This window comes from Panulirus ornatus, chromosome 48 (genome assembly GCF_036320965.1).
Source record: "Panulirus ornatus isolate Po-2019 chromosome 48, ASM3632096v1, whole genome shotgun sequence".
Taxonomy (NCBI): Eukaryota; Metazoa; Arthropoda; class Malacostraca; order Decapoda; family Palinuridae; genus Panulirus; species Panulirus ornatus.
Window position 1 is genome coordinate 13,051,884 of NC_092271.1, and position 72,089 is coordinate 13,123,972.

The following is a 72,089-nucleotide window of genomic DNA, read 5'->3' on the forward strand; positions in this document are numbered from 1 at the left end:
AATGGGAATTAATTGCTTCTAAGGGATTTTTAGTGAATTTAGAATATGTTGTGTCATCATTTAAAAGATCATTCATTTTAGACAAATAGTTACTTTTGTCTAAATTAACAACAGTGTTAGCCTTATCTGCTTTAGTAATATGTATATCCTTGTCTTTTTTTAAGGTGTTAATTGCTCTTATAACTCTTTATGGGCAATTAAGTTCCACTGGTTTTGACAAACTGGCATACACTAAACCCTTACAGATATTAGTTTCATCATTAGTTAAATTACTGTATTTCTCTAAATTACAAAAAGACTTTGTGACATCAACACAGCTGGCTTCCCTGTTGGGCAGACTGGTAAGGATCTTTCTGTTAGACTTAAGCAACATAAATATAGTATAAGAACAGGACAAGAATTAAATGCCTTGTTTAATCACGGTAAAAACTATGATCATTGCATTGACTGGAGTAATGCCATCTCAGTTATTAACTCTAACTCTATTACCACGAGAAATATCATTGAATCTTCTATTATAAAATATACAAAGAATTATAATCTTAATATTAGTGATGGTCTATACAAATTAGATAACTTTATTGTTGATAAAACTTGTAAAATTATACATTTATGAATGCTCGTTGTCTATCTTGGACAATCGCTTCGTCTCTTCACTGTATATCAACTGACTGTTATATTTCTCTCGTGTCTCCCCTGATGATGTGATTATTACACAAAAGTGCACTTGGGAACTTATCGTGATTCCTTTCCCTGTGAACTCATAGGAATATCTTGATCACGCGCAAAATTGTGATCCTGTCCAATATATATATATATATATATATATATATATATATATATATATATATATATATCCCATTTTAGAAAGTTAATACAAGGAGGGGAGGATTTCCGGCCCCCCGCTCCCGTCCCCTCTAGTCGCTTTCTACGACACGCGAGTTTGAATGGAGAAAAACTGGAGGAAGTGAAGTGTTTTAGATATCTGGGAGTGGATCTGTCAGCGGATGGAACCATGGAAGCGGAAGTGGATCATAGGGTGGGGGAGGGGGCGAAAATTTTGGGAGCCTTGAAAAATGTGTGGAAGTCGAGAACATTATCCCGGAAAGCAAAAATGGGTATGTTTGAAGGAATAGTGGTTCCAACAATGTTGTATGGTTGCGAGGCGTGGGCTATGGATAGAGTTGTTCGCAGGAGGATGGATGTGCTGGAAATGAGATGTTTGAGGACAATGTGTGGTGTGAGGTGGTTTGATCGAGTAAGTAACGTAAGGGTAAGAGAGATGTGTGGAAATAAAAAGAGCGTGGTTGAGAGAGCAGAAGAGGGTGTTTTGAAATGGTTTGGGCACATGGAGAGAATGAGTGAGGAAAGATTGGCCAAGAGGATATATGTGTCGGAGGTGGAGGGAACGAGGAGAAGAGGGAGACCAAATTGGAGGTGGAAAGATGGAGTGAAAAGGATTTTGTGTGATCGGGGCCTGAACATGCAGGAGGGTGAAAGGAGGGCAAGGAATAGAGTGAATTGGAGCGATGTGGTATACAGGGGTTGACGTGCTGTCAGTGGATTGAATCAGGGCATGTGAAGCGTCCGGGGTAAACCATGGAAAGCTGTGTAGGTATGTATATTTGCGTGTGTGGACGTGTGTATGTACATGTGTATGGGGGGGGTTGGGCCGTTTCTTTCGTCTGTTTCCTTGCGCTACCTCGCAAACGCGGGAGACAGCGACGAGGTATAAAAAAAAAAAAAAAAAGAATATATATATATATATATCTTCTTTCTTCTTTCAAACTATTCGCCATATCCCGCATTAGCGAGGTAGCGTTAAGAACAGAGGACTCGGCCTTTGAGGGAATACCCTCACCTGGCCCAATTCTCTGTTCCTTCTTTTGGAATATTGAAAAAAAAAGAAAAAAAAAAACGAGAGGGGAGGATTTCCAGCCCCCCGCTCCCTCCCCTTTTAGTCGCCTTCTACGACACGCAGGGAATACGTGGGAAGTATTCTTAATCCCCTATCCCCAGGGATAAAATATATATATATATATATATATAGGGTGGGGGAGGGGGCAAAAGTTCTGGGAGCGTTGAAGAATGTGTGGAAGTCGAGAACATTATCTCGGAAAGCAAAAATGGGTATGTTTGGAGGAGGAATAGTGGTTCCAACAATGTTATATGGTTCTGAGGTGTGGGCTATAGATAAACTTGTCCGGAGGAGGGTGGATGTGCTGGAAATGAGATGTTTGAGGATAATATGTGGTGTGAGGTGGTTTGATCGAGTAAGTAATAACAGGGTAAGAGAGATGTGTGGTAATAAAAAGAGTGTGGTTGAGAGAGCAGAAAAGGGTGTTTTGAAATGGTTTGGTCACATGGAGAGAATGAGTGAGGAAAGATTGACCAAGAGGATATATGTGTCAGAGGTGGAGGAATTGAGGAGAAGTGGGAGACCAAATTGGAGGTGGAAAGATGGAGTGAAAAAGATTTTGAGTGATCAGGGCCTGAACATGCAGGAGGGTGAAAGGCATGCAAGGAATAGAGTGAATTGGAACGATGTGGTTTACCGGGGTCGATGTGCTGTCAATGGATTGAACCAGGGCATGTGAAGCGTCTGGGGTAAACCATGGAAAGTTCCGTGGGGCATGGATGTGGAAAGGGAGCTGTGGTTTCAGTGCATTATACATGACAGCTAGAGACTGAGTGTGAACAAATGGGGTCTTTGTTGTCTTTTCCTAGTGCTACCTTGCACACATGAGGGGGGAGGGGATTGTTATTCCATGTGTGGCAAGGTGGCGATGGGAATAAATAAAGGCAGACAGTATGAATTATGTATATGTGTATATATGTATATGTCTGTGTGAGTATATATATGTGTAACATTGAGATGTATAGGTATGTATATTTGCATGTGTGGACATGTATGTATATACATGTGTATGTGGGTGGGTTGGGCCATTCTTTCGTCTGTTTCCTTGCGCTACCTCACTAACGTGGGAGACAGCGACAAAGCAGAATAATAAAAATATAAAAAATATAACAAACCTCCAACAACCAGGTTCGAACCCGGGACCCTTGCGCCAAAGACGGGAATGCTACCGCTAGGCTATGGGCCTAGCCTAGCGGTAGCATTCCTGTCTTTGGCACAAGGGTCCCGGGTTCAATCCTGGTTGTTGGAGGTTTGTATGTTCTATGAAGGTGCGTATTCATATGCACTTTATTCATATGTATGTGTATATATATATTATTTATATTATTTTATTTATTTTGCTTTGTCGCTGTCTCTCGCGTTTGCAAGGTAGCGCAAGGAAACAGACGAAAGAAATGGCCCAACACACCGCCATACATATGTACATACATACACGTCCACACACGCAAATATACATACCCATACATCTCAATGTACGCATATATATACACACACAGACACATACATATATACACATGCACACAATTCACACTGTCTGCCTCTATTCATTCCCATCGCCACCTCACCACACATGGAATAACATCCCCCTCCCCCCTCATGTGTGCGAGGTAGCGCTAGGAAAAGACAACAAAGGCCCCATTCGTTCACTCTTAGTCTCCAGCTGTCACGCAGTAATGCCCGAAACCACAGCTCCCCCTCCACATCCAGGCCCCCTCTTTTTATTACCACACATCTCTCTTACCCTAGTATTACTTACTCGGTCAAACCAACTCATACCACATATTGTCCTCAAAACATCTCATTTCCAGCACATCCACCCTCCTTCGCACAACTCCACCTATAGCCCACGCCTTGCAACCATATAACATTGTTGGAACCACTATTCCTTCAAACATACCCATTTTTGCTTTCTGAGATAATGTTCTTGACTTCCACACATTCTTCAATGCTCACAGAACTTTCACCCCCTCCCCCACCCTATGATTCACTTCCGCTTCCATGGTTCCATCCGCTGCCAAATCCACTCCCAGATATCTAAAACACTTAAATCCTCCAGTTTTTCTCATTTCAAACTTACCTCCCAATTGACTTGTCCCTCAACCCTACTGTACCTAATAACCTTACTCGTTTCACATTTACTCTCAGCTTTCTTCTTTCACACACTTTACCAAACTCATTCACCAGCTTTTGTAGTTTCTCACACGAATCAGCCACCAGTGCTGTATCATCAGCAAACAACAACTGACTCACTTCCCAAGCTCTCTCATCCACAACAGACTGCATACTTGCCCCTCTTTCCAAAACTCTTACATTCACCTCCTTAACAACCCCATCCACAAACAAATTAAATAACCATGGAGACATCACACACCCCTGTTGCAAACCTACATTCACTGAGAACCAATCACTTTCCTCTCTTCCTGCACGTACACATGCCTTACATCCTAGATAAAAACTCTTCACTGTTTCTAACAACTTGCCTCCCACACCATATATTCTTAATACCTTCACAGAGCATCTCTATCAACTTTATCATATGCCTTCTCCAAAATCATAAAAGCTCCATACAAATCCATTTGCTTTTCTAAGTATTTCTCACATACAATCTTCAAAGCAAACACCTGATCCACACATCCTCTACCACTTCTGAAACCACACTGCTCTTCCCCAATCGGATGCTCTGTACATGCGTTCACCCTCTCAATCAATACCCTCCCCTATAATTTCCCAGGAATACTCAACAAACTTATACCTCTGTAATTTGAGCACTCACTTTTATCCCGTTTGCCTTTGTACAATGGCACTATGCAAGCATTCCACCAATCCTCAGGCACCTCACCATGAGTCATACAGACATTAAATAACCTTATCAACCAGTCAACAATACAGACACCCTCTTTTTTAATAAATTCCACTGAAATACCATCCAAACCTGATGCCTTGCCTTGGAAAGTTGTGTGGGGCCTGGATGTGGAAAGGGCGCTGTGGTGTCGATGCATTATACATGACAGCTAGAGACAGTGTGAACGAATATGGCCTTTGTTGTCTTTCCCAGCGCTACCTCGCGCACATGCGGGAGGGAAGGCGTTTTCATTTCATGTGTGGCGGGGTATCGACGGGAATGCATAAGGGCAGACAGTATGAATTATGTACATGTGTATATATATGTACATGTTTAGGTACTTACACTTCCTATATAATGTTTACTAGGTGGTTCTTACACTTCCTATATGATGTTTACAGGGTGGTACTTACACTTCCTATATGATGTTTACTGGGTGGTACTTGTACTTCCTATATGATGTTTAGTGGTTGGTACTTACACTTCCTCTATGATGTTTATTAGGTGGTTCTTACACTTCCTATATGATGTTTACTGGGTGGTACTTACACTTCCTATATGATACTTACTGGGTGGTACTTACACTTCCTATATGATGTTTACTGGGTGGTACTTACACTTCCTATATGATGTTTACTGGGTGGTACTTACACTTCCTATATGATGTTTACTGGGTGGTACTTACACTTCCTATATGATGTTTACTGGGTGGTACTTACACTTCCTATATGATGTTTACTGGGTGGTACTTACACTTCCTATATGATGTTTACTGGGTGGTTCTTACACTTCCTATATGATGTTTACTGGGTGGTACTTACACTTCCTATATGATACTGGGTGGTACTTACACTTCCTATATGGTGTTTACTGGGTGGTACTTACACTTCCTGTATGTTGTTTACTGGGTGGTACTTACACTTCCTATATCATGTTTACTGGGTGGTACTTACACTTCCTATATCATGTTTACTGGGTGGTACTTACACTTCCTATATCATGTTTACTGGGTGGTACTTACACTTCCTATATGGTGTTTACTGGGTGGTACGTACACTTCCTATATCATGTTTACTGGGTGGTACTTACACTTCCTATATCATGTTTGGGTGGTACTTACACTTCCTATATCATGTTTACTGGGTGGTACTTACACTTCCTATATCATATTTACTGGGTGGTACTTACACTTCCTATATAATGTTTACTGGGTGGTACTTACACTTCCTATATGGTGTTTACTGGGTGGTACTTACACTTCCTATATGATGTTTACTGGGTGGTACTTACACTTCCTATATGATGTTTACTGGGTGGTACTTACACTTCCTATATGGTGTTTACTGGGTGGTACTTACACTTCCTATGTCATGTTTACTGGGTGGTACTTACACTTCCTATGTCATGTTTACTGGGTGGTACTTACACTTCCTATATCATGTTTACTGGGTGGTACACTTCCCATATGATGTTTACTGGGTGGTACTTACACTTCCCATATGATGTTTACTGGATGGTACTTACACTTCCTATATCATGTTTACTGGGTGGTACTTACACTTCGTATATCATGTTTACTGGGTGGTACTTACACTTCCTGTATGATGTTTACTGGGTGGTACTTACACTTCCTATATGATGTTTACTGGGTGGTACTTACACTTCCTATATGGTGTTTACTGGGTGGTACTTACACTTCCTATATCATGTTTACTGGGTGGTACTTACACTTCCTATATCATGTTTACTGGGTGGTACACTTCCCATATGATGTTTACTGGGTGGTACTTACACTTCCCATATGATGTTTACTGGATGGTACTTACACTTCCTATATCATGTTTACTGGGTGGTACTTACACTTCCTATATGGTGTTTACTGGTGGTACTTACACTTCATATATGATGTTTACTGGGTGGTACTTACACTTCCTATATGATGTTTACTGGGTGGTACTTACACTTCCTATATGGTGTTTACTGGGTGGTACTTACACTTCCTATATCATGTTTACTGGGTGGTACTTACACTTCCTATATCATGTTTACTGGGTGGTACTTACACTTCCTATATCATGTTTACTGGGTGGTACTTACACTTCCTGTATGATGTTTACTGGGTGGTACTTACACTTCCTATATGATGTTTACTGGGTGGTACTTACACTTCCTATATCATGTTTACTGGGTGGTACTTACACTTCCTATATCATGTTTACTGGGTGGCACTTACACTTCCTGTATGATGTTTACTGGGTGGTACTTACACTTCCTATATGATGTTTACTGGGTGGTACTTACACTTCCTATATGGTGTTTACTGGGTGGTACTTACACTTCCTATATCATGTTTACTGGGTGGTACTTACACTTCCTATATGGTGTTTACTGGGTGGTACTTACACTTCCTATATCATGTTTACTGGCTGGTACTTACACTTCCTATATCATGTTTACTGAGTGGTACTTACACTTCCTATTTGATGTTTACTGGGTGGTACTTACACTTCCTATATGATGTTTACTGGGTGGTACTTACACTTCCTATATGGTGTTTACTGGGTGGTACTTACACTTCCTATATGATGTTTACTGGGTGGTACTTACTCGTCCTATATGGTGTTTACTGGGTGGTACTTACACTTCCTATATCATGTTTACTGGGTGGTACTTACACTTCCTATATCATGTTTACTGGGTGGTACTTACAGTTCCTAACTGAATTGTTTGGTAGGTAGCACTTGTGTGATATTTTTCACCTAATTTGCTTACAGTTTCCCTACACTCGTAGTTTAGAGCCACCTATAATCTCATAACCAGACAAAGCAATAAAATGATCCACTTCAAATCTCACAATCAGACAAGGAAGGTGTTTACGGATAACTAGTACCGTCCACATGCCCAGACACTTGCGTCGTGAGTCATACGCATTTAACTGGTACTGAATTCCTCCCGGGAATCGTGTGCTTACACACGTATACCACACACACACACACCTGGGCTCGCGGAGTGTTGATGGTCGACCGTCCGGTCGAGGACTTCAACGCTGCCCAGAAGGTATCCTACAGAGACAACCCGAGCCAGGGTGGACGGTACGAGTGGGCTGGGTGTTGGGATGCCTTGGACACTGGTGGATGCAAGGGAACCTCACCGTATCCCTCCACATTCCCTTGTCTGGCCAGTAAAATGTTCCAGGTCGAATTTGCCAAGTTGGTCGACAGTGATCCCCTTCTGTAGGAAGTGTTCGCGCGCAGCGGTTTCCAGACTTTCAAGACTTCGAAACGAAAGAATGGCCAACGTTACGAAATCAAAAGTAAACTTCATAGACTTGTTTTAAATCTGCAGAATGTAGTAAGTAGTAGCCACGGATGGCGATAAATCATGATAAGAGTGATTAATGTTCGCCGTACGATAGACGGGGGTGGCATGAGCTACGGCTTTATAGGTATTGTGGTGTGAGACGGGGGAGGTGGGTGATGCTACAGGTGTGGCGGGAGGGACGGGTGAGGCGACAGGTAAGTTGGAGGAAGTCGTGACGTCACCGCCGAGTTGCTGATCACTCTTAAAATAACAATTTGTTATATAAATGCAGACTTCTCTAGCAGAATGTAGTACCCATTATATTCATTCATATACAAGTCATGATGCCCGGCAGCATTACCAGGCGGTATTACCTGCTCTGTGTGGCTACACTGTGTTCCCTTGAAAAGCAACATGTTACCAACATAAATTCCTGAAGCACCTGAGGCCTGAGCGAGCAGTGAGGATCAGACAGCCAGTGAGGAGTGTCGCTCCCTCCAGTCCTCTGCAAGTGATGGAAAAAAAAGTGACAACCGGCGTCATCAGGACGTGAGTGAGTGGTGGTCGTTGGCCCGTGACGGTAGTGTGGTGACGGTATCGTGACGTGAAATGTGACATGAGTATTGCTGGGGAAAGTCAGTGATGGTGTTGATGAACAGTCGCCTCCCGCACCACCCCTGCATGTACTGCACTGGCAGGTGTACTCACACACACACATACGACCACCAGTACTAACATGAACATATTCCCGGTGACTTACAATTTGGCCTTTAGTGATGGTAGCCCCAGCGGGTCACGCTCGGCCCGACCCACAGCAGTGTGTAACTTGAAGAGTTCCGCCACCACTTCCAGGAAGCCTCTCCCGCCAACCACACGGCGACCACCTCGCCTCCCGAGGTTCCCGCGCCAAGATGGTCACTGTACACACACTCCCCCATTAACTTCTTTCCGCTTGTTGTGTAAGATCCACCTCAGCCTAGTTCAGGCCTCTCGCTTAAGCACGGCCCTTCTTCCCCTCCGCCTTACTTTAAGGTACCACGTAATGTTCCTCATATTGTACAGTCATGATTATTCATTTTCAAAACCAAACTACAGAATGAAGTACCGTATAGCAGTATTAAGATTAACCGTTCTTATAAGCTCATGAGGTGAGGACCGAAATCTGCTCTTGCTACTGGTGATGGTACAAGCTAACCGTGACTCATTCTCGCTGTGTTTACATTACTAGTCGCGTGAGAGTATTAAATGTAACAGTGACAGGTTGGAATGTTGTGATTCATGGTGACACGAGAACCCTGAGGTGGACCTCGACCCGCTCTGCTGACGGTTCAGGTGGCGGTGCACGTTCCTCCTCCAAGACACTAAGCTACCGGTACTTCCACTTTGTTTATGTCGTACCATTATAGCAAGATGTGGGTGTTGGATAAGCTTCGGCCACCACGCCACAACAAGGGAAGACACCGCACAAATTCAAACTTACAGCTGAGTCTCATGTGGCTGTAAGACCACCTGTGGCATCTCGTATCTCACCTTTGCCCTTACCCCTACAGTCTTCAACGAACTAGTAATCAGAAATACGATAACCAAGTTCACGATGTTCGAATTATGACTATCCATCACGAACCCTTATTCCAAGTAATGTGTAATTCCTTGAGCATGAGTTAAGATTAATAAGGAAACTATGCCGCTGGCCTGATTACCTGAGTACCCTATTTCGTAACATTCCTTATAATCGTGTCACTACAACAGATCAAACTTGTTAGGTTACCTAAGTACTGTATACTTTTGTTATTGTGTCTAAATATTTTCACACTAAGTCTCACCGAAAACTTTGTACATGTAGAAATTCCAGTACTGGAATACTTTTTGTATGTTTTGAGATTTTTACCCTCATGTTGCCCCCGTCTCTTAACCTTGTATGTATATATGTGTTTTCAACTGCTGTGTGTGAGGTGAACATTGTATGTTTGTGGACTGAAAGCCAGCAGCCCATGTGTGGATGAAACAGAAAGAAAAGACAGCAACGTGGGCTAAAGAAGTGAACCGTGGAGGCTACAAATGCTCTGGCTCACTACACACAGTCGTCAGTAACCCTCCCGACACACAGGCGGGTAGGTAGTGGGTGGCTACTTACAAACCAGTGTATCAACCGCAGATGGACTGAAGGGGTTTAATGTCGAGTGGTGTCCATAACCCGCCAACCGTTGTGTTAAAGTACCGCAACAAACAATAGTATGACCTCGGTAGAAAGAGACTTCATAGCTATTTGCATTTCACATAATACATACGTCTTTCATTTAGTACCATCGTACCCAAGGGGAAACGAATGTTTTCAAGTTCTTTTTAATGCTCGACATTTCCAGTAACATCTAAATTAATATGTGCACATAAAAATAATGTTCCCCTTTAGAGGTAATCAACTACATACAATACATTGGTCATATTCCTAGAATATTGCGTTCATTTCATTAACCGTATTAATAACTGCTCTTCAAGTATAGGAGCAAATAGCTATGCATCTTACGGAATTTTAAAAGCGGATTTTCGCGCAAGAGAGTTTATAAGTATCTAATGAAATAATACTTTCAAGAGCTACCATTATATCAAGTTGATAAAAGATAAACCCAACTCAGAATAAAACTGTCCACAGCACCACACATGTGCATAATTCGTTATTTGGATCATCGACTTGCCGACGACCATGGATCATTAGGGCCTTCAAGGCCAACTTATAATGGCCAGTAAAAAAAAATCTGAATACCTGTCTCAGTTGTTCAATTTCAAGAACATAAATACTCTTGCATAACCCATACACATACCTGGAGCCAGCGGCAATGTTCATTCATTCAATGTGATGAAAATTATTTCGTACTATTTCACTTTGCCAGTTTACCTCATACATTTCTATCTGGATATGAATGACGAGATGGCATTCAGTATTAGCGTTCTCACGAGAACTTGTTCCAATAAGAACTAACCCAGTTAATACTTCAACCACGATTGTAGGAAACTGGTCTTTCGATCACAGTTATAGGGAAATCTGGTCTCGGGGGTTTACGAAATCAACGGTAGAAAAATAACTATCAAGAGTAACATGTCTATAGTATGCAACTGTCATTATTTCAACGAATGCTTAGTTCATTTCTTCCGGTATTAAAAATTAAACTCAATTTTTCATTTTTTTTTTAAGATATCAAAGAATTCGAAGTCACTAAGCTGTGGCTGCTCAATGAGGCTAGGCTGTACACGACCAATATGGATTTCTTAGTATTCATTCGTAAACAGAAATATCACTAATTATAATAACGTTCTCTTTAAAGCCGTTTAGAAAAAAAAAAAAATGCTAGAGTTCTCACATTCTCGTCCTCCCCACGCCATCAATTGGTGGAATGTGTAATGTCCTTCACACACACCAGATAGCTTATGAATTCCAACTTGAGGTTTTTGTTGTGCATCGTTCATCCGAATTCCTCTACGCCACAGCAGACGAGGCAGTCGTATTTTACACCCTAATGATTTGTCTTTATACTTAGATCGCTGAATATGCAGTTATAATGTTAAACCTGAGGAGCGTAATCGTCAATATTCTCATACACTGTGGGAAAGTGGTTGGTGAAGGTGGTTGACTGGGTGGGCGGTGCAGTAGAACGGCCTTGTAGTGGCTAAGGAAAAGAATCGACGCAGTTAAGTTTGGCCTCTCCCGCTGACGACCTTCAGACAACACACACACACACACACACAAATTACATTCGTTAAGAGTGGTTTATGCTAGAATTTTCGGAGTTTCGGTGTTCACGCTCGAGTTGAAGATACAATAAACTTACTGAAACATTACAGAGTACAGTGCTGTATGTTAATTACCGATCACTCGTCATTTCTTTGTTCGACGACTTGTTCTGGGTCCACTTCCCAGCCAGCCCCGTGCCAGCTGCTGTGATCATAAGGTCTCTGGCTCCTTGCAGAAATTTATGCAAGACCCTACCCGAAACAATTTACCTCGTAATTCGAGTTTTTTTTCTCTCTGCTTTACGGATAAGTACATATGTCACATAAAGGAAACTGTTTTGAATATAAGATTAAAAGACAAGAGAAAAAGACAAAATTCACTAGAGAGAGTGCCAGGGGTGCGTGACCTAACTTGAATAAATCGAGAGGGAATGGTATGTGAGCGGGTGTGGGTTGACCTACTACCTCCCACGGGCTGGAGAGAAGCGCTTTGTCCTTTTACCAGTTCCTGTGTCTGGCAAGATAGCTTTCTCCAGCCTCTCCAGAGTGGTTACCAGCAGGGTCGCCACCTCTGCTGCAGCTTTCCTGACGTGATGGTCACCAGCTCTGCAAACATACGAGTCCGTCAGTTGCCTCTAAGTGATCACGGCGCGGGACATGTTGCTTGGGGTGTGGTCACAAGCCACAGCGACCGACCATTTAAAAGACCATTTTCACCAGGGTTTCAACTAGCTGCTATACCAGCCCCTACGGTTACTTACACACAAACAAGTCGCTAACAACTTTCTAGAATCAGATGTTACCTGCCAATGCTGATGAAACGCATCCAAAAATGTGAAAGTAAATTTTGTGTACGAAACTAATATTCTCGCACGTTGGTTGAGCAGTGTTTACCAGTTTTGTTGTTTAACTTGTTCGTGTTTACACATCGTCTTCCAACCACTTCGAAATATCTCAGAAATTTGCTCGAAAAGTCAGCGATCGTATTTACGTAAGTAAAGAATTGTCTTAACTAAGTCTAGCATTTTTTTTTTTTTAAATCGTTGAATAGGCAGAACAAAACCGAATGCCAGTCAAGATCTGAGTTTCTTGAATCTGTAATAATCTGACAAGTCTAAAACTTTTTCAACGCGTGTGTGTGTGTGTGTGTGTGTGCGTGTGTGTGTGTGTTCAGGGTTTTTATGACGTTTTTAATGACTAGTTATCTAAGAAAAGTCGAAGAATTACTTACTTGGAATGTACGTAAACATGATCAGTTTAGCTGCGTGACAACTGTCATTAATAGCAATAAAATGGTACATTTGACAACAGAATATCACATGCCGACAACGATTTTCCAAGATAACCTTATGAAAATCAACACTCTTCTAGGTTGTGTAACAATAATTACGCACATTAGTTTCACGATACGAGAACCAAATCATCATAATCCGGTGAGGTCATCCTCAATCAAGGGCCACATACATAGTGTGATAAGGTATTAGAAGACGTTTCAAGATGTTCAAGAGTACTCGACTGTTTATGATGTTGACGGCCATATGAAGCCTAGCTGATATGAGGCCTGAGGCCCATGTAACCAGCCAACCTTTAAACTCCTGCCGCTTCTCAACGGAGAAGCTCGAGTCGAATATGGAGTGTCACGTTCTTGGCTTGATCAAGTTTTCCTTTACTGCTCCCTCCTGTTGGTCGAGACATCGGGACCGTATACGATTAAAATGACCTTATTCCGAGGAATGAATTTCCTGCTATATGTTATGTCATCTTGTTTTAATCCTATACCTTACAGTTCCAGGGAATTCTAAGACACATAACAGAACGCATTAAAGAAAGTGAGTGATCTGATAACCAAATAATTTCCCTGCAAGCTATAACTTAAAGAGACAGGCAAACCATGGCTTGCAAGAGGTAAATAAGTAATGGAAAACAGAAAGTTGTGTGAGTAGCAGAGTGGACGTCAGTCACTACCGCTGAGGAGGTTAACCCCATGATCACCATGACCCCGCCACGGGCCCCGAGAGAAGGCAGTGCTCGCCCAATGCTGATGGCCGTATGCATTCTGCTGGTGGTCTGCTTGGCCCTCCCTGTGGCCGCCTCAACCTGTGCCGGTGTCAACTGTACCCACGAATGCTCCTTCGACAGCCTCATCTACAAGCCACAGAGGTGTGACCAATGCTGTAATGTCCAAGGTAAGTAAGTCGTGGGACCATCTACCTACCCAGGATGCCAAATTTTCAATGTTGGGCTGGCAATCAATATCACATGCTCCATGGAATATGTTTACGTGATGAGATACCAAACACAATGTCAATTCAAACGATGTAATCATAAGAGATAATAGCCTGGCACATCCCTGGCTCATCAACAAACATATTCTGTGGCAGAGGGAACTATATACATAGAGGCTGAAGCCCCTATATGTAACAAGCAGTCACAGATTACGCAGGAGTAACGGTAAAGGATTATTAAACGGCTAGGATCCATCATCAGTTACCATATGCTAAACAGTCAGCCACAGCTGTTACCTCAGTGTGCCTCGGTAATATAAGGGGTAAGGGATGGGTATTAGTGGGGGGAGGAGGGGAGAGAGATAGCTATGGGTGAGGAGTACCAGGGATGGAGGCAAATATGGTTCATGATACCTTCAGCACGGCCCTTGGGTATGATGACTTGGCCTTTAATGTAATCCCTTCAAGATCAGGTCCAATGCCAACCCAAGCCTCAAGGGTCGGGTGGAAGAAGATCAAGCAGTCGTACCCGAGAGTCGTGCGCGAAGATTTAAAACAATTTTGTTCAGCCGTTGTTTTCCCCTGGCGGCCCGAACGTTTCGTGGGAGTTTGGCTCTCATTCGCCAAGTTTTCTGTCGATCATACGGTAAAGTCTGTTGGTATCCCGCTTCACAATGCCTTATGTAAGCCACTCGCTAATGCTAGGAAGGTAGTGGTGGATGGAAATCTACCCTGAAAAGATACCCGATGCCGAATGCTTATTCGTGAGTACTAATGTAAAACCGCTGAAGAAGGAGTGTCAGCTGGAGGTTCCTGTGGCTGTGGTATGCTCCTCCAGCGACCCTGACAGTTGACTAACTCACTGAGGCGACGCGAGCGGTGGTGCATCATTGTTGGGAGACTTCCAAGATGGTAAAGCTGATGATAATCAGTAGTTAAGACAAGTGACAACAACTCACTTTCCTGTTCTCTTAATGTGGTCAAGATGACTAGAAAACTTTCTAAGCTCGAGAAGAGCGACAGCCGAGCAAATGATACTGGCATCTGGCCCCTTCAAGATCCTCGACCTCCCCATATTATGTTCAAACGAAGTGGAGACCCTCAGAAGCACTGTGTATATGTCGGGCTCGTCGCCCTCTTGGCAATGATCGGTACCTCCTAGCTACCTGCTCCCTTCGTCTACCCTCATCTAACCTGTACAAAGATATCGCCCCCAAGATCTAGATCGATACTGACGCTTGGGGCCCCTCCTGCCCGCCCTCATCACACAGTCGTGACTCAACGGTTGGGCTTAGCATGTCCCTCTCAGTCAACATTGACGGAGGTGGTGGCATGCATCCCACACGACCACCAACAACCCTCCTCAGATGGTGCTACCCCATCCGCCTTGACTGCCTCGTGCAGCGTGACTGGACTGGTGGTGCCTGGCCGCTCCGTCCTTGGTACCTGGCGCAGGCCTGGTACCTGACCGTCTCGTCTACCCAAAGCAACAAACCAGGACTGGCGCCCGGCAGAATAAATCTGCTCTGGAAGGCGACACCGCTCGGATTAACACCACCTTCATTATACCTGCCATGACTGGTCCCACAGAAATGTCACCAGTGGTTCATGGTGAGTTGCAGATATATATATATATATATATATATATATATATATATATATATATATATATATATATATATATATATATATATATTTTTTTTGTCGCTGTCTCCCGCGTTTGCGAGGTAGCGCAAGGAAACAGACGAAAGAAATGGCCCAAACCACCCCCATACACATGTATATACATACGTCCACACACGCAAATATACATACCTACACAGCTTTCCATGGTTTACCCCAGACGCTTCACATGCCCTGATTCAATCCACTGACAGCACGTCAACCCCGGTATACCACATCGATCCAATTCACTCTATTCCTTGCCCTCCTTTCACCCTCCTGCATGTTCAGGCCCCGATCACACAAAATCTTTTTCACTCCATCTTTCCACCTCCAATTTGGTCTTCCACTTCTCCTCGTTCCCTCCACCTCCGACACACACACACACACACACACACACACACACACACACACATATATATATATGAGTCAAGAGAAATCCGTCTGGCTCGGGTAAGGGACCCCGCATTCCACAATCGAAGTGTTATGCTTGACCTGGAATGGTGTAGACCTTCCTCATGTCCAGCCTACGTCCGACCTCCCCTGCTGACATGGCCAAGATGGATACACCTCATCCACAAAGATGACTGATACTTCTACAAAGGTTCCTGGTTCACTGTGCTGGTTGAAAACATGGTGTTGGAAGAGGGTGCAAATAGTGACAGTTATCTTTTCAGTGGTGCCTGTCAACTGGGTTGGCTGCCACTGTGAACGAAGACCAACCAAGAATACCTGGGTAAGTTAGCCAGTCAGCTGCTCACGCCCTTTGTTCCCACATATGATGGCTCGCTCACCATATTGAACAAAATGATTCCCTTGTACATGGCAGCCGAGACGGCACAGGCAAACGAATGCCCTAATCAAGGCTATCTTATATACGTAATATATATTGCAAGAAGTTACAGTGGTCCGCGTGATATATATATATATATATATATATATATATATATATATATATATATATATATATATATATATATATATAATATAATATAAGACAACAAAGTCAAGCTATCATCTACAAAAAACTAAGCAACCTCGTCATATCAATCCAGCTGTAAAAAAAAAAAAAAAAAAAAAAAAAAAACATAAGACATTACAAGAATCCAACGTAGTTTATGAATTCAAATGTCAACAAGGAGACCGCGAGCTCCATGCTAACATGACTCATGCGGGAACCACAACCTGTACACTATCCACGAGACTTACCCTACCCCTACACACACAAGAAGGCTCCATCCAAGTACATGTTACCAGGAAGCATAACACTGCCCTACGAGGGTACTGCGCCACGAACATGTATCGCTGAAGCACCAATCGTCAAGGGACAACAGCCAAATACTCCACAACCAGAACACGGGCCAAGATAGATTACTACAACCAATGAGGGCGCAGCGCTACATGCACGTCCACCTACTAGTATTAACCAGCCTCACCCACCTACCCGCAGTCGTTCCTAATGGCTCCAATGACCTCTCCACACGCTCCTAAAGTTGATTTGACGGACTCGGATCGAAACGTTCACACAGAGATGCTAATGAAATAAAAAGTCCAAATCATTTTTGCACACCCTGTCCAGTTTCTCCTGTCGTTTTCGATCAACTCTCACTACACCATTAATAGCATCAAACATTTTCTTTCTAACACATGTCAGAAGTGGAAAGAAGAAAGAAAATGGAGAACCAAGGAGGTCGAAAGATAGGGTGAAAGATGCTTTGAAGGCTCTGAACATGCAGGAGGGCGCTGCCATGGATAAAGCTAATAGGAGCGATGTGGTATCCTGGAACGACGTTCCGTCAATGGGGCTGAACCAGGACGTATGAAGCGGTCGGGGAAAACCACGGAAAGGTCGGTGGGGCCTGACTGTGAAGAGGGAAGCTCTGGTCTCAGGGCATTATATATGACAGCTACAAGGTGATGCTGCCGAAAGAGGCCACTTCGTCTGTTCTTGGCGCTTCCTCGCTAACACTTGAAATTGCGAACATATATATATATATATATATATATATATATATATATATATATATATATATATATATATATTCTTTCTTTCTTTCAAACTATTCGCCATTTCCCGCATTAGCGAGGTAGCGTTAAGAACAGAGGACTGGGCCTTTGAGGGAATACCCTCACCTGGCCCAATTCTCTGTTCCTCCTTTTGGGAAAAAAAAAAAAAAAAAAAAAAAAAAAAAGATGTTCTGGAAGGAGGTAAATAAAGTGCGTAAGACAAGGGAGCAAATGGGAACTTCAGTGAAGGGGGCTAATGGGGAGGTGATAACAAGTAGTGGTGATCTGAGAAGGAGATGGAGTGAGTATTTTGAAGGTTTGTTGAATGTGTTTGATGATAGAGTGGCAGATATAGGGTTTTTTGGTCGAGGTGGTGTGCAAAGTGAGAGGGTTAGGGAAATTGATTTGGTAAACAGAGAAGAGGTAGTAAAAGCTTTGCGGAAGATGAAAGCCGGCAAGGCAGTAGGCTTGGATGGTATTGCAGTGGAATTTATTAAAAAGGGGATGACTGTATTGTTGACTGGTTGGTAAGGTTATTTAATGTATGTATGATTCATTGTGAGGTGCCTGAAGATTGGCGGAATGCTTGCATAGTGCCATTGTACAAAGGCAAAGGGGATAAGAGTGAGTGCTCAAATTACAGAGGTATAAGTTTGTTGAGTATTCCTGGGAAATTATATGGGAGGGTATTGATTGAGAGGGTGAAGGCATGTAAAGAGCATCAGATTGGGGAAGAGCAGTGTGGTTTCAGAAGTGGTAGAGGATGTGTGGATCAGGTGTTTGCTTTGAAGAATGTATGTGAGAAATACTTAGAAAAGCAAATGGATTTGTATGTAGCATTTATGGATCTGGAGAAGGCATATGATAGAGTTGATAGAGATGCTCTGTGGAAGGTATTAAGAATATATGGTGTGGGAGGCAAGTTGTTAGAAGCAGTGAAAAGTTTTCATCGAGGATGTAAGGCATGTGTACGTGTAGGAAGAGAGGAAAGTGATTGGTTCTCAGTGAATGTAGGTTTGCGGCAGGGGTGTTTGATGTCTCCATGGTTGTTTAATTTGTTTATGGATGGGGTTGTTAGGGAGGTGAATGCAAGAGTTTTGGAAAGAGGGGCAAGTATGAAGTCTGTTGGGGATGAGAGAGCTTGGGAAGTGAGTCAGTTGTTGTTCGCTGATGATACAGCGCTGGTGGCTGATTCATGTGAGAAACTGCAGAAGCTGGTGACTGAGTTTGGTAAAGTGTGTGAAAGAAGAAAGTTAGGAGTAAATGTGAATAAGAGCAAGGTTATTAGGTACAGTAGTGTTGAGGGTCAAGTCAATTGGGAGGTAAGTTTGAACAGAAAAGCTGGAGGAAGTAAAGTGTTTTAGATATCTGGGAATGGATCTGGCAGCGGATGGAACCATAGAAGCTGAAGTGAATCATAGGGTGGGGGAGGGGGCGAAAATCCTGGGAGTCTTGAAGAATGTGTGGAAGTCGAGAACATTATCTAGGAAAGCAAAAATGGGTATGTTTGAAGGAATAGTGGTTCCAACAATGTTGTATGGTTGCGAGGCGTGGGATATGGATAGAGTTGTGCGCAGGAGGGTGGATGTGCTGGAAATGAGATGTTTGAGGACAATATGTGGTGTGAGGAGGTTTGATCGAGTAAGTAAAGTAAGGGTAAGAGAGTTGTGTGGAAATAAAAATAGCGTGGTTGAGAGAGCAGAAGAGGGTGTTTTGAAATGGTTTGGGCACATGGAGAGAATGAGTGAGGAAAGATTGACCAAGAGGATATATGTATCGGAGGTGGAGGGAACGAGAAGTAGGAGACCAAATTGGAGGTGGAAAGATGGAGTGAAAAAGATTTTGAGTGATCGGGGCCTGAACATGCAGGAGGGTGAAAGGCGGGCAAGGAATAGAGTGAATTGGATCGATGTGGTATACCGGGGTCGACGTGCTGTCAATGGATTGAATCAGGGCATGTGAAGCGTCTGGGGTAAACCATGGAAAGTTGTGTGGGGCCTGGATGTGGAAAGGGAGCTGTGGTTTCGGGTATTATTACATGACAACTAGAGACTGAGTGTGTACAAAGGCCTTTGGTTGTCTTCTCCTAGCGCTACCTCGCACAACATGAGGGGGGGAGAAGGGGGATGTTATTTCATGGTGGCTGGAGGAATAAATAAAGGAAGACTATGACATATGTAACATTGTTATATATGTATAGTCAGCCTGTGTATATATATTTACATTGAGATGTATAGTTATGTATATTTGGCGTGTGGGACGTGTATGTTGACATTGTAAGGGGGGATTGTGGCATTTCTTTCGTCTGTTTCCTTGCGCTACCTCGCAAACGCGGGAGACAGCGCAAAGCAAATTATTATAATAAAATATATATATATATATTAATATATATCTATATATGTGTGTGTGTGTGGGGGTGGTGTGGGTGTGTGTGTGTGGTTGTTTGTATGTTGTGTGCGTGTAAAATTCAGCATGTCAGGCATCTAATTCATCGACAAGTCCCAAAGGGCACACAAATAGCTGGCATAACTGTGAGCAAACTAGCTCGCCCAGGATTCGAACTCTGACTGCCCCATGCCTAAACTCATAATCAGCAACGCTAACCAGTAAACTCCGGAGACCCATATAATTTGTTATGCTCTGTGGAGCAAGTAGTGTCTAACAACACTCCAAATGAACATGTAACCATGAAAGAGGATAAAAACCTCTGGAACACGATGGTACGGTCATTAGGTGTAAGAGTATGACCTTTGACCTAATCCTTAAGGTTTCGTTCAAAAAAGTTTAGGTAGGTAGTCATGATAATTGTACTGTCGCCTTCCAGAAGTTTCGATAACATGACACGTATCACGGTATTTCCCTAAACGTCAAGTCTCTACCGACGTATATGTGTGTGTAAGATGACGACCCTGGTCTAACATGTCTCTACATATATATATATATATATATATATATATATATATATATATATATATATATATATATATATATATATATATATACATATATATATATATATATATATATATATATATATATATATATATATATATATATATATATATATGTCTTTTTTTTCTTTTTTGCTTTGTCGCTGTCTCCCGCGTTTGCGAGGTAGCGCAAGGAAACACACGAAAGAAATGGCCCAACCCACCCCCATACACATGTATATACATACGTCCACACACGCAAATATACATACCTACACAGCTTTCCATGGTTTACCCCAGACGCTTCACATGCCCTGATTCAACCCACTGACAGCACGTCAACCCCGGTATACCACATCGATCCAATTCACTCTATTCCTTGCCCTCCTTTCACCCTCCTGCATGTTCAGGCCCCGATCACACAAAATCTTTTTCACTCCATCTTTCCACCTCCAATTTGGTCTCCCACTTCTCGTTCCCTCCACCTCCGACACATATATCCTCTTGGTCAATCTTTCCTCACTCATTCTCTCCATGTGCCCAAACCATTTCAAAACACCCTCTTCTGCTCTCTCAACCACGCTCTTTTTATTTCCACACATCTCTCTTACCCTTACGTTACTTACTCGATCAAACCACCTCACACCACACATTGTCCTCAAACATCTCATTTCCAGCACCTCCACCCTCCTGCGCACAACTCTATCCATAGCCCACGCCTCGCAACCATACATCATTGTTGGAACCACTATTCCTTCAAACATACCCCTTTTTGCTTTCCGAGATAATGCTCTCGACTTCCACACATTCTTCAAGGCTCCCAGAATATTCGCCCCCTCCCCCACCCTATGATCCACTTCCACTTCCATGGTTCCATCCGCTGCCAAATCCACTCCCAGATATCTAAAACACTTTACTTCCTCCAGTTTTTCTCCATTCAAACTTACCTCCCAATTGACTTGACCCTCAACCCTACTGTACCTAATAACCTTGCTCTTATTCACATTTACTCTTAACTTTCTTCTTTCACACACTTTACCAAACTCAGTCACCAGCTTCTGCAGTTTCTCACATGAATCAGCCACCAGCGCTGTATCATCAGCGAACAACAACTGACTCACTTCCCAAGCTCTCTCATCCCCAAAAGACTTCATACTTGCCCCTCTTTCCAAAACTCTTGCATTCACCTCCCTAACAACCCCATCCATAAACAAATTAAACAACCATGGAGACATCACACACCCCTGCCGCAAACCTACATTCACTGAGAACCAATCACTTTCCTCTCTTCCTACACGTACACATGCCTTACATCCTCGATAAAAACTTTTCACTGCTTCTAACAACTTGCCTCCCACACCATATATTCTTAATACCTTCCACAGAGCATCTCTATCAACTCTATCATATGCCTTCTCCAGATCCATAAATGCTACATACAAATCCAATTGCTTTTCTAAGTATTTCTCACATACATTCTTCAAAGCAAACACCTGATCCACACATCCTCTACCACTTCTGAAACCACACTGCTCTTCCCCAATCTGATGCTCTGTACATGCCTTCACCCTCTCAATCAATACCCTCCCATATAATTTACCAGGAATACTCAACAAACTTATACCTCTGTAATTTGAGCACTCACTCTTATCCCCTTTGCCTTTGTACAATGGCACTATGCACGCATTCCGCCAATCCTCAGGCACCTCACCATGAGTCATACATACATTAAATAACCTTACCAACCAGTCAATAATACAGTCACCCCCTTTTTTAATAAATTCCACTGCAATACCATCCAAACCTGCTGCCTTGCCGGCTTTCATCTTCGGCAAAGCTTTTACTACCTCTTCTCTGTTTACCAAATCATTTTTCCTAACCCTCTCATATATATATATATATATATATATATATATATATATATATATATATATATATATATATATATATATATAAATATATATATGTGTGTGTGTGTGTGTGTGTGTGTGTGTGTGTGTGTGTGTGTGTGTGTGTGTGTGTGTGTGTGTAAGATGACCAAGGACAGCTTGACGAAGATATAGTTAACCACACACCAACCTGACTGGAGCGCAGGACTGGGAAGAAAACACTTGTGTTATTTGTTTCGTGGATGACTTCATAGCTTCTCTGACACAAAGTCACTAACACATCATTTCCCTGTTAGACTTCGCTGTACGTAAATCTATAGTTTTTTCTTATAATAATCTTGGGGTTTTGACTGACGGTGAGAAGAGTCAAGGGAAGGGGTAGCGCCACAAGACAGATTGGGGGAATGGGGCGGAAGAGGAAACATCAAAAGATGGATGAATGGGGGTAGGTTTAGAAATTGCCTTACCCCCTTTCGCAGACTGGTGATGGGTGAAAGAATGACTGAGATGGCGGTACACTGGAGTCTGTTAGAAGGGAAGGAGGATAGATGAATGGGAGAGGGGTGATGGGGCGGGTGATGGATGACGGAGGTGACAAAGGGTGGGTTATCGATGAAGGGATGATAAGGAATGGGACTGCTGTTGATAAATGAAGGGATGTTGAGGGTTTGATAGGATGACGGGACGAGAAAATGAGGAATCTGAAAGAGTGACGGATAAAAAGGACGGCTACTGTAGTGAGGGGTGGAACCTGAACCATGAAGCATGGGATAAAGACAGAGTGAAATACTTTTACATGGTCACGCCAGATCAGGCCACACTGTGAGGTGTGTGTGTGTGTGTGTGTGTGTGGAACAAAACGTGAGTAAACCCCCTACCGTGAGGCCGAGCTGGACGCCGTCTTCCAAGCAACAATCTATCATTATGAAGTTTTCATGAGTCTGGTTTTCGTAATATCTGAACCAGACAGACCTGGAAAACCTGGTGGAAAAGAAGCTAATCTACAGAGCTTCAACCTCTTCAGCGAGAGGGTACGGCTCTCGAGTAGGACGGTATGACCCTTGGGTCTAACTGCCTAGCCTTTGAACTGACTCTTCAATCACGTCAAAAACCAGGCCACCGCAGCCAAGAGGATGAGAGTGGAAGCGAACAGCAAGAGCCCAAATCCAGGTATCTGCTCATGTACTCCCAAGTCATGATGAGCCACTATGTTATCCACAAATGAGATGAAATTTCCAGAAATATACAGGAACGGTTGTGGTGTTAATGATCATGTTATGTACAACGTGATGTTAATTATCATGTTATGTACAACAAGTATCGTATCCACATGAACCTCAGTGCATTCCAGTGGAGACTTTTCAGTAGTTGGCAATAATGTAGGTTGTCAACGATGACTGCCAGCGCCCGTGCGTCTTAGCGTTCCTTCCAAGTTTGGGAGCGGTGGACTCATACGTTCCATGGGTCAAGAGTCATCAATCCAAGACAGATAACTTACTTGATCATTATGATTTAACTTTATACAGATTCTGTTCCCGTGAAGCTATTATGGTTGCCGTGAGAATTGGCGGGAGAAGCACTACCCAAGCCCTGAGCCGGAATGACAGATGATCCTTCCCTTCACTGGGTTCAATTCTCACACAAGCATCAGAAAGACAAGTCACACAATAGTGTTACCTGATACTCAAATAGGCTTTTGTCTGCCATGAAACGGGTGTCAAGTGCTGAACGTGTAAATCAATCGTGTATATTGTGTGCCACGACTGTCACAATGTTATACAGTTCACCCGCCACACAACCGTTGATCAAATCTGAACTCGACAAACCAATATTTGTCTTGTATGTTTGGTGCAAATCAACTAAAAACGTCGTGGGTAGGCCATACGTGTAACACAGTTAAGACAGAACCCCAACTCGGCAACGGTGGCAGGGAAGACAACGAGCAGGTCAGGCGCGGTGGGGAGGGAGGTGGTTGGACGCCCCTCGCTGGAACACGTCCAGACCTGCAGTGTGGTGGTGGTCGGACCCTGAGGATAATGTTACCCAACTGACCCCATCTTGATGCTACACCCCGACAAGGCAAGGGAAATGCACCTCAGCCTCATCCAGGTGTACAATAGCAGCACGGTGGAATCAGCATGCGAAAAAAAAAGTGCTAAAGTTCATGCTACTGTTTCAGAACTTTTGTTTTACTGATTTCATCAATACGAAACACAATCCAAAAGTTCAATATACTGATGGGCTAGCCTTAAAGAGGGTACGGGGCGATAAAATGTATATCTTCCTTATGGGCCTGACAAGCTCTCATCATTGGCCACCCACCACACTGCCTCCGACACATACATGATACCTGAGCGACATCCCCTGCGTCAAGAGAGAGAGAGAGAGAGAGAGAGAGAGAGAGAGAGGGGGGGGCAGCGGTGAGCAGCCGAGCGTGTCCATCCCGGGGGTGGAAACAATGACGGCGGCAACATAAACAAAGAACACGAGAATTGTCCCACACTGGTAAGCCCTTTGATCTCCTCTTAACCTAGTTCCGTGAAGTATATCAAGTAATACATTATGACTATTATTATTATTATCATTATTATTATTATTATTATTATTGTTATTATGTACAATCCTAGTATTCCTTCAAGCGGGATCCTGCAGCTCTTAGGCTGCACTACAATTATTAAACGTTTATTTCAATTATGTCTTCACCATTCATTGACCTCGTGTTATCGGTCAAATTCTCGCCTCTGTTATCGGCATTCGCAGACATCTCATATCTCCCCTTGATGTAATGCTCCCCACCCCAACACACACACACACACACACACACACACACACGACATCCACCTTAACACATTCCTCAACACTTTCCAGATGAGGCCCAGAACTGTGTGTATACTACCTCAAGGTTATGTCTTAAGACTCATATGGTCAGTGTAGAGAAAGATTGGCGTTAGTACCAACGTACATGCAAATGATCGACAGTACATGATCCCCATCCAAGAGTTACAGTTAAGTGAACACATAACCAGTAAATCTGCAACAGTTGACATAATATACCCACAGACACGCGCAACAATGTGCAGCGGAAACAGTCCCTGAATTTTTCCGATGTAAAGGCCACAAGCTGCCTGCTGCGTTTTTTTTTTTTTTTTTTTTTTTTTTACCGGGACGTTGGTACCGTGCCGAGAACTGATATATAGGTCAAGCTTACAGTACGACGACATTACCTCTCCCTCTGCTTGTGCAGGAGGAGCCATGATTAGATCGGGTAGAGGTACGAGTCCTAGAGGCAGGGGAGGAGGAATCGTGGTGGGAATACCCGTCATATGGCGCGAGGTGATCGAGCCATGGTATCTCGGGTAGTGTTGTAGCTTCTGCTTTAAGTTTCTCTGCTGAAGAGCTGACCGTTCGCCGAATTCGCCATCACCTAAGGCCAGGCAGGTCTCGATGGCCGCTGCGTCACGTAATTAGTTTTATGTGGCCGTAAACAACTTGAGGATGAGTGACTGTGATGCGTGTCTTTCCCTCTACTGCAAGAATATGAGACTACCTTCTTGTGTCTTTCCCTATCTACTACATCCCCCCCCCTTTTTTTAAGTTTATATTTCTACAGAAACTCAAAGCCCTTCTTTTTATTCTCTCACTTTTTTATTTATTAACTATATCAGGCCAAAATCTCAATGAGGGTTCCTGTCCGTTACGGGAGTCTACATACAAAACAAGGAATTAGTTTCAGCTAGTGTTGAGGTGGTAATGCATGTGTACTGGATTGGATGTACAAACTCGTAACCTGAACTACAGAGAAATGCCATTAAGTTCAGAAAGCACTTAAATGACTTATTACCGTATGTTCACTTAGGATGACGGAGACACCCAGCCCAAAGTCACGGAGTTAGGGTTATTGTTAAGAGATTCGAACAGGTTGGTTGCACACGCTACTAAAGACGACACTATGACGAAGAAATTGAAGCTTGTGAACCTAGATATCGACCTGTTTGTATAAATGCCTGACTATTTACCTTTAAAAAGTGATCAAAATAACGCAGATGTTAGGAATATTCTTAGGTGTGGCCACTCATGTTTTTTTTTTTAATGTCTTTCCAGAAGGATCCAAAGAAGATGCAGCACCCCAGAACAACAGTAAGTACCCCTGGACATCCTGGAATCCATCCACCCACCTAGTTTCCCCATATAATCATTTCTACCCACCCTGTACACGGCCATCATCCAACCATCCAACTGCTGTTCATCTTCCCCTCAGTTGACATCCACCCATCTCTCCCCGCACGCTGACATCCACCCATCTATCCCCGCACGTTGACATCCACCCATTTATCCCCGCACGCTGACATCCACCCATCTCTCCCCGCACGCTGACATCCACCCATCTATACCCGCAAGCTGACATCCACCCATCTATACCCGCACGTTGACATCCACCCATCTATACCCGCATGCTGACATCCACCCATCTATCCCCGCATGTTGACATCCACCCATCTATCCCCGCACGCTGACATCCACCCATCTATACCCGCATGCTGACATCCACCCATCTATACCCGCACGCTGACATCCACCCATCTACCCCCGCACGCTGACATCCACCCATCTATACCCGCACGCTGACATCCACCCATCTATACCCGCACGCTGACATCCACCCATCTATACCCGCACGTTGACATCCACCCATCTATCCCCGCACGCTGACATCCACCCATCTATACCCGCACGCTGACATCCACCCATCTATACCCGCACGCTGACATCCACCCATCTATACCCGCACGTTGACATCCACCCATCTATCCCCGCACGCTGACATCCACCCATCTATACCCGCACGTTGACATCCACCCATCTATACCCGCACGCTGACATCCACCCATCTATCCCCGCACGCTGACATCCACCCATCTATCCCCGCATGTTGACATCCACCCATCTATACCCGCATGCTGACATCCACCCATCTATCCCCGCACGCTGACATCCACCCATCTATACCCGCATGCTGACATCCATCCATCTATACCCGCATGCTGACATCCACCCATCTATCCCCGCACGCTGACATCCACACCTCTATCCCGTTTTGACCTACGCCAGACGTCTGCCCATTACTAAGGCGTCCACCGCTGATACAGACAATCGAGGTCGTGACATGCCCTGGCGTGCGCAAGTACCAGCGTCACTGAAACTTTCCTGATAATTCTTTACTGCTCCCTCGATCGCGTTCTATGACAGAAAGTCGCTATCCAAATTGCAGCAACAAACGACTACTGTCTTAGGTATCACCGAACGCCACTTGCTTGTGGTTTAAATCTGCGAATGAAAAGTCACTTTCGGCGAGGTTCTATCAACCTTTGCTGACGAAAAGAACTACAGTCTTGTGGAATTTATCATATCAAAGGAGTCCATCATCTCCCTGCTACTGGAAGTAGCACAGCCTTGAAACTAAAGGAACCCTGCGTTTCTGGAGTTGTATGATAAGGATAACCAACCTACTATGTGAAGCCTCCCTTGTATAAAATAGGCTTAAATTTTTCAAGATAGGCCTCTTACAACAGCCACGTCCTTGTACGTATGCAACACTCCTCCATAATCATCCAGGATCCAGTCAAGACCCACCCGCCAGATGACGGTCAGGAACGTTCTCTCATCTCATTAACATCTATCTAAATAGAGATAACATCACTTCCAGAACTTCCCTAAATACGGAACTGACGAGTTCTTTGGTATCATCTAACTTCATTCTCCCGGTGACAACACGAATCACAGATTGGTTCCTTTGCTGACTGACGTCCAGATACGACTCATCATCATACTTCTTTTGTTTACTTCCATTACTACTCGAGCCCCACACCCTAGGACAACACTGGTGCAGATTTCTTCCCTCAGCGTGGCTCCACCCGGCTTGAGGAACTGTTATCTCAACCTTTAATTCTCCTCCATCCCTGTGCTGCTGAACAAGGCGAGTTTCCCGACATATTGCAACCTTCCCTTCCGCTCCGGCACCGACCGGACGCTGCTTTGAGAAATAATTCTAGTTTCACTTTCCCGAATCCCTCGTTTACACACACATCCCGCTCTTGCATATATATATATATTTCCCGATGTTCTTCCAGCCCTCCAATATTATCTCCGTCTTATTATTCCATTATCAATTTGCCCTAAGCCAGAGCTGAGCACTGTTGCCACTGTCTGCAGGAAGTGGTCATCTTTCAGACCAACTTTAACTTAGTCTTTACCCCCTGGCCTCCTACGTCCGCCACCTGGAGCTTCCGTCGCTCACCAGCTTGTGCTGCTTAGGATCATTATTACCACCACCCCCGCCACCACAACGCACAATTTAGTTTACAATAGTATGACATTTACTGTTTCGTTACATCATAAGCTTAACTTGTCCAACAGTCCGTTAGTATTCCTGCTTTTTACCACTATAACTGTGTCGTCAGCACTTTAGGTGAATACGCAGTGTATACAGACTCGGTTAACACATTACATTTGTACCTTTGTTTCATAAGGACTATAACTGTTCAGAACAGTTCCTCGGTCAAAGCAAATTTCAATGTAGTAATACTGACATCCGCTCGACTGACGCTGTAATTTCGTACGTATGGAATTTTTATTTTCTTTTAAAGCTTTTTTTGCCCTTAAAGATTCTTGCTTTACATGCGATGTAACTTTGTGACAGGCCATGCTTGTGACGCGCTCACGCTATCCTGAGGTACTGATATCTGAGGAGAATGACATGCTATACCATTTGGCATTGCCATATCCGTTTATATGTTCAACTCAGATATTCTTGTGATGGAGAAGAAACCAGCGCACACACACACACACACACACACACACGATATGAACACCTGGTGATATGATCGCTATTCCTGCCAGGCGAAGCTAACGGGTGCAATGAACAAGGTCGACAGATCGGGTGCATCCGTCACCAAGGCTGGCCAGTGTCCCACCGTCCTGTGCAACCGTACGTCCTCGTTTGTTGATCGTATATAATTACCCACAGAACCAGGACTATCGACAATATTGATCTGATAAAATCCGTTAACTGATCAGTCAAAAAAGACATGAAACTCTCTTAAATAATATTTGTGCGTTTGGGCAACAATAATTATGGGTTACATTACAACAATGAATATAACAACAGTTCTGCATGAGCTATTCATTAAAAAAAAAAAAAAGATTACAGCAAGCTGCAACTGCTGTTAGCATCATGTCATTTTATCGCTGCTTACAAAAACGGTAAAGCGGTACAAAACGTCTAATATGCCATATGTACATCAGCAGATGGGAGACTAGAGAACGGAAATACACTAAAGCAATCCTCTCTGCCAGGAGCAGCGCGTGGACTTGGGGAGGGAAAAAACTATAATGATCACTCAACAAAAGCAACTTTTTGTCCTGTGTTATTTGGCGTAAATCTTCCATATCACTCACTTCCTACCCCAAGTACGGGGAATGAACGGCGACTAATTACGCACTAATTATCAAATAACGGACTAGACAGCAACACTTGCTACCATGATCCGCAGAAAGGTCTAACAACATCCACGTTTATCTGCCAAGTTAGCCTCTCAAAGTGAAATGTACACAGATACCTTTTGGTCTCACAAACGTATATATAATTCTTTGTACGGACTTGCCTAAGGCCCGCCCGTCCTAGGCTACCTTGTGACCAGCACCAGCCCTCCCTCCCTACTTGAATGATTCACGCCACAACTCTAGGATTACTCATCACAAGTGTGACATATTTATTCAAATGAAGTAATATGTACAGAAAAATCACACTTAAATATGTCAGGATATCTAGACCTGTGTTTCCAAGACTGTACATCTTTCTTCATTTTGTCAAGGATGCGTAGTATCACTCGTTGGTCCGAGGTAACCTTCAACCCACCTGCTATGACACAAGGCAAGCAAAGTGACTTCCTGCCAATGCATGACCGTAACGTTTTTACACTTTTTCCAGTTCTCAACTGATTTTTATTTTAGTCAATAACCGAGGCATTTAATGAGGAAAGGGATCATCCGATACTTCCATCTTGACGACAAACCACACAAACTCACTAAAGCAAATGAATACATAAACACCATGAGCAATATCTCGGATATAATTCATTATCTGTTTTCCAAAAAAAAAAAAAAAAAAATTATGAAAAAAAACAAAAGTTTAGTGGAACTTTGTTTTACCCTGGAAGAGTTTTACTGTAAACATTCTATAAAGCTGGCTCCTATTCCTAACACACATCGATATGGCCTGTTTAACGAGCAAGACAGAAGGTAATACACTCCATTTAATCAGAAACGTTCGTTGCACAGATAGGTCGAGATGACCAATGCTAACAGAACCTGAACGTCGTTACAAGTGAGGTAACAAGACATACAACGAACGTATATGTGATGCAGTAATCTCACATAAGCAAAATCTAACAAAAACAAAAAAAATAAACTCGATCCCCTTACTTATTCATGCAACCATTACCTCTGACATCCGGCCTAACAATATGTTAATATGAAGGCAACACGTAACTCGCTTAAACAGGTTGCGTTGTCATAAGCCCAGGACGTGCTTATAAAGAAACCACGGCTGCATCTGACTCATCTCTTATTCCCTGTCCGTGCTACCCATTCGTCCGCGGCTCAGATCTTACCTTGTTGTTATTCCCAGCCATGGTTTGCCACTCTCGTAAGAATTAACGATGTCGTTCATGTTGAATCACTGCCCTAATCATTAATGCATCAGCCGCTGACAACAGCCTTGAAATTAATAACAAAACTTCATTCGCTTCAAAACAATGACGGACAAAATATTGTTGGCCGCGGGAATACAACATGGTGCCCCAGCAGTAGAAAAAACGTCACTTGGGAAGAGAGGATATGGTCGAAGGGTGTTATCATGGCACCTACAAGACACCAATTTTTTGGATGCAAGTAAGGCATGTCGGCCTTGAAATAAGTTTTGAGGCCATCAAAGGCCACTTATGAAAAATCCTAACATTTTACACTTTGTTCACTGCACTCGTCCAAAATAAGCAACCTAACAGCCTCAAATTAGAAAGAAGGCAACTCAGAATGACAGGTACCACAGCCTGGCCTTGATTCCCAGCGAGGGCCTCCTTTCAAAGTGATTTAAATCATTTATTAAAAAAAAAAAAAATCAATCCCCGTGGAGTCCAGGGAACCCCAGCTAGTCCATATCAGAAAGGATGCTAGTGTTACCCACGATCTCCTCGCAGGAAGCTACTTCCAGTAGTAGGAAATCATTGACTCTGGAGTGAGTTCTTTGACGAGACTGTATTCCCAATGACACAGCCTCGCCAAAGTAACTTTAGTGAGCGTAACCTGATGAGGGCGAAGCCCGGTAACTTTATATATATATATATATATATATATATATGTGTGTGTGTGTGTGTGTGACGCGATAATACTGCGTCTGTAACCAGCAAACGTACACACGCTTCTCGCGAACTCTGCCACATACTCGGAATGTGAGGTTGTCGCGGCACGGTGAGGATGAGTCATGCGGTCGGCACCTGCGCCGCCGCTACTATTGCCCTCGGTCGCCAATTTTTTGTGATAAACACACAACTACCATTACCCTACACACCAGTAGTTTCTATCTCTCTTTTCTTTCGAATTTTTAACGAGAAATTTCCGTGATATTTTACAGGTATGTTTGTTTTGAAGTTATGATTTACGAACGTTGTCAAAGTGGCTGGGTAGTGTAACGAAGTCATAATAGGGTGGGTCAATGGGAACGTTCGCTGCGATCAACAAAGAAAATGTAAGCTAATACAATTCAGTGTATTTCAAGATCTCAAGCAATTCTTTTTCCTTTTGCATAACCAATTAAACATGCGAGGATGCCTAACTGCGGGGCACAACATACTAGGCAAGCTGATGATTTTGGAGAGGATGATTAAAGGAAGGAAAACCTACTGGTGGGGGCCATAGGTCGTGCCAACAGGATATGAAGGATGTTTAAATTCTGGAGGATTATGTTATTTTGCGAAATGTTGAGGGAAAGTTAGTTTCATGAAAATCAAAAATAACTTTAGTGTGGTCTATATGCTAAACAAAGAACGGAAATGGGATCATGTAATCATAAGTAAATATTCTATGAAAGATAAGTAATTGTGATCAGGTTTTCAAGTGCTGGAACACTGATACCTTGATGGAACGCCGTGGGACCAGTTTAACCGCCTTGCACGACCATGACAACTGTGTTATTCAAGTATCAGTCTCCTAAGTGGTCATGTACTTGAAGAACTTTGTCTTAACTTGTTATGCGAAAACAAGCAACGTCTTTTGGCATTCTACTCTTGGATTAATGGCAATCCTGGAAGTGGGTGGGCGGGGGTCAGGCAGAGAGTGAAGTCATCGTTATTCAGACCACCAGCGCCAACCACCCACCGCCCACCGCTCCTGGCCGGCCCAGGCCACTCCCTCACCTCCCGCGGCTATGCTGACTCAACGCTGGACTTACCTCTCTTGGAGGCACTACCCCTTACCCCCCTACCCATCACCAACACGGAACCCATTTAAAAAATTTAGAAATTTCTTCCAAAATAGCAGACGAACCTCATCCACAAAATGGTCACAGCCACACACCTTACACATCTGTATATACAAAACACTTGCTCCATCAACAACACACCCTTGACACACACACACACACAAACACACCTGGCTCCGTCTACAATACATACATTTTCTCCGTCCAAAAAGCACACGCCTGGCCCTATCCACAACACACACTTGGCTCCGTCAACAGCACGAAAGCCAGACCCCGTTCACAACAGAAACACTTACAGTCCTAACCACAAAACATGCACCTGATTTCGTCCATATCACACACACACACACACACACACACACACACACACACACACACACACACACCTGCCTCGTCCATAACACACATACCTCCCCCATCCACAACACACACACACCTGACTCCTTCCATAACACAAAGGCTTTAGTCCACAACCTACACACCTAACCGTAACCATAGTACATACACCTGGCCCCGATCGCAACATATCAACCCAGCCCAGTCCACAACAAACGCACTCGCCCCGTCCACAACACACACATCTACAATACACTCGTATCTACCCCGTCCACCACACAACAATTACCCTCACCGCAGAAACTGACTTTCAAATCCTTGACAGTAAAAGTCCGGCTGATTTCGGCATTATAGCATCCTCCCTTTCCCTTTGCCTTGCCAAAGCTGGGTCGAGCAACTATAGCTGGGCATACTAAGCAGGAAAAAGTTGGCTGTAGATGCAAGGGATGTGCGTGTGTGGTGGAGTGAGGTGGGGGGGGGGGGGTAGGTTCAAGATAGGAACCAGGGGATGAGAATGGTTGGATATAATGTCATCTTATCTTGAACTTTGCCAAAGTATAAGCAAAGTTACCTCTTAGGTCACTGTCGTTACGTTCTATTGCGGTTTTCACAACAACTACCATTTTGTTGTCTTCATAATTAAATCGTTGTTTTCTTTTCCTGTGGTGGTGTTGTGCATATGTTAGTGTTCAGCTCTCACCATGATCAGCTGGGCGTCAAGAATGAATCTGACAAGCCTCCGGGAGGGTGACACTTGCGCCCAGCCTTCAGTATCTGCAGCCAGTGGGGCTGCCGGGGAGGGTGTATTACCCACGACTGATGGAGAGCGGCAGGCCGGTGGCCTTGATCTCTACACTATCAGGTACTGGTTAGGAGCCAGCCACAATGCCGCCGTGTGCCTAGACACTCCAGCAGGGCAACACCCAACAGGTTCCCTTCATATACATATAATGGTGTTGTTGTAATCGTAACACTACATCCGGAACAGTGGCGCACCACTCACTCAGCAACTGTTTATCTTGCTTCACTCTAGTTTACACCGAAGCATATTTTACGAGATAAACATTCATTCGTACAAAAAAGTACGATGATTAGTGACATTGTAGACTGCACCAAGTATATTCAAATGACAGCCAACCATAGTGTCATCATAACATTGGGCCATTGTGAACAATACCTGAAAGTTACATACAACCGGAGAGTGGATGATGGTTTCCTGTACAACAGTACAGGATCATTCCACTACAACCGTTGCTTCGAGCGAAGTGGACATTGAAATTTGGTTACGTCACCGTGAGCGAGATCACACATTAAAAAACCGTCGTGCCTTTCCCATTTAAAGTTCAATCTTTTTTTTTTTTTCGTAAAGTTACCACAAGCATTATATAGTTCATGGATGCAGCAGAGTCCAAAACAATGAAAATCAAATGCCAAAGATCTAGAGCAAATGTCAGGATGTAAAATTCGACTCTGATCTTTATACGCAGATCCCTTATGGTGTCAAAATTATGAGCAGTTCCGTCTCTTACGTAATAAAACTGGTTCAAATGTTTCTCTAACTACTTCACAGGAATGCCCTTTGCACACAGCTTTAACGTGACATCATAGGAGCAACGTTTGAATGAAGGGAAACGTAATTCAAAATGGGTTCGAACGTTAATTAGTATTCAAGAGTATAATTACAGATGTGTAAAATATTCATGAGGGACCACAGTACATCTATACATACCCCAGACACTGTAAAGGTCTACACACAGTGAATGGGTCAGAAATCATTTGTTGCTTAAGAGAATATTGTCTTACCTCAGGATTGGCAACGATGGAGACGGCTATCGGAGAGCTGCGGGTGATGACGGGCGTCCTGCTAGCGCTGGTGTTGCTCCTGCTGCTGGCCGTGGTGGCACTCTTCCTACACGTCTCCAAGACATTCCCAACCTTCCACCTCCCCGTCTTCTTCCGCAACAAGAGCGATATCCAGGAGAAGCCGCCCCACAAGCCCTGCAACGGCGTGGATCCCAACACTACGGTGGTCATCATGCCCAACAGCCATGTAAGTTGATCCTTCCCTTCCCTCGACGTGTGTCACACACTCACCCTACACCAGCCACCCTCGTCGCACTCATGATTCATTTGACGAATGAATGAGAGAATCTTAACACTGTTACGGACTGGGTGCTATATTCAAAATGCTTTTAAAGGCGAGGCTTCATGAATATTGTTAAGTGTTTGACTTACTTAGGGGTCTATACTGATTAGTTCCTAAAATGTCGGTCAGTGAATATTGGGCTGTGTATTTAAGTGAATACATGAAGTGTGCTCCTCACTCACATATGCATGACTCATGAGGTGGTATTTTCCCAGGGGAACCGGAGTCCAGTGGCCAAACGAGCCTCCATGAGCAAGTCAGCACGCGGGCCCACTGAGGACAGCTTGGGGCTACATGACCTTGAGCCTCGGCCCTTCAGAACCCGTCAGCCCTCAGAGTCAACCTGTCCAGAGGAGACAAGCGATATGCCTGAACACGCCTACGACAACCTGGCCCTCTCTACCTCCACCCTCCACAATACCTCAAACTCCTCCACGGACACACTTGGCCCCTCCGTGTCTGTCAACACCCTGGAAACCACATTGCCTTCCGTCAACCACCACCCATCCACGGACGGGGGTACTACCCAGGTGTGAGGGCGGAGGCAGGGTTGATACTCCCTTCAGCTGGCGACACAGTCAAGGTCCAGGAACGTCCCTTGGGTCACCTCGGTCCACAAATCGTAGCCTACACTGGAGGCATAGGACCTCTGTACGGTACGGTAAACTGATGTGGCGCATCGAGAATGAAACGTTCGCAGTAATGATGAACGAGGAGCGAAATGTTCCCTTCATTTGAGGTGCCCGTCCACATCTACGGTCACCAGAGGGTTCAAACTTTGCTCTGAACCACCGTTGTGTCAAATGAAGAGATCTTTGTGCGGTCTACAACAGCTTTACTGATTACCTGATGACATAGAACACTTACCAGACTGCAGACGACGACTTCCCAGAGTCGAGGTAGAACCTCTTCTGTATGCCTCCGATGGTCGCAGGCGAAGTTCGAAGACAAATATCTTCCTTCATCGATTACTGCAATATTCGGTCTGTGTGGCTCAGTTGGGGAGTGTTGGGCTTTCCCGGTGTATAATACTGACTGACTCGTCACCTAGGCGGAAAGAACATTTTTTGAGTGCAAATGCCTCGATTTCTGTTCGGAATTATAATCAGTGGTTACACCCCAAATCAATGCGATCTGTTGTAACTAGATTATCAGACGGTGTCACAGTGTGGTCGCACTGTGTTGCAAGTGGGGCGGGACACAGCTTCGTCAGGACGAGGTGATGGCAGGCACCTCCTCCCCGAGTCTTTATACATTCCAAGACTACAGTTACGGCTCAAAAATTACTGTGATAAACTTATGAACAAGTCAGTATAAAGGAACAGTATTACAGTAATGGACAAAGTTAACACTGATGGCAAGAGGTTTACTGCAGAGCGTAAGTTGTGATAAGTTTGGGTGCCAAGGTCCCTATCTACACCAAGTGGGCCCTCTAGTATGTTACGGGCCCAGTTTACTGTGGGCACTACATGAAACAGGTCTTATCTACTGTGGGCCCTCTGTGCCAAGGGCCTTGTACACTGTGGGCCCCAACAGGTTTCAACCGTGTCAAGAATCTCAGCTATCAAGAAAATTCCCTACCACATGTCCAGCAAACAACATTACCGTATCTATAAAGCCATGTATTTTGCTATGTGGCCTTATGTCTACAGAGCATCGCTCATATTTGTGAGATACAATATTCAGGTAATTTTGAAATGATTTTGGTGTAGAAGTGCCCCTTTGCTCAACATGCATCTACAGTGTACAATATTAAGGTCATAAATTTCTCACTATTGAATGACATCAAGAAGTCACTACTCTACATTAAGATGGTTATTGTACTAGATAATAAGGCTAAAGGATTCTCATGTGTTGAGCAGAGTGGTTGTGGTCTGTGTTTGTTGTGGGTAGTAAGATTCCATATCCAAACTTGTTGTCATGGAACATATATCAGATAATTCTTAGCGTTGATAGTACACAAACTAACAATATACAGCCGTTATTAATGATGTAAATAAAGGGATACAAGAGAATTTAGGGAGACTGAAGATGTATATACAATGTTCATGGTCTAAAACCGTTAGTCTTACTAACATTTTCTGTGAATAAGTGATTTTTTTTTCTACCATATGAAAGCTTGTGACTTTATCTTTGGCGCAAATGACTTTACAGGTGTGTCTTAAGGATAAGTGGGAAGCAATAAAAGTTATCTTTGCTCACACCAGAGGAGTTTATTCCTGTCCGTGATGATGCATATTCTCTGTGACAGATGGACCTTTTGACAGGAAGAATATTTGTACATTAACCTCCATCCACATTAAGGCCCCACATACCTTTCCGAGGTTTCCCCCGGCTGCTTCATACGGTTAGTTCAGTCCACTGACAGCACGTCGTCCCCTGTATACCACTTCGCTCCAATTCACTATATCCCAAGTACGCATTTCATTCCCCTGCACATACATTCAGGCCCGAAGCACTCCAAATCATTTTCACAACGTCCTTGTTTCCAAAGTGGTCTCCCCTTTCTTGCCCCTACCACTTCTGACACACATATCGTCTTTGTCTACCTCTCCTTACTCATTCTCTGACACACATATCGTCTTTGTCTACCTCTCCTTACTCATTCTCTTTAAATGTTCAAATTATCAACACACCGACATCATTTCTCTCAACCATACTTTTCTTATTACCACATCCCTCTTACCCAATTATTTCTCACTCAATCAAGTTTACCCGACATAAGTTTACCCTACATTAGGTTGGGTTGGGTTTCGTTTGGCCGAAATTGAACTAAAGTTTCCTACCTTATCTAAATGGGTAGAACATGAAATAACATTATTCACATTCGTAAGGCATGTGTTATGTAGCGATGATTCTGAGTTCACTACAAGAAAATCGAAGTGACTTTATTACACTTTCACAGACGCGTAAATTTGTTTCACACAAAATTTCTGTCACGGGTAATAGTGAGCGGTAATCCCGAGGAGTTCACGAAACACCCGAGACTTTAAAATCCCACCTGAATCGAAGGTGGCAGAAGCAAAACGGAAAACAACCATCTTTGGCCACACTGTATGACCTACTTCATCTGAAAACTGGTTATGGTTGTCATACGTTCAAGAACACACGAAGAAAATTCAGTCTCATATCTAACCAAGTAATGTCTCTGCTGTTAATTTACCTTAATATTCACTTTGTCGAAATACACCAACGTCTGGGTAAGTATGCGTCTTCATTTACCTAAACAATGCACACAAAAAACTAGCGACCATAACTTATTTACAGAACACAATATACATACCAACTGCTAGGGGAAGTAAAGCAGGTAAGGCTTTCACATAATTCTGTTAATTGTTTTCTAACTGCTTCACCTACGGCTTCCCTTGGCATTCAGTGTCCTCACCACTAACGTCTTATCCAATATCACTGTATGAAAAGGTTACAAATTACGCTCCGCTACTTTTAATCTTTCCTTTTAACACTACAGTACTACTGAAGACAAAAAAAAAAAAAAAAATATTCAATATCCAAAGCTACCTTTTATGCGTTACTAAACCAAGTTACACGACTAAACTGGCCAGCCAGCTATATACTGTGTATAGTATTAGACGTTATTGAACTAAGTATTAATCTTACCATACTGCTACTTCTTAGGTGGCTATTTGTAAAATGATTCCTTAATACTATGAATGCTACCATGGAAGACTAGTACATACCTAAAAGTGCCCCAACAGCAAGTCAAGCTATAAAAACAAACCTACCATTGGCTCCAACACTCGTGCCCTCATCGAATCGCTAGTTTCCCGCCTTCACTATGGCAGCCACACACACACACAAGCCAGGGTTCCAATATTGACCATCACTCAGTTAGGACGTTAAGTTTGACTTCACTTACTCTGCGACGAAAGAAATATAACTGAGCAGTTCGCTAACAACCAGGTACTCTGAGTAGAATATTACTGGTTATCTATCATTCATGTAAAAAAAAAAAAAAAAAAAAAAAAATCAAGTATACACACGGCATTTTGAGCTTTTAGAATAACATATAATACATGTAAATAAAATCCACCACACTGCATTGAACTTTCGGCGTGTTTCAAAAGCCAATATTAATTTTTTAAGAATCTCACATTTATGTCCCCATTTGATTCACCTGTCTAAAAATTACTTTGTATTTAATCGGCTTACTTTTTAAAACCAATCATATTAATGTGAATCACAACTAAATGAAAGTGAAGCCGTTTTTCTCGGTTCTTGGTGAACTCTCCATTTCTGAAATACTTGAAATAATTCATGTACATTGCCCTTCATTATGTCCTAGTTAAAGTAAAAGATACACCAGCGCATTTCTGACTACACACACACGCACACTCAAGTCTCCAGCTGTCACGCAATAATGCCCGAAACCACAGCTCCCTTTCCACATCCAGGCCCCACACAACTTTCCATGGTTTACCCCAGACGCTTCACATGCCCTGATTCAATCCACTGACAGCACGTCAACCCCGGTATACCGCATCGATCCAATTCACTCTATTCCTTGCACCCCTTTCACCCTCCTTTTATGTTCAGGCCCCGATCAATCGCTTAAAATCTTTTTCACTCCATTCTTCCACCTTCAATTTAGTCTTACACTTCTTGTTTCCTCCACCTCTGACACATATATCCTCTTTGTCGACTTTCCTCACTCATTCTCTCCATGTGCCCAAACCATTTCAACAAACCCTCTTCTGCTCTCTCAACCATACTCTTTTATTTCTACACATCTCTCTTACCCTTACATTTATTTACTCGATCAAACCACCTCAGACCACATATTGTCCTCAAACATTTCATTTCCAACACACTTACCCTCCTCCATACAACCCTATCTATAGCCCATTTATCACAACCACGTAACATTGTTAGAACTAATATTCCTTCAAATATACCCATTTTTGCTCTCCGAGATAATGTTCTCTCCTTCCACACATCCTTCATTGCTCCCAGAATCTTCACCCCCTCCCCCAATCTGTGACTCACTTCTACTCCCATGGTTCCATCTGCTGCTAAGTCCACTCCCAGATATTTAAAACACTTCATTTCCTCCAATTTTTCTCCATTCAAACTTATATCCCAGTTAACTTGTCTCTCTACCCTACTGAACCTTATAACCTTGCTCTTACTCAAATTTACTCTCAAACTTTCTCCTTTCACGAGGAAAATGAAACAATAAGTTCCAAAGTGCATATTCATGTAATGTCATGTTGAATGACTGCAGTGAACTAAGTGTAATCTTTAAGGTTTCTGAAAAGTTCTTTGATGGCCTCAAATCGGCCTTCAAGGCCAACATGTGTTAGATAAACCCTTACCCAGATTCCGTGGTACCTACACCTAAAACTGAGGGCCTCTAGGTGATACAGTTCAGCAGAGTTACAAACCCACAAACACTTGAAAAGCCCATAATGGTCAACACTAAGCAGTTTATACCGTAACCAGATACTGAAGTACCTACACTCAAAATTTGGGGGTTTTTGGTGCAAAGTTTGGCTGTGAAAAAGAGAAAATCACTATATAGTTGGTAGATTAAAATCTTGCCCTGATTCTGAAAGTACCTACACAACACTTTGGCCCATTGCAATTCAAGCACCTTTTTTCAACCACTCCCGGCTACATGACAAAATCTAGTTTAAGACTTGATTCTCTTTTTTCTTTTCAGGGAGAAGGGAAATATAATCTACATAAGACAGTCAGTTTAGTTCTCACTTCATTGAATTCCTTCTGGTTCTCCTCTGCATGAGAGTACTTTTAACTACTTTCCCACTGGTCACACCTTTATCAAAAACAAATGCTTTATCCCAGACACCATTCATATTGCACAACTGTCAATCCTGGGTTCTGGCTTAACCATATTTACATGGAATTCTTTTAAATGTTTCTCTGCTTATTCCATGCAATTTACTCTACTTACCACTGAAATGAAATCTTTATCTTTCTTATATTAAGCTTTCATATTCATATATATGTTTGATATCTTGGTTATGTTCTTGGCTTTCATAAAAAGTTACAGTATCTTTTGGTTGTGCCACAAGACCATACATAATATATTACTTTGAGACTTTATCATAGACTAAAAGTATTATTTCCAACATAATATATATTTCCTTTACTGGAACTCATGCAAAGTAATCCCTTAGTTTTAATATTGCAAAGTATGTATTTTCTCTATTTTCTAAGCAGAAGGGTTTGTTTTCAACACAGTCATTCATATGATCTATTACCAAAATTTTTTTTCCAGGCTTTGAATTTGAATTCTTGATTTGAATTTGACAACAGTCTGGGCTATTGCATCGTCTCACCGTTTCTGTGCCTCAACACATTACATATTTCTAGATTAATATACAACTATTTTCAATCACACATCAAACTTTGTTTAAACAGTTTCTGTAGCTGACCAAAACATCTATATTTCTTTTAAAGCACACTTAATACATTCTCCATATTTGCTCAATATCTTCATGGTATGTTTCAGGGCAATTTTGCAACGCTTCCTGTTACAGACACAATTGGGCCCCAAGACATTCTGCTTAAAACCTCCAATTCCTGGCAAGTGTCAAAAATTACCTTTTATCTACTCAGTGTACAACTTCCAATTATACACACCTGGTATTCCTTTGATTTAACTTGCAAGTTCCTCAATTCTTACTATTTTCACTTGCTTTGCTGGTAACTACTTGATAGAAGCATTCATTCACTTATGCTTGTTCTTAAAGATGAACATTTTCATAAGTTTTGTTTCTCATTATCATATCTCTCACTTGGCTTGACAGTATACAATGAACGTGCTCTTTGACTTAAGTTTCTAATTTATAATGACTTAGATTTTTTGCCAAATGCTTCATTTCTTGGTTGTGCCTTTATAGGGTCACCAATATGTTAAGTCTAATGAAGTTCGTAACTTTTCCTAATTAAATTGTATTAGTTCTCTTTTGCCTATTCATGTGTTCTTGGATCTTTTAATATTCACCTTCTAATCATGTCATTCCCTCTCATGAAATCTCCAAATACTTTCTTTAACTTCTCTCTCTCAGAAAGATAAGAGAAATACTGCTCATTGAATTCACTAATGCAACATCTCCATGAGTCATAATTCTGACTCACATCAGACATGAACCTACTGAAAAAATAACTGAACAATTTATCATGGAATACTTGTATTACTTGCAGTGCAGTGTAGTTAACTGAAATAAGCATGGGAATTTTTTTCTGCAGGGACTACACAGGAAAAGCCCAAATTAAGGCCATCTCACTAATGCTAAGTAGATATATATATATTTGCTGATAACCACATGGAAAATGAAACATGGTAAGTTCGCAAGTGCACTTTTGTGTGATGATCACTTTTGTCAGAGGAGATACAAGAATGAGATAGAAAAATTAGAACAGTCAGTTGATATACAGAGAAGAGGTGAAGCTAAGACACCATTGATAACAAGTGTTTCCAGTCGGTGGTGTTTGGGTCTGGCACCATGCCCATCATAAAATTTTATTATGAGAACAAGACAGGAAAGTTTACAAATTTTGCATTCGAGAAAGCTATCCAGTTTGTACAGACCTTCATTAATATTCATGTTACAATTCTTTCTGTATTTAATAACAGAAGATTCAATTATATTTTTCTTGGTCAAGGAATTAGAGTTAATAACTGAATTGGTGTTACTCCAATCAATAAAATGGTCATAAATTTTCAACATGATTAATCAAAGCATTTGATTCTTGCCCAATATAAAACATATTACAGATTTTACTGGGGATTCTGTAAACACAGCCCACAGAATTTTCTGGCAGCTTTCTTTATTAAGATGTTCTTTGTAGTATTGGTACTGCCGAAGGCTATATTCACATTAAAGGAATTAAGCAAACTGGGAAGTAATATAATATTATCACTAAAAGGGAGAACTAGACGATGTTCTTTGTATTTGGCGAACAAATGGAAATATAGCTGAAGGCTATATTTACATTAAAGGAATTAGGCAAACTGGGAAGTAATATAATATTATCACTAAAAGGGGGAACTAGACGATGTTCTTCGTATTTGGCGAACAAATGGAAATTAACAAACATTTCTCCCTTCATAATCTGTACCTTCTATCAACTTCACAGTAGGTGGAAAATATATAACTGTACCTTACCATTTTTAGATTGCATGATGATAGCTTCCATGGTTCCATCCGCTGCCAAATCCACTCCTAGACATCTAAAACACTTCACTTCCTCCAGTTTTTCTCCATTCAAACTTACCTCCCAAACACTTCACTTCCTCCAGTTTTTCTCAATTCAAACTTAACTCCCAATTGACTTGTCCCTCAACCCTACTGTGCCTAATAATCTTGCTCTTATTCACATTTACTCTCAGCTTTCTTCTCTCACTCACTTTATCAAACTCAGTCACCAGCTTCTGCAGTTTCTCACACGAATCAGCCACCAGCACTGTATCATCAGTGAACAACAACTGACTCGCTTCCCAAGCTCTCTCATCCACAACAGACTGCATACTTGCCCCTCTTTCCAAAACTCTGGCATTCACCTCCCTAACAACCCCATCCATAAACAAATTAAACAACCATGGAGACATCACACACCCCTGTCGCAAACGTACATTCACTGAGAACCAATTACTTTCCTCTCTTCCTACACGTACACATGCCTTACATCCTCCATAAAAACTTTTCACTGCTTCTAACAACTTGCCTCCCACACCATATATTCTTAATACCTTCCACAGCATCTCTATCAACTCCATATGCCTTCTTCAGATCCATAAATGCTACATACAAATCCATTTGCTTTTCTAAGTATTTCTCACATACATTCTTCAAAGCAAACACCTGATCCACACATCCTCTACCACTTCTGAAACCACACTGCTCTTCCCCAATCTGATGCTCTATACATGCCTTCACCCTCTCAATCAATACCCTCCCATATAATTTACCAGGAATACTCAACAAACTTATACCTCTGTAATTTGAGCACTCACTCTTATCCCCTTTGTCTTTGTACAGTGGCACTATGCAAGCATTCCGCCAATCCTCAGGCACCTCACCATGAATCATACATACATTAAATAACCTTACCAACCAGTCAACAATACAGTCACCCCCTTTTTAATAAATTCCACTGCAGTACCATCCAAACCCACTGCCTTCGCGGCTTTCATCTTCCGCAAAGCTTTTACTACTTCTTCTCTGTTTACCAAATCATTCTCCCTAACCCTCTCACTTTGAACACCACCTTGACCAAAACACCCTATATCTGCCACTCTACCATCAAACACGTTCAACAAACCTTCAAAATACTCACTCCATCTCCTTCTCACATCACCACTACTTATCATCACCTCCCCATTAGCCACCTTCACTGAAGTTCCCATCTGTTCCCTTTTCTTACGCACTTTATTTACCTCCTTCCAAAAGATCTTTTAATTCTCCCTAAAATTTAATGATACTCTCTCACCCCAACTCTCATCTGCCCTCTTTTTCACCTCTTGCACCTTTCTCTTGACCTCCTGCCTCTTTTATATATCTCCCACTCATTTGTGACCTCCTGCCTCTTTCTTTTATGTATCTCCCACTCATTTGCATTATTTCCCTGCAAAAATCGTCCAAATGCCTCTCTCTTCTCTTTCACTAATAATCTTACCTCTTCATCCCACCACTCTAGTCTGTCCACCTCCCACACTTCTCATGCCACAAGCATCTTTTGCACAAGTCATCACTGCTTCCCTAAATACATCCCATTCCTCCCCCACTCCCCTTACCTCCTTTATTCCCACCTTTTTCCATTCTGTACTGAGTCTCTCCTGGTACTTCCTCACACAAGCCTCCTTCCTAAGCTCACTTACTCTCACCATTCTCTTCACCCCAACATTCTCTCTTCTTTTCTGAAAACCTCTACAAATCTTCACCTTCACCTCCACAAGATAATGATCAGACATCCCTCCAGTTGCACCTCTCAGCACATTAACATCCAAAAGTCTCTCTTTTGCGCCTATCAATTAACACGTAATCCAGTAAAGCTGTCTGGCCATCTCTCCTACTTAAATATGTATACTTATGTATATCTCTCTTTTCAAACCAGGTATTCCCAATCACCAGTCCTTTTTCAGTACATACATCTACAGCTCTTCACCATTTCCATTTACAACACTGAACACCCCATGTATACAAATCATTCCCTCAACTGCCACATTACTCACCTTTGCATTCAAATCACCCATCACTATAACCTGGTCTCGTGCATCAAAACTACTAACTCATTCACTCATCTGCTCCCAAAACACTTGCCTCTCATGATCTTTCTTCTCATGTCCAGGTGCAATTGCACCAATAATCACCCATCTCTCTCCATCTACTCAGTTTTACCCATATCAATCTAGAGTTTAATTTCTTACACTCTATCACATACTCCCACCACTCCTGTTTCAGGAGTAGTGCTACTCCTTCCCTTGCTCTTATCCTCTTACTAACCCCTGACTTTACTCCCAAGACATTCCCAAACCCCTCTTCCCTTTTCCTCGTAAGCTTCGTTTCACTCAGAGCCAAAACATCCAGGTTCCTTTCCCCAAACATACTAGCTATCTCTCCTTTTTCTCATCTTGGTTACATCCACACACATTTAGACACCCCAATCAGAGCCTTCGAGGAGGATGAGCACTCCCAGCATTACTCCTTCTTCTGCTTCCCCTTTTAGAATGTTAAAATACAAGGAGGGGAGGGTTTCCAGCCCCCCGCTCCTGTCTCCTTTAGTCGCCTTTTACGACACGTGAGGAATGCATGGGAATTATTCTTTCTCCCCTATCACCGGGGATATATATATATATATATTTTTTTGTCGCTGTCTCCCGCGTTTGCGAGGTAGCGCAAGGAAACAGAAGAAAGAAATGGCCCAACCTACCCCCATACACATGTATATACATACGTCCACACACGCAAATATACATACCTACACAGCTTTCCATGGTTTACCCCAGACGCTTCACATGCCCTGATTCAATCCGCTGACAGCACGTCAACCCCGGTATACCACATCGATCCAATTCACTCTATTCCTCGCCCTACTTTCACCCTCCTGCATGTTCAGGCCCCGATCACACAAAATCTTTTTCACTCCATCTTTCCACCTCCAATTTGGTCTCCCACTTCTCCTCGTTCCCTCCACCTCCGACACATATATCCTCTTGGTCAATCTTTCCTCACTCATTCTCTCCATGTACCCAAACCATTTCAAAACACCCTCTTCTGCTCTCTCAACCACGCTCTTTTTATTTCCACACATCTCTCTTACCCTTACGTTACTTACTCGATCAAACCACCTCACACCACATATTGTCCTCACACATCTCATTTCCAGCACATCCATCCTCCTGCACACAACTCTATCCATAGCCCACGCCTCGCAACCATACAACATTGTTGGAACCACTATTCCTTAAAACATACCCATTTTTGCTTTCCGAGATAATGTTCTCGACTTCCACACATTCTTCAAGGCTCCCAGGATTTTCGCCCCCTCCCCCACCCTATGATCCACTTCCGCTTCCATGGTTCCATCCGCTGCCAGATCCTCTCCCAGATATCTAAAACACTTTACTTCCTCCAGTTTTTCTCCATTCAAACTTACCTCCCAGTTGACTTGACCCTCAACCCTACTGTACCTAATTACCTTGCTCTTATTCACATTTACTCTTAACTATATATATATATCATACACCCCTGCCGCAAACCTACATTCACTGAGAACCAATCACTTTCCTCTCTTCCTACGCGTACACATGCCTTACATCCTCCATAAAAACTTTTCACTGCATCTAACAACTTGCCTCCCACACCATATATTCTTAATACCTTCCACAGAGCATCTCTATCAACTCTATCATATGCCTTCTCCAGATCCATAAATGCTACACACAAATCCATTTGCTTTTCTAAGTATTTCTCACATACATTCTTCAAAGCAAACACCTGATCCACACATCCTCTACCACTTCTGAAACCACACTGCTCTTCCCCAATCTGATGCTCTGTGCATGCCTTCACCCTCTCAATCAATACCCTCCCATATAATTTACCAGGAATACTCAACAAACTTATACCTCTGTAATTTGAGCACTCACTCTTATCCCCTTTGCCTTTGTACAACGGCACTATGCACGCATTCCGCCAATCCTCAGGCACCTCACCGTGAGTCATACATACATTAAATAACCTTACCAACCAGTCAACAATACAGTCACCCCCTTTTTTAATAAATTCCACTGCAATACCATCCAAACCTGCTGCCTTGCCGGCTTTCATCTTCCGCAAAGCTTTTACTACCTCTTCTCTGTTTACCAAATCATTTTCCCTAACCCTCTCACTTTGCACACCACCTCGACCAAAACACCCTATATCTGCCACTCTATCATCAAACACATTCAACAAACCTTAAAAATACTCACTCCATCTTCTCACATCACCACTACTTGTTATCACCTCCCCATTTGCGCCCTTCACTGAAGTTCCCATTTGCTCCCTTGTCTTACGCACTTTATTTACCTCCTTCCAGAACATCTTTTTATTCTCCCTAAAATTTAATGATACTCTCTCACCCCAACTCTCATTTGCCCTTTTTTTCACCTCTTGCACCTTTCTCTTGACCTCCTGCCTCTTTCTTTTATACGTCTCCCACTCAACTGCATTTTTTCCCTGCAAAAATCGTCCAAATGCCTCTCTCTTCTCTTTCACTAATACTCTTACTTCTTCATCCCACCACTCACTACCCTTTCTAATCAACCCACCTCCCACTCTTCTCATGCCACAAGCATCTTTTGCGCCATCCATCACTGATTCCCTAAATACATCCCATTCCTCCCCCACTCCCCTTACTTCCATTGTTCTCACCTTTTTCCATTCTGTACTCAGTCTCTCCTGGTACTTCCTCACACAAGTCTCCTTCCCAAGCTCACTTACTCTCACCACCCTCTTCACCCCAACATTCACTCTTTTTTTCTGAAAACCCATACAAATCTTCACCTTAGCCTCCACAAGATAATGATCAGACATCCCTCCAGTTGCACCTCTCAGCACATTAACATCCAAAAGTCTCTCTTTCGCGCGCCTGTCAATTAACACGTAATCCAATAACGCTCTCTGGCCATCTCTCCTACTTACATAGGTATACTTATGTATATCTCGCTTTTTAAACCAGGTATTCCCAATCATCAGTCCTTTTTCAGCACATAAATCTACAAGCTCTTCACCATTTCCATTTACAACACTGAACACCCCATGTATACCATGTCTCCATGGTTGTTTAATTTGTTTATGGATGGGGTTGTTAGGGAGGTGAATGCAAGAGTTTTGGAAAGAGGGGCAAGTATGAAGTCTGTTGGGGATGAGAGAGCTTGGGAAGTGAGTCAGTTGTTGTTCGCTGATGATACAGCGCTGGTGGCTGATTCATGTGAGAAACTGCAGAAGCTGGTGACTGAGTTTGGTAAAGTGTGTGAAAGAAGAGAGTTAAGAGTAAATGTGAATAAGAGCAAGGTTATTAGGTACAGTAGGGTTGAGGGTCAAGTCAATTGGGAGGTGAGTTTGAATGGAGAAAAACTGGAGGAAGTGAAGTGTTTTAGATATCTGGGAGTGGATCTGGCAGCAGATGGAACCATGGAAGCGGAAGTGGATCATAGGGTGGGGGAGGGGGTGAAAATTCTGGAAGCCTTGAAGAATGTGTGGAAGTCGAGAACATTATCTTGGAAAGCAAAAATGGGTATGTTTGAAGGAATAGTGGTTCCAACAATGTTGTATGGTTGCGAGGCGTGGGCTATGGATAGAGTTGTGCGCAGGAGGATGGATGTGCTGGAAATGAGATGTTTGAGGACAATGTGTGGTGTGAGGTGGTTTGATCGAGTAAGTAACGTAAGGGTAAGAGAGATGTGTGGAAATAAAAAGAGCGTGGTTGAGAGAGCAGAAGAGGGTGTTTTGAAATGGTTTGGGCACATGGAGAGAATGAGTGAGGAAAGATTGACCAAGAGGATATATGTGTCGGAGGTGGAGGGAACGAGGAGAAGAGGGAGACCAAATTGGAGGTGGAAAGATGGAGTGAAAAAGATTTTGTGTGATCGGGGCCTGAACATACAGGAGGGTGAAAGGAGGGCAAGGAATAGAGTGAATTGGAGCGATGTGGTATACCGGGGTTGACGTGCTGTCAGTGGATTGAAGCAAGGCATGTGAAGCGTCTGGGGTAAACCATGGAAAGCTGTGTAGGTATGTATATTTGCGTGTGTGGACGTATGTATATACATGTGTATGGGGGGGGGGGTTGGGCCATTTCTTTCGTCTGTTTCCTTGCGCTACCTCGCAAACGTGGGAGACAGCGACAAAGTATAATAAAAAAAAAAATAAAATATATATATATATATATATATATATTTTTATCTATTTTGCTTTGTTGCTGTCTCCCGCGTTTGCGAGGTAGCACAAGGAAACAGATGAAAGAAATGGCCCAACCCACCCCCATACACATGTATATACATACACGTCCACACACGCAAATATACATACCTATACATCTCAATGTACACATATATATACACACACAGACACATACATATATACCCATGCACACAATTCACACTGTCTGCCTTTATTCATTCCCATCGCCATCTTGCCACACATGGAATACCATCCCCCTCCCCCCCCTCATGTGTGCGAGGTAGCGCTAGGAAAAGACAACAAAGACCCCATTCGTTCACACTTAGTCTCTAGGTGTCACGCAATAATGCCCGAAACCACAGCTCCCTTTCCACATCCAGGCCCCACACAACTTTCCATGGTTTACCCCAAACGCTTCACATGCCCTGATTCAATCCACTGACAGCACGTCAACCCCGGTATACCACATTGACCCAATTCACTCTATTCCTTGCCCGCCTTTCACCCTCCTCCATGTTCAGGCCCCGATCACTCAAAATCTTTTTCACTCCATCTTTCCACCTCCAATTTGGTCTCCCACTTCTCCTCGTTCCCTCCACCTCCGACACATATATCCTCTTGGTCAATCTTTCCTCACTCATTCTCTCCATGTGCCCAAACCATTTCAAAACACCCTCTTCTGCTCTCTCAACCATGCTCTTTTTATTTCCACACATCTCTCTTACCCTTACATTACTTACTCGATCAAACCACCTCACATCACACATTGTCCTCAAACATCTCATTTTTCTTCATTGTCCCGCACTGTTTCTCAAGCTTTCAATTCTTGCCAAGTTTTAGCCGCCTTCATTTGGATTATCAAATCAAAAGCCTTGGCAAGGACAGTATCACCACTAAGACCTAGATCACAATGTACGATAAAACGCAGGTCAGCAAGACTACCTGATCATATGCTTGGAGGAGGGGTATATCAACAATATTACCAGGTCATGTATGAGGGCGGGGATCTCCTCTTCCCGAATGTTAAGATTTTTCTACAGATTGTATGTACCATCGTAAAGGTCTCCCTCCATTGGCTTCAAACACTTCCCATCATTACATTAATATCCCTATTCTCCCCTACTCCATAATATATTGTCTCCTCCTCTCCCAACTACAGTAAAAACCCCATACGTCATCTTGTCATTCTCTCCACTACAGTAAACATCCAGACATCACACATCAAGAATAGCTTCTACACATACATACATATATATATTTATCTATTTATTATATTTATTATACTTTGTCGCTGTCTCCCGCGTTAGTGAGGTAGCGCAAGGAAACAGACGAAAGAATGGCCCAACCCACCCACATACAAATGTATATACATACACATCCACACACGCACATATTCATATCTATACATCTCAAGGTATACATATATATACACACAGACATATACAAATATACACATGTACATAATTCATAGTCTGCCATTATTCATTTCCGTAACCACCCCGCCACACATGAAATGAAAACCCCCTCCCCCCGCATGTGCGCGAGGTAGCGCTAGGAAAAGACAACAAAGGCCCCATTCGTTCACACTCACTCTCTAGCTGTCATGTATAATGCACCAAAACCACGGCTCCCTTTCCACATCCAGGCCCCAGAAAACTTTCTGTGGTTTACCCCAGACGCTTCACATGCCCTGGTTCAATCCATTGACAGCACGTCGGCCCTGGTATACCACCTCGTTCCAATTCACTCTATTCCTTGCACGCCTTTCACCCTCCTGCATGTTCAGGCCCCGATCACTCAAAATCTTTTTCATACCATCTTTCCACCTTCAATTTGGTCTCCCACTTCTCGTTCCCTCCACCTCTGACACATATATCCGCTTTGTCAATCTTTCCTCACTCATTCTCTCCATGTGCCCAAACCATTTCAAAACACCCTCTTCTGCTCTCTCAACCACGCTCTTTTTATTTCCACACATCTCTCTTACCCTTACGTTACTTACTCGATCAAACACCTCACACCACACATTGTCCTCAAACATCTCATTTCCAGCACATCCATCCTCCTGCGCACAACTCTATCCATAGCCCTAGCCTCGCAACCATACAACATTGTTGGAACCACTATTCCTTCAAACATACCCACTTTTGCTTTCCGAGATAATGTTCTCGACTTCAACACATTCTTCAAGGCTCCCAGAATTTTCGCCCACTCCCCCACCCTATGATCCACTTCCGCTTCCATGGTTCCATCCGCTGCCAGATCCATTCCCAGATATCTAAAACACTTTACTTCCTCCAGTTTTTCTCCATTCAAACTTACCTCCCAATTGACTTTACCCTCAACGCTCCCAGAACTTTCACCCCCTCCCACACCGTATGACTCACTTCTGCTTCCATGGTTCCATCTGCTGCCATATCCACTCCAAGATATCTAAAACACTTAACTTCCTCCAGTTTTTCTCCATTCAAACTTACCTCCCAGTTAGTTGACTTGCCACTCAACCCTACTGTACCTAATAACCATGCTCTTATTCACATTTACTATCAGCTTTCTTCTTTTACACACTTTACCAAACTCTGTCACCAGTTTCTGCAGTTTCTCACATGAATCAGCCACCAGCGCTGTATCATCAGCAAACAAGTGACTCACTTCCCAAGCCCTCTAATCCACAACAGACTGCATACTTGCCCCTTTCCAAAACCCTTGCATTCTCCTCTCTAACAACCCCATCCATAAACAAATTAAACAACCATGGAAACATCACACACCCCTCCCGCAAACCTACTATCACTTGCCTCTCTTCCTACACGTACACATACCTTACATCCTCGATAAAAACTTTTCACTGCTTCTAACAACTTGCCTCCCATACCATATATTCTTAATACCTTCCACACAGCATCTCTATCAACTCTATCATATACCTTCTCCAGATCCATAAATGCTACATACAAATCCATTTCCTTTTCTAAGTATTTCTCACATACATTCATCAAAGCAAACACCTGATCCACACATCCTCTACCACTTCTGAAGCCACACTGCTCTTCCCCAATCTGATGCTCTGTACATGCCTTCACCCTCTCAATCAATACCCTCCCATATAATTTCCAAGGAATACTCAACAAACTTATACCTCTGTAATTTGAGCACTCACTCATATCCCCTTTGCCTTTGTACAATGGCACTATGCAAGCAATCCGCTAATCCTCAGGCACCTCACCATGACTCATACATACATTAAATAACCTTAACCAGTCAACAATGCAGTCACCCCCTTTTTTTATAAATTCCACTGCAATACCATCCAAAACCGCTGCCTTTGCGGCTTTCATCTTCCACAAAGCTTTTACTACCTCTTCTCTGTTTACCAAATCATTTTCCCTAACCCTCTCACTTTGAACACCACCTTGACCAAAACACCCTATATCTGCCACTCTATCATCAAACACATTCAACATACCTTCAAAATACACACTCCATCTCCTTACATCACCACTACTTGTTATCACCTTCCCATTAGCCCCCTTTACTGAAGTTCCCATTTGTTCCCTTTTCTTACGCACTTTATTTACCTCCTTCCAAAACATCTTTTTATTCTCCCTAAAATTTAATGATACTCTCTCACCCCAACTCTCATTTACCCTCTTTTTCACCTCTTGCACCTTTCTTTTGACCTCCTGCCTCTTTCTTTTATACATCTCCCAGTCATTTGCAAACATCGTTCTCTTTCACTAATAGTCTTACTTCTTCATCCCAAACCTCACTACCCTTTCTAATCTGCCCACCTCCCACGCTTTTCATGCCACAAGCATCTTTTGCGCAAGCCATCACTGCTTCCCTAAATTCATCCCATTCCTCCCCTACTCCCCTTACCTCCTTTGTTCTCACCTTTTTCCATTCTGTACTCAGTCTCTCCTGGAACTTCCTCACACAAGTCACCTTCCCAAGAGCAAGGGAAGGAGTAGCACTACTCCTGAAACAGGAGTGGTGGGAGTGTGTGATAGAGTGTAAGAAAGTAAACTCTAGATTGATATGTGTAAAACTGGAAGCTGATGGAGAGAGATGGGTGATTATTGGTGCATATACAACAGGGCATGAGAAGAAAGATCATGAGAGGCAAGTGTTTTGGGACCAGCTGAATAAGTGTGTTAGTGGTTTTGATGCATGAGACCGGGTTATAGTGATGGGTGATTTGAATGCAAAGGTGAGCAATGTGGCAGTTGAGGGAATAATTGGTGTACATGGGGTGTTCAGTGTTATAAATGGAAATGGTGAAGAGCTTGTAGATTTATGTGCTGAAAAAGAACTGGTCATTGGGAATACCTGGTTTAAAAAGAGAGATATATACATAAGTATACACATGTAAGTAGGAGAGATGGCCAGAGAGTGTTATTGGATTATGTGTTAATTAATAGGTGCGAGAGAGACTTTTGGATGTTAATGTGCTGAGAGGTGCAACTGGAGGGATGACTGATCATTATCTTGTGGAGGTGAAGGTGAAGATTTGTAGAAGTTTTCAGAAAAGAAGAGAGAATGTTGGGGTGAAGAGAGTGGTGAGAGTAAGTGAGCTTGGGAAGGAGACTTGAGTGAGGAAGTACCAGGAGAGACTGAATACAAAATGGAAAAAGGTGAGAACAAAGGAGGTAAGGGGAGTGGGGGAGGAATGGGATATATTTAGGGAAGCAGTGATGGCTTGCACAAAAGATGCTTGTGGCATGAGAAGCGTGGGAGGTGGGCAGATCCAAGAGGGTAGTGAGTGGTGGGATGAGGAAGTAAGATTATTAGTGAAAGAGAAGAGAGAAGCATTTGGATGATTTTTGCAGGGAAATAATGCAAATGAGTGGGAGATGTATAAAAGAAAGAGGCAGGAGGTCAAGAGAAAGGTGCAAGAGGTGAAAAAGAGGGCAAATGAGAGTTGGGGTGAGAGAGTATCTTTAAATTTTACGGAGAATAAAAAGATGTTTTGGAAGGAGGTAAATAAAGTGCGTAACACAAGGGAACAAGTGGGAACTTCAGTGAAGGGGGCTAATGGGGAGGTGATAACAAGTAGTGGTGATGTGAGGAGATGGAGTGAGTATTTTGAAGGTTTGTTGAATGTGTTTGATGACAGAGTGGCAGATATACGGTGCTTTGGTCGAGGTGGTGTACAAAGTGAGAGGGTTAGGGAGAATGATTTGGTAAACAGAGAAGAGGTAGTAAAAGCTTTGCGGAAGAGGAAAGCCGGCAAGGCAGCAGGTTTGGATGGTATTGCAGTGGAATTTATTAAAAAAGGGGGTGACTGTATTGTTGACTGGTTGGTAAGTTTATTTAATGTATGTATGACTCATGGTGAGGTGCCTGAGGATTGGCGGAATGCTTGCATAGTGCCATTGTACAAAGGCAAAGGTGATAAGAGTGAGTGCTCAAATTATAGAGGTATAAGTTTGTTGAGTATTCCTGGTAAATTATATGGGAGGGTATTGATTGAGAGGGTGAAGGCATGTACAGAGCATCACATTGGGGAAGAGCAGCGTGGTTTCAGAAGTGGTAGAGGATGTGTGGATCAGGTGTTTGCTTTGAAGAATGTATGTGAGAAATACTTAGAAAAGCAAATGGATTTGTATGTGGCATTCATGGATCTGGAGAAGGCATATGATAAGAGTTGATAGAGATGCTCTGTGGAAGGTATTAAGAATATATGGTGTGGGAGGAAAGTTGTTAGAAGCAGTGAAAAGTTTTTATCGAGGATGTAAGGCATGAGTATGTGTAGGAAGAGAGGAAAGTGACTGGTTCTCAGTGAATGTAGGTTTGTGGCAGGTGTGTGTGATGCCTCAATGGTTGTTTAATTTGTTTATGGATGGGGTTGTTAGGGAGGTGAATGCAAGAGTTTTGGAAAGAGGGGCAAGTATGCAGTCTGTTGTGGATGAGAGAGCTTGGGAGGTGTGTCAGTTGTTGTTCGCTGATGATACAACCCTGGGGGCTGATTCATGTGAGAAACTGCAGAAGCTAGTGACTGAGTTTGGTAAAGTGTGTGAAAGAAGAAAGCTGAGAGCAAATGTAAATAAGAGTATGGTTATTAGGTACAGTAGGGTTGAGGGTCAAGTAAATTGGGAGGTAAGTTTGAAAGGTGAAAAACTGGAGGAAGTGAAGTGTTTTAGATATCTGGGAGTGGATTTGGCAGTGGATGGAACCATGGAAGCGGAAGTGAATCATAGGGTGGGGGAGGGGGCAAAAATTCTGGGAGCCTTGAAGAATGTGTGGAAGTCGAGAACATTATCTCGGAAAACAAAAATGGGTATGTTTGAAGGAATAGTGGTTCCAGCAATGTTGTCTGGTTGCGAGGCGTGGGCTATGGATAGAGTTGTGCGCAGGAGGGTGGATGTGCTGGAAATGAGATGTTTGAGGAATATATGTGGTGAGGTGGTTTGATCGAGTAAGTAATAATACAGTATGAGAGATGTGTGGTAATAAACAGAGGGTGGTGGAGAGAGCAGAAGAGGGTGTTTTGAAATGGTTTGGTCACATGGAGAGATTGAGTGAGGAAAGATTGACCAAGAGGATATATGTGTCAGAGGTGGAGGGAACGAGGAGAAGTGGGAGACCAAATTAGAGGTGGAAAGATGGAGTGAAAAAGATTTTGAGTGATCGGGGCCTGAACATGCAGTAGGGTGAAAGGCATGCAAGAAATAGTGTGAATTGGAACGATATGGTATACCGGGGTCGACGTGCTGTCAATGGATTGAATCAGGGCATGTGAAGCGTATGGTGTAAACCATGGAAAGTTCTGTGGGACCTGGCTGTGGAAAGGGAGCTGTGGTTCCAATGCATTATTACATGAGCTAGAGACTGAGTGTGAACGAATGGGGCCTTTGTTGTCTTTTCCTAGTGCTACCTCGCACACATGACGGGATAGGGTGTTGTTATTCCATGCGTGGCGGGATGGCGATGGGAATGAATAAAGGCAGACAGTATGAATTATGTACATGGGTATATATGTACATGTCTGTGTGTGTATATACATGTATACATTGAGATATATAGGTATGTATATGTGCTGTGTGTGGACGTGTATGTATATACATGTGTATGTGGGCGGATGGGTTATTCTTTCATCTGTTTCTTTGCGCTACCTCGCTAGTGCGGGAGACAGCGACAAAGCAAAATAACTAAATAAATAAAAATATATATATATATATATATATATTTATATATATATATATATATATATATATATATATATATATATATATATATATATTTATATATATATATATATATATATATATATATATATATATATATATATATATATATATATATATACATTTATCCCTAGGGATAGGGGAGAAAGAATACTTCCCACGTATTCCCTGTGTGTCGTAGAAGGCGACTAAAAGGGGAGGGAGCAGGGGGCTGGAAATCCTCCACTCTTGTTTTTTTTAATTTTCCAAAATAAGGAACAGAGCGGGGCAAGGTGAGAATATTTTCTATTTTGCTTTGTCGCTGTCTCCCGCGTTTGCGAGGTAGCGCAAGGAAACAGACGAAAGAAATGGCCCAACCCACCCCCATACACATGTATATGCATACATGTCCACACAAGCAAATATACAAACCCATACATCTCAATGTACACATATACACACACAGACATACATATATACACATGTACATAATTCACACTGTCTGCTTTTATTCATTCCCATCGCCACCTCGCTACACATGGAATAACATCCCCCTCCCCCTCATGTGTGCGAGGTAGCGCTAGGAAAAGACAACAAAGGCCCCATTCGTCCACACTCAGTCTCTAGCTGTCATGCAATAATGCCCGAAACCATCCAGGCCCCACACAACTTTCCATGGTTTACCCCAGACGCTTCACATGCCCTGATTCAATCCATTGACAGCACGTCGACCCCGGTATACCACATCATTCCAATTCACTCTATTTCTTGCCCACCTTTCACCCTCCTGCATGTTAAGGCCCCGATCACTCAAAATCTTTTTCATTCCATCTTTCCACCTCCAATTTGGTCTCCCACTTCTCCTCGTTCCTTCCACCTCCGACACATATATCCTCTTGGTCAATCTTTCCTCACTCTTTCTCTCCATGAGCCCAAACCATTTCAAAACACCCTCTTCTGCTCTCTCAACCACACTCTTTTTATTTTCACACATATCTCTTACCCTTACATCATTTACTCGATCAAACCACCTCACACCACATATTGTCCTTAAACATCTCATTTCCAGCACATCCACCCTCCTCCACACAACTCTATCCATAGTCCACGCCTCGCAACCATACAACATTGTTGGAACCACTATTCCTTCAAACATACCCATTTTTGCTTTCCGAGATAATGTTCTCAACTTCCACACATTCTTCAAGGCTCACAGAATTTTTGCCCCCTCCCTCACCCTATGATTCATTTCCACTTCCATGGTTCCATCTGCTGCAAAATCCACTCCCTGATATCTAAAACACTTCACTTCCTCCAGTTTTTCTCCATTCAAACTTATCTCCTAATTGACTTGACCCTCAACCCTACTGTACCTAATAATCTTGCTCTTATTCACATTTACTCTTAACTTACTTCTTTCACACACTTTACCAAACGCAGTCACCAACTTCCGCAGTTTCTCACATGAATCAGCCACCAGCGCTGTATCATCAGCTGACTCACTTCCCAAGCTCTCTCATCCACAACAGACTGCATACTTGCCCCTCTTTCCAAAACCCTTGCATTCACCTCCCTAACAACCCCATCCATAAACAAATTAAACAACCATGGAGACATCACACACCCCTGCCACAAACCTACATTCACTGAGAACCAATCACTTTCCTCTCTACCTACACATACACATGCCTTACATCCTCCATAAAAACTTTTCACTGCATCTAACAACTTGCCTCCCACACCATATATTCTTAATACCTTCCACAGAGCATCTCTATCAACTCTATCATATGCCTTCTCCAGATCTACAAATGCTACATACAAATCCATTTGCTTTTAAGTATTTCTCGCATACATTCTTCAAAGCAAACACCTGATCCACACATCCTCTACCACTTCTGAAACCACAATGCTCTTCCCCAATCTGATGCTCTGTACATACCTTCACCCTCTCAATCAATACCCTCCCGTATAATTTCTCAGGAATACTCAACAAACTTATACCTCTGTTATTTAAGCACTCACCTTTGTCCCCTTTGCCTTTGTACAATGGCACTATGCAAGCATTCCGCCAATCCTCAGGCACCTCACCATGAGTCATACATACATTAAATAACCTTACCAACCAGTCAACAATACAGCCACACCTTTTTAATAAATTCCACTGCAATACCATCCAAACCCGCTGCCTTGCTGGCTTTCATCTTCCGCAATGCTTTTACTACCTCTTCTCTGTTTACCAAATCATTTTCTCTAACCCTCTCACTTTGCACACCACCTCGACCACAACACCCTATATCTGCCACTCTATCATCAAACACATTCAACAAACCTTCAAAATACTCACTCCATCTCCTCACATCACCACTACTTGTTATCACCTCCCCATTAGCCCCCTTCACTGAAGTTCCCATTTGTTCCCTTGTCTTACGCACTTTATTTACCTCCTTCCACAACATCTTTTTATTCTCCCTAAAATTTAATGATACTTTCTCACCCCAACTCTCATTTGCCCTCTCTTTCACCTCTTGCACCTTTCTCTTGACCTCCTGCCTCTTTCTTTTACACGTCTCCCACTCATTTGCATTATTTCCCTGCAAAAATCATCCAAATGCCTCTCTCTTCTTTTTCACTAATAATCTTACTTCTTCATCCCACCACTCACTACCCTTTCTAATCTGCCCACCTCCCACGCTTCTCATGGCACAAGCATCTTTTGTGCAAGCCATCACTGCTTCCCTAAATACATCCCATTCCTCCCTCACTCCCCTTACCTCATTTGTTCTATATATAAAGGCAGACAGTATGAATTATGTACATGTGTATATATGTATATGTCTGTATGTGTATATATATGTGTACATTGAGATGTATAGGTATGTATATTTGCGTGTGTGGATGTGTCTGTATATTCATGTGTATGTGGGTGGGTTGGGCCATTCTTTCCTCTGTTTCCTTGCGCTGCCTTGCTAACACGGGAGACAGCGACAAAGCAAAATAAATAAATATATATATATATATATATATATAGAGAGAGAGAGAGAGAGAGAGAGAGACTTTTGGATGTTAATGTGCTGAGAGGTGCAACTGGAGGGATGTCTGATCACTATCTTGTAGAAGCGAAGGTGAAGATTTGTAGAGGTTTTCAGAAACGAAGAGAGAATGGTGTAATGAAGAGAGTAGTGAGAGTAAGTGAGCTTGGGAAGGAGACTTGTGTGAGGAAGTACCAGGAGAGACTAAGTACAGAATGGAAAAAGGTGAAAACAAAGGAGGTAAGGGGAGTGGGAGAGGAATGGGATGTATTTAGTGAAGCAGTGATGGCTTGCACAAAGGATGCTTGTGGCATGAGAAGCATGGGAGATGGGCAGATTAGAAAGGGTAGTGAGTGGTGGGATGAAGAAGTAAGATTATTAGTGAAAGAGAAGAGAGAGGCATTTGGACGATTTTTGGGGAAATAATGCAAATGAGTGGGAGATGTATAAAAGAAAGAGACAGGTCGAGAAAGGTGCAAGAGGTGAAAAAGAGGGCAAATGAGAGTTGGGGTGAGAGAGTATCATTGAATTTTAGGGAGAATAAAAAGATGTTTTGGAAGGAGGTAAATAAAGTGCGTAAGACAAGGGAACAAATGGGAACTTCAGTGAAGGGGGCTAATTGGGAGGTGATAACAAGTAGTGGTGATGTGAGAAGGAGATGGAGTGAGTATTTTGAAGGTTTGTTGAATGTGTTTGACGATACAGTGGCAGATGTAGGGTGTTTTGGTCAAGGTGGTGTGCAAAGTGAGAGGGTTAGGGAGGACGATTTGGTAAACAGAGAAGAGGTACTAAAAGCTTTGCGGAAGATGAAAGCCGGCAAGGTAGCAGGCTTGGATGGTATTGCAGTGGACTTTATTACAAACGGGGGTGACTGTATTGTTGACTGGTTGGTAAGGTTATTTAATGTATGTATGAGTCATCGTGAGGTGCCTGAGGATTGGCGGAATGCTTGCATAGTGCCATTGTATAAAGGCAAATGGGACAAAGGTGAGTGCTCTAATTGCAGAGGTATAAGTTTGTTGAGTATTCCTGGGAAATTATATGGGAGGGTATTGATTGTGAGGGTGAAGGCATGTACAGAGCATCACATTAGGGAAGAGCATTGTGGTTTCAGAAGTGGTACAGGATGTGTGGATCAGGTGTTTGCTTTGAAGAATGTATGTGAGAAATACTTAGAAAGACAACTTATTTGTATGTAGCATTTATGGATCTGGAGAAGGCGTATGATAGAGTTGCTCTGTGGAAGGTATTAAGAATATATGGTGTGGGAGGCAAGTTGTTAGAAGCAGTGAAAAGCTTTTATCGAAGATGTAAGGCATGTGTACGTGTAGGAAGAGAGGAAAGTGATTGGTTCTCAGTGAATGTAGGTTTGCGGGAGGGGTGTGTGATGTCTCCATGGTTGTTTAATTTGTTTATGGATGGGGTTGTTAGGGAGGTGAATGCATGGGTTTTGGAAAGAGGGGCAAGTATGCAGTCTGTCTGTTGTGGATGAGAGAGCTTGGGAAGTGAGTCAGTTGTTGTTCGCTGATCATACAGCGCTGGTGGCTGATTCATGTGAGAAACTGCAGAAGCTGGTGACTGAGTTTGGTAAAGTGTGTGAAAGAAGAAAGTTGAGAGTAAATGTGAATAAGAGCAAGGTTATTAGGTACAGTAGGGTTGAGGGTCAAGTCAATTGGGAGGTAAGTTTGAATGGAGAAAAATTGGAGGAAGTGAAGTTTTTAGATATCTGGGAGTGGATCTGGCAGCGGATGGAACCATGGAAGCGGAAGTGAATCATTGGGTGGGGGAGGGGGCGAAAATTCTGTGAGCCTTGAAGAATGTGTGGAAGTCGTGAACATTATCTCGGAAAGCAAAAATGGGTATGTTTGAAGGAATAGTGGTTCCAACAATGTTGTATGGTTGCGAGGCGTGGGCTATGGATAGAGTTGTGCGAAGGCCGGTGGATGTGCTGGAAATGAGATGTTTGAGGGCAATATGTGGTGTGACGTGGTTTGATCGAGTAAGTAATAACAGGGTAAGAGAGATGTGTGGTAATAAAAAGAGTGTGGTTGAGAGAGCAGAAGAGGGTGTTTTGAAATGGTTTGGTCACATGGAGAGAATGAGTGAGGAAAGATTGACCAAGAGGATATATGTGTCAGAGGTGGAGGGAACGAGAAGTGGGAGACCAAATTGGAGGTGGAAAGATGGAGTGAAAAAGATTTTGAGCGATCGGGGCTTGAACATGCAGGAGGGTGAAAGGCGTGCAAGGAATAGAGTGAATTCGAATGACGTGGTATACCGTGGTCGACGTGCTGTCAACGGATTGAACCAGGGCATGTGAAGCGTCTGGGGTAAACCATGGAAAGTTGTGTGGGGCCTGGATGTGGAAAGGGAGCTGTGGTTTCGGTGCATTATTACATGACAGCTAGAGAGTGAGTGTGAACGAATGGGGCCTTTGTTGTCTTCCTAGCGCTACCTCGCGCACATGAGGGGGGAGGGGGTTGTTTATTTCATGTGTGGCGGGGTGGCGATGGGAGTGAATAAAGGCAGACAGGATGAATTATGTACATGTGTATATATGTATATGTCTGTGTGTGTATATATATGTATACGTCGAGATGTATAGGTATGTATATTTGCGTTTGTGGATGTGTATGTATATACATGTGTATGTGGGTGGGTTGGGCCATTCTTTTGTCTGTTTCCTTGCGCTACCTCACTAATGCGGGAGACAACAAAGCAAAATAAATAAATAAATAAATATATAGCTCATTATCTATTTTTGTTATACTTTGTCGCCATCTCCTGCGTTAGCAAGGAAACAGGCAAAAGAATGGCCCAACCCACCCACATACACATGTATATACATACGCGTCCACACAAGCACATATACATCTAAAAGTATACATGTATATACACATACAGACATATACATATATACACTTGTACATAATTTATAGTCTGCCTTTATTCATTCCCGTCGCCACCCCGTCACACATGAAATGACAACCCCCTCACCCAACATGTGTGCGAGGTAGCACTAGGAAAAGACAATAGAGGCCACATTTGTTCACACTCAGTCTCTCGCTGTCATGTATAATGCACCGAAACCACAGCTCCCTTTCCACATCCAGAACCCACAAAACATTCCATGGTTTACCCCAGACACTTCACATGTCCTGGTTCAATCCATTAACAGCACGTCGACCCCGGTATACTACATCATTCCAATTCACTCTATTCCTTACACACCTTTCACCCTCCTGCATGTTCAGGCCCCGATCACTCAAAATCTTTTTCACTCCATCTTTCCACCTCCAATTTAGTCTCCCACTTCTCATTCCCTCCACCTCTGACACATACATCCTCTTGGTCAATCTTTCCTTACTCATTCTCTCCATGTGACCAAACCATTTCAAAACACCCTCTTCTGTTCTCTCAACCACACTCTTTTTATTACCACACATCTCTCTTACCTTGTCATTACTTCATCAAACCACCTCACACCACATATTGTCCTCAAACATCTCATTTCCAGCACGTCCACCCTCCTCCGCACAACTCTCTCTATAGCCCACGCCTCGCATCCATATAACATTGCTGAAACCACTATTCCTTCAAACATACCCATTTCTGCTTTCCGAGATAACGTTCTCGCCTTCCACACATTTTTCATACTCCCAGAACTTTCGCACCCTCCCCCACCCTATGATTCACTTCCACTTCCATGGTTCCATCCGCTGCCAAATCCACTCCCAGATATCTAAAACACTTCACTTCCTCCAGTTTTTCTCCTTTAAAACTTACCTCCCAACTGACTTGTCCCTCAACCCTACTGTACCTAATAACCTTGCTCTTATTCACATCTGTCTCCTAATAATGGACACAACGACAGCAAGTCTGTTTCCCCCCCTTCATTTTGTGGACACATTCCCCATTGCTCCTAAAATGTTTGTCCCCTTCACCCATCCTATGGCTCACTTCACCTCCCATGGATCCATTTGCTGCAAGTCCAAGTTCACTTCAAGGTACCTGAAAACACTTCCTCCATTCAGAATCAAACCCCCAGCTAATGCTAAACCTAACAATTTTGCTTTTATTCATATTTACTCTGAACTATCTCCTTTCACATTTTCACAAGCTCAAAAACAAATTTCTGCTGATTCTCTACAGTTACTCACTCTGCTACCTATGCTGTTTTCAGCAAACAAAACAAACACCATACAAGCACCCCATTACCTGCCAGACTGCAGACCTACCCCTCTCCCTAAAACCATCATATTCACCACCCTGATCACCCATATATGTAATAACTTCCACAAAGCATCTTTATCAACCCTATCCATAAAAGTTATGTACAATTTTTTTTTTCAAGTATTTCTCACTCCCATTCTTCATCAAACCACTTAGTATGACATTCTTTGCACAGCTGCCTGACCTAGACACCCGCATCTGACACCATCACATCAAGCACACCTATCAATCCTTAAGTAGCCACTCCATCTCATTTCTGCATGGAACAACTTTTTCATTTCCCCTTTCACCAATGTCCCCATTTGTTGCCTTTCCTTTCATTTTCATCATATTGTTAACCTTCAAATTTTCTTATTTTTCCTCAGTTTTTATACTTAACCACCCTAACTCTAAGCTCTCTTTAAGAGCCCCTGCACTTTCATTTTGACCTGTCACTTTTTCTTAATCATACATATGATCACTTGCACTTCTCCCCTGTATATAATGCCCATAAACCTCAATTTCTTTTAGTACCAACTTAATTTTGTCATCTCACTATTCATTACCCTTTCTTAGGTCTAACATCTACCTCCTAAATGCCATACACTTAACTCACATGCCAGCACTGCTTCCTTCATTACATCCCATTCCTCATACACTCCTTTAAGTTTATTCACTAATACCTTTTGCTATTCTACACTGTGTCACCTGATATCTTTTTTTCATTCTTGTTTGCTGTTTCCCATTCGAGGTGGTGCCAGGAACATAAGAAGAGCCTCATTCTTTCACATCTATTCTCTAAACACCTGACAACACATCGCCCACATACATCCTCCTACTCACTCAAGCCCTGAAAACTCAATCACTTCATCTCCAATCAGTCTTCCTCCAATTCACTCTACCCCATGCATGCCTAGAGAAACCAAAATCATTTTCACTCCATCTCTCTATCTCTAATTCAGTCTCCCCTTTCTTGTCCCCTCCTCTTCTGGACAATGGACACAGACAATGTTACAACTTATAATTGCCAAGAACAACAAAAACTATGTTTTATGATTACAGGAAACTTAATTTTTGTATCCTGAGGGATTGAAGAGACAAACAAATAACAGGAACTATCGAATGCCTTTTGAAAGTCAAAGATGATTCTGTATTTCTAAGAAATATTTATTTAATACCCTAAATCAAAGTACTTTAACCAATTACAATGAGTAAACTAAACATTCTTAGCACAATAACATGGTACTTCTTTAATGATGTGGCTGATCAGAGAGATAAAGACTTAGCCAAAAAGTAAGGAGCTAATACAATATCTAAGAGTGAAACACACACCTATGCAAATACATTTATATAAAAATGTCTTTTCCTTTTTGGATTACAACTGCTAAATACCTCTCAAAGCACATACAAACAGCGTATGCCAATAATCTGTAATGTGTGAAATGTTCAGGAAATTTTCACCTCGTGTTACACATTCAACATGTTATGAAATAAAGAAGCAGTACCAAATGCATACTGCACGCAGTATCTAAGAGCATAAGAAATATATGAAGGACTATGATGGTAGCCAACCTATCGTCTCATGGGGCCACCAGGACCCCATCCTCTTCCACCTCTGCCACCTCTTCCTCGACCACGTGCAGCTGCAAAGATATCTTAGTGTTAATTCACGACAAGCTATATCACATTTAAAATTGCTTTATGGTTTATGTTTCAAGCCAAGCTAAAGTTCATATGAAGTGTATCTATCTTAAGCATTTATTTCATAAATGGAGAAGATGAAAGGCATAAACCCTCTCAGTTCATCCACACATACCCTCAATCCATTCTGTGCAATAAAAAGTTAAACATGAGGTTCCATACTAGTTTAAGCATTCCATACCTTTCCACTTTGTAAACCTATTTGATCTAGATGATTCAATCAATGTTTTACCATAAATCTTGTATCCTATAATTCTCTAAGTGGTTACCAAGATTAGTGTAAAGCTTTAAGAGGGTATTAAATATGTCATGCTAACAGCAGCCATGTGATGTAAACAAAGAAAGGGAAGTCTGCTTTACGAAAATTTTTCAAGGTAGGGGACATGACATGCTGAGATGCTGAGGGTAAATTTCTAGGGATGGAGACATGGAATTCTGAGATGCTGTGGGTAAGTATTTGCTATGATGGAAAGCTATGAGAAGAAGACTTCATTCAGAAGGCACAGTTCCAACCTAATTTGACAAGTAATAGAGACTTCAGTCATTTGAATATACACCAAGAAAATTTATCTAAAAGTGAAAAGCTACAGAAAAATCAATTATATCTTTATAAAATGATGATGTGCTGTGTTCTGACTTGGACTTGGTATGGATACATGAAGGTGTGTACGATTGAAATGTTGGGAAGCTGGAACAATTACAGGAGAGTACCAGTCAAACAGAATACTGGGGTTCTTTTAACATGCAAGGACTGAGAACATATGGAAACAGTGGCCAAGAAGTATATAATCATGAAAGTGAACAACACACCAGCCATTATTTGAATGCTTCTATTGGCACATTACAATTATAACCATTTACTTCTCTTTAAACTCTGTATGTATGTATGTAAACACTTTACCTTGTGCTCTCAGAATAGCGGATTTACCACTACCCGCTGCTCCTCCTTTCCTGCCCGTCATATTTTTAAACATAGGTGCATTCTGCAAAGAGAGGATAATCACCAGTGAACTAATGACAAAAAAATAAACCCAAAAACTCATTAATTCATGCCTATCTCACTTTCTTAGACAGATACCAAAAAGGCCTCTATGATAACACTATGGCAAATATTAGCTTAGTGAAGGAAAACACAATACTCCAGAATAAGAACTTTATTAACCAGATAACTGTCACTAAAACAAATCAGATATTCAATATGAAATATATGGTGTAACAGCAAAATCTGAGTCTACAAAATCACAACACATCTACACATTCATAATTCATATTACCTGTAGCCAATATTTGACTCCTTTTAAACATTCAATTTCATAGACAATAACTTATGTGAAACAGGTACAAGAAATTCATAATCTACACCTCATTCAATTACTCTAATAATTACACCTTATGGAGCACATAAATAGTACATTAATGCACTCAGCTTCTACCAATATTTGTGTAAAACAAGAATGCAATGACAATCAATCTTTTGTTTATCTTAAAGTGTACTCCATAAAGAACCTACTAAACAATAATCTTAAATTATATTCATATCACACTTTTATCTAAATTAAAAAACATCTCAGATTACTCAATAGGTACTCTCCTCAGTTACAGCAAATAAATGAAGCTGAGATACTCTTACCTTCAGCATATCAGGCAAAATGAGAAACCGTATCTTTGAGCCACGGATGAATACATTTTCCAATCTAGCTGTCTGTCCATTACGGTAAGTAACAGTACATGACTCCATCTGAAAATTTTGACTATCATCAATCAACAAGCATAATCTGTCTCTTCAGAAAATGACAAATGCCTGAAAACACAAAAAGTACAAGACGACAAGTATTTCCATACAAAAATATATAAGCGTACACCACAATGTAATTACAGCATATTTCACAGCATTACACATTACAGCTAAACTCTGAGAGTAAGTGGATATGGCCTCTCTTCATCTGTTTCCTGGTGCTACCTTGCTGATGCAGGCGGTGGTGATGCTGTTTCGTATGGGGCAAGGTGGCACTGAGAATGGATGAAGGTGAGCAATTATGAATATGTAGATGTGTACATATGTATATGTTCCTAAGTACATGTATATGTATGTGTATATGCATGTGTATGTGAAGAGCTTGTAGATTTATGTGCTGAAAAAGGACTGGTGATTGGGAATACCTGGTTTAAAAAGAGAGATATACAAAAGTATACGTATGTAAGTAGGAGAGATGGCCAGAGAGCGTTATTGGATTACATGTTAATTGACAGGCGCACGAAAGAGAGAGACTTTTGGATGTTAATGTGCTGAGAGGTGCAACTGGAGGGATGTCTGATCATTATCCTGTGGAGGCGAAGGTGAAGATGTGTAGGGGTTTTCAGAAACAAAGAGAGAATGTTGGAGTAAAGAGAGTGGTGAGAGTAAGTGAGCTTGGGAAGGAGACTTGTGTGAGGAAGTACCAGGAGAGACTGAGTACAGAATGGAAAAAGGTGAGAACAAAGGATGTAAGGGGAGTGGGGGAGGAATGGGATGTATTTAGGAAAGCATTGATGGCTTGCGCAAAAGATGCTTGTGGCATGAGAAGCGTGGGAGGTGGGTTGATTAGAAAGGGTAGAGAGTGGTGGGATGAAGAAGTAAGATTATTAGTGAAAGAGAAGAGAGAGGCATTTGGACAATTTTTGCAGGGAAAAAATGCTAATGAGAGGGAGATGTATAAAAGAAAGAGGCAGGAGGTCAAGAGAAAGGTGCAAAAGGTGAAAAAGAGGGCAAATGAGAGTTGGGGTGAGAGAGTATCATTAAATTTTAGGGACAATAAAAAGATGCTCTAGAAGGAAGTAAATAAAGTGCGTAAGACAAGGGAGCAAATGGGAACTTCAGTGAAGGGGGCTAATGGGGAGGTGATAACAAGTAGTGGTGATGTGAGGAGATGGAGTGAGTATTTTGAAGGTTTGTTGAATGTGTTTGATGATAGAGTGGCAGATATAGGGTGTCTTGGTCAAGGTGGTGTGCAAAGTGAGAGGGTTGGGGAAAATGATTTGGTAAACAGAGAAGAGGTAGTAAAAGCTTTGCGGAAGATGAAAGCCGGCAAGGCAGCAGGTTTGGATGGTATTGCAGTGGAATTTATTAAAAAAGGGGGTGACTGTATTGTTGACTGGTTGGTAAGGTTATTTAATGTATGCATGACTCATGGTGAGGTGCCTGAGGATTGACGGAATGTGTGCATAGTGCCATTGTACAAAGGCAAAGGGGATAAGAGTGAGTGCTCAAATTACAGAGGTATAAGTCTGCTGAGTATTCCTGGTAAATTATATGGAAGGGTATTGATTGAGAGGGTGAAGGCATGTACAGAGCATCAGATTGGGGAAGAGCAGTGTGGTTTCAGAAGTGGTAAAGGATGTGTGGATATACACATGTACATGTGTATATATGTCTGTGTGTGTGTATATATGTATACACTGAGATGTATCCATATGTATATGTGCTGTATATGGACGTGTATGTATATACATGTGTATGTGGGTGGGTTGGGCAATTCTTTCATCTGTTTCCCTGCGCTAACATGGGAGACAGCGACAAAGTATAATAAATAATAAATGTCATTTCAAATGTGGCAGGGTGGCGACGGGATTGAATAAAGGCAGCAAGTATGAATTATGTGCATGTGTATATATGTATATGTCTGTGTATGTAAATATAAGTATGTTGAAATGTATAGGTATGTATGTATAAATGTGTGTGTGGGCATGTATTATATACATGTGTATGTGGGTGGGTTGGGCCATTCTTTCGTCTGTTTCCTTGCGCTACCTCCCTAATGCAGGAGACAGTGACAAAGTATAATAGAATAGAATAATAATAATAATAATAATAATAATAATAATAATAATAATAATAATAATAATAATTTTTTTTTATTATACTTTGTCGCTGTCTCCCGCGTTTGCGAGGTAGCGCAAGGAAACAGACGAAAGAAATGGCCCAACCCACCCCCATACACATGTATATACATACGTCCACACACGCAAATATACATACCTACACAGCTTTCCATGGTTTATCCCAGACGCTTCACATGCCTTAATTCAATCCACTGACAGCACGTCAACCCCGGTATACCACATCGCTCCAATTCACTTTATTCTTTGCCCTCCTTTCACCCTCCTGCATGTTCAGGCCCCGATCACACAAAATCTTTTTCACTCCATCTTTCCACCTCCAATTTGGTCTCCCTCTTCTCCTCGTTCCCTCCACCTCCGACACATATATCCTCTTGGTCAATCTTTCCTCACTCATTCTCTCCATGTGCCCAAACCATTTCAAAACACCCTCTTCTGCTCTCTCAACCACGCTCTTTTTATTTCCACACATCTCTCTTACCCTTACGTTACTCGATCAAACCACCTCACACCACACATTGTCCTCAAACATCTCATTTCCAGCACATCCATCCTCCTGCGCACAACTCTATCCATAGCCCACACCTCGCAACCATACAACATTGTTGGAACCACTATTCCTTCAAACATACCCATTTTTGCTTTCCGAGATAATGTTCTCGACTTCCACACATTCTTCAAGGCCCCCACACTTTTCGCCCCCTCCCCCACCCTATGATCCACTTCCGCTTCCATGGTTCCATCCGCTGCCAGATCCACTCCCAGATATCTAAAACACTTCACTTCCTCCAGTTTTTCTCCATTCAAACTCACCTCCCAATTGACTTGACCCTCAACCCTACTGTACCTAATAACCTTGCTCTTATTCACATTTACTCTTAACTTTCTTCTTCCACACACTTTACCAAACTCAGTCACCAGCTTCTGCAGTTTCTCACATGAATCAGCCACCAGCGCTGTATCATCAGCGAACAACAACTGACTCACTTCCCAAGCTCTCTCATCCCCAACAGACTTCATACTTGCCCCTCTTTCCAAAACTCTTGCATTTACCTCCCTAACAACCCATCCATAAACAAATTAAACAACCATGGAGACATCACACACCCCTGCCGCAAACCTACATTCACTGAGAACCAATCACTTTCCTCTCTTCCTACACGTACACATGCCTTACATCCTCGATAAAAACTTTTCACTGCTTCTAACAACTTTCCTCCCACACCATATATTCTTAATACCTTCCACAGAGCATCTCTATCAACTCTATCATATGCCTTCTCCATTCATAATAATAATAATAATATCATTTTTTTTTATTATTTTGCTTTGTCGCTGTCTCCCGCGTTAGCAAGGTAGCGCATGGAAACAGACGAAAGAATGGCCCAACCCTGCCCATATACACATGTATATACTTACATGTCCACACACGCACAATATACATACCTATACATCTCAATGTACACATATATATACACACACAGACATATACATATATACACATGTACATAATTCATAGTCTGCCTTTATTTGTTCCCATCGCCCCCTCGCCACACATGGAATACCATCCCCCTCCCCCTCATGTGTGCGAGGTAGCGCTAGGAAAAACACCAAAGGCCACATTCGTTCACACTCAGTCTCTAGCTGTCATGTAATAATGCACCGAAACCACAGCTCCCTTTCCACATCCAGGACCCACAAAACTTTCCATGGTTTACCCCATACGCTTCACATGCCCTGGTTCAATCCATTGACAGCACGTCGATCCCGGTATACCACATCATTCCAATTCACTCTATTCCTTGCCTGCCTTTCACCCTCCTGCATGTTCAGGCCCCAATCACTCAAAATCTTTTTCACTCTATCTTTCCACCTCCAATTTGGTCTCCCACTTCTCCTCGTTCCCTCCACCTCTGACACATATATCCTCTTGGTCAATCTTTCCTCACTCATTCTCTCCATGTGACCAAACCATTTCAAAACACCCTCTTCTGCTCTCTCAACTACACTCTTTTTATTCCACACATCTCTCTTACCCTTACATTACTTACTCGATCAAACCACCTCACACCACTTATTGTCCTTAAACATCTCATTTCCAGCACATCCACCCTCCTGCGCACAACTCTATCCATAGCCCACGCCTCGCAACCAT

General features: G+C 42.5%; 2 protein-coding genes across 7 annotated transcripts in view; one reads left to right on the forward strand and one right to left on the reverse strand.

Annotated features, from left to right (window-relative positions):
- The first annotated feature begins 7,744 nt into the window (after window positions 1–7,744).
- LOC139764091 (uncharacterized) lies at window positions 7,745–37,718 on the forward strand. 6 transcript variants are annotated; one of them, XM_071690586.1, is made up of 5 exons: window positions 7,745–8,073; window positions 13,573–13,972; window positions 26,601–26,636; window positions 35,178–35,419; window positions 35,731–37,718. In XM_071690586.1, exons 2-5 carry the CDS (start codon window positions 13,771–13,773, stop codon window positions 36,049–36,051), a joined length of 801 nt encoding a protein of 266 aa, XP_071546687.1. In that variant the 5' UTR covers window positions 7,745–8,073; window positions 13,573–13,770; the 3' UTR covers window positions 36,052–37,718. The 6 variants fall into 6 exon arrangements, with proteins under 6 accessions (XP_071546687.1, XP_071546688.1, XP_071546683.1 ...); XM_071690587.1 differs by having other exon boundaries at window positions 7,746–7,817; XM_071690582.1 differs by having other exon boundaries at window positions 7,772–7,852.
- A 27,785-nt stretch (window positions 37,719–65,503) lies between these two features.
- Window positions 65,504–72,089, reverse strand: part of SmD3 (small ribonucleoprotein particle protein SmD3) — a 44,976-nt gene continuing 38,390 nt past the window's right edge. The window contains exons 3-5 of the mRNA XM_071690589.1: window positions 67,689–67,796; window positions 66,960–67,041; window positions 65,504–66,000 (exon numbers count right to left, since the gene is read on the reverse strand). Of these exons, the coding sequence (XP_071546690.1) occupies window positions 65,930–66,000; window positions 66,960–67,041; window positions 67,689–67,796 (261 nt within the window). The 3' untranslated portion in view covers window positions 65,504–65,929. The remainder of the gene's footprint in view (window positions 66,001–66,959; window positions 67,042–67,688; window positions 67,797–72,089) is intronic.

Excerpts from the sequence above, each read along its gene's own strand:
- LOC139764091 (XM_071690586.1), top strand. The coding sequence starts at position 13,771 with ATGATCACCATGACCCCGCCACGGGCCCCGAGAGAAGGCAGTGCTCGC. Across the intron at positions 26,637-35,177 it reads TGCAGCACCCCAGAACAACA|GATTGGCAACGATGGAGACG; the intron begins GTAAGTACCCCT and ends GTCTTACCTCAG. Across the intron at positions 35,420-35,730 it reads TCATCATGCCCAACAGCCAT|GGGAACCGGAGTCCAGTGGC; the intron begins GTAAGTTGATCC and ends GTATTTTCCCAG.